We start from the raw sequence: 72,089 nt of genomic DNA, 5'->3' as shown, positions 1-72,089 counted from the left end.
AAATCTTTCCCACGGTGTTAGTGTTGTGGTTTCAGGTTTTGAAGTAGCGTTAATAGTCTCTTTCTCTATCCATGGCATTCCCACAATCACTCCCACAATTATTATTGCACACACAATACCTATTATAAGACCTAGCCAACCACACACCTTAATTTCCCTTGTTACTACCTCTATCGTAAGCCATGTCTGTATAGAATCAGATAGTAGACTAACAATCAACTTGAGAATGATTTCGAATTTCTCTTGCTCTCTCTGCGTGTAGTTACAGCATCTTCACTCACTCCAAGATCCCCTTTTGTCAAGTCAGGTTAGCAGATTGTCATTATCGGGTTTCTCGAAGTCAATCCGGTTTAATGTCACATTCGGTAATTTATAAAGTCTCTTTTCTCAATTTTCAATTTTTTATTTTAACCAGGTCTCTCCTTTTGATTTTTTCATGTACCGTAGTATTGGCCTGGTACTCCTTGGTCAAAACAGAATTCTAGGAATTCTTGTTGCCACTCAGATGTTGTAGCAAATGCCCATTTAGGACCTGTATATCTTCTGTTTGCGACTCTTTCTTTTCAGCCTTCGTTCACCTTGCTGTTCTCCTTCACTTAGGTCTTCCACTCTGGATGTATCGTTCTTCTCTGTTATTGTTTCATTTGGTGTGTCTCTTATCCTTAGGAGTGGTTTCTCTGGCCAGTTATCACCCTTATGCGCCTTCTTTCGATGTGTCTTTTCAGAACGCTGGACAGCACCCTCCTCTTGTGATATGATGTTTTCTCTTGATGGACCTGCAACTGGTTCAGGAGACTCTGGTACACTCCGATCTTTTTCTATTATTTCTCCTTCTTCTTCTTCTGGGTCTGTACCGGGTTCAAGTTCTAACCCGTATCCGTCTACTTCTGGGAGAACCTCTCCTTGATTTAGTTCTCCTGCTGCCTCTACTGAGATAGGCGCTCTGTCACCTCTCTCGAACTCATTCACTGTTTGAGGGATGAGGCTGTTCTCAGTGGGCCCTCCGGCAGTCTCAGTTCCTTCTTGACTGTTTTCTAACTCTGAGACTTCTCTTCCTGTAGCTGTTGTGCCGGAAACTTCAAGTTCCTCTTCAACAGGACACGTTACCTTTTTTGTATGACTGGCATGTATCCAGTTTGGAACTCCTGCACACTTCACTGCAGTGGTAGTTGTCAAGATTACTTGATATGGCCGTTTCCAACGTGGCTCCAGACACGATTTTCTCACGTGCTTCTTGACAACCACCCATTCACCAGCTTGTAGGGTGTGGCCTGGATCTCCAATCGGTGGCAATGTGTTAGCTTCTACCTGGTGAGAGAAAGAGCAGATCACATCAGCCAAACCTTTGCAGTAGTCCAACACCATGGGGGTTATTCTAACTTTGGAGGAGTGTTAATCCGTCCCAAAAGTGACGGTAAAGTGACGGATATACCACCAGCCGTATTACGAGTTCCATAGGATATAATGGACTCGTAATACGGCTGGTGGTAAATCCGTCACTTTTCCGTCACTTTTGGGACGGATTAACACCTCCTCCAAAGTTAGAATAACCCCCCATATCATCTGTGATATTCACTAGAGCATTTGCAGGTACTGCTGGCAACCTCATAGCTCTACCCATGAGGATCTCATGGGGGGATAGTCCTGTTTTCTTATCAGGGGTGTTTCTCATTGATATCAGCACTAAGGGTAATGCATCTGGCCATTTCATATTGGCAGCTGCGCACATTTTTGCCATTCTCGATTTCAGAGTACCATTCATTTGCTCCTCTAGTCCTGATGCTACGGGGCGATAGCTACAATGCAGTTTTTGTTCGATGTTGAGTGCGACACACAGGAGCTTAATCACCTCGTTGTCGAAGTGTCTGCCCCTGTCTGACTCTATAGAGACCGGAAACCCGAACTTCCATATTAACTCCCTAAGTAGCAGCTTTGCAACTGTAAGACTGTCATTTCTACGTGTGGGGTAGGCCTCAATCCAGTGGCTGAAAACACACACAATCACCAACACGTATTTCAATCCTCCACAAACAGGCATTTCAATGAAGTCCATTTGCATTTTGCTGAATGGACCGCCAGCTCTCCCAAAGTGGCTCAATGTTACCGCTGTTCCTTTTCCAGCATTCATCTGTTGACAGATGATGCACCTGTGACAAATAACCTCGGCAGCATGCCTGAATTTTGGGTTGAACCAGTCGATTTTAAATGACCTGATCATTCCATCCCTCCCGAGGTGAGCCTGTCCATGATACAGCCTGGCAAACTGAGACAGAAGACTGTTTGGCAGGACTAGTTTTCCTTCCTCTGAGACCCACAAATCATCAGCCCTCTGTACACATTGCATTCTTTGCCAGGAAAGTTTTTCCTCTTTGCTAGCACGACCTTGTAATGTTTTTAACTCATCTAGAGTATCGACCACCCTTAATGCAAGGTTTAAACATGTGTCATTGTCGGTTTGCGGTAACAATTCCCACTGTTCCTTGAACGATATACAGTTCAATGCACAAAACCTTGCGACTTGATCTGCATAACCGTTTCCCATGGATACAAAATCTTGCGACTTAACATGAGCATTGCATTTCACGACGGCAATTTCAAGAGGTAACTGAATTGCATATAACAAATCCTTTATTTGTTCACCATTTTTCACAGGAGAACCAGAAGAGGTCATGAAACCCCTCTGTAACCATAGTTGGCCAAAATCATGTACAATTCTGAATCCGTATCTGCTGTCAGTATAGATAGTCAGATTCTCAGCTGCGTGGCATGCCTTGGTAAGGGCAATTAATTCTGCCCCTGTGCGGAAAACACTTTCTCGAGCCAGGAAGCTTCAATGATACCAGCTATGGTACACACAGCATATCCAGCTCTCAGTGTTCCAACAGAATCTCTTAAACAGGACCCATCGACAAACATGATACAGTAATTTTCCTTTAACTGTGTGTCCTGAATATCTGGACGTGGTTTGGTACATAGTTTGGTTTCCTCTAGACAGTCGTGTTCAAACACTTCCTCATTGTTGATTTCAGTGTTTTCAACAGGAAGTAAAGTTGCTGGGTTCAATACAGTACATCGTTTTAGTGAGACATTTGGTGACCCCAGTATGATTGTCTCATACTTAGTGAGACGAGCATTTGTCATGTGCTGAGTTTTAGTTTGAGTCAACAAGATTTCAACTGAATGCGGAACCATTACTGTTAGGGGGTATCCCATGACTATGCCTTTACACTGCGTAAGGCTCTGACCAACTGCTGTAACTGCGTGCAAACAACCCGGTAAGGCTGCTGCGACGGGGTCCAAGGTAGCTGAAAAATATGCTACAGGGCGATTTGCACCTCCATGGACCTGTGTCAAGACAGACAAAGAACAGAAAAGGCTTCGTATAATCAGGCATGCCTAACGCTGGTGCCCTGCACATGCATTCTCTCAATTCCATAAATGACTCAAGCTTCTCTTTGGACAAAGCTATGGTATATGGCTCATCCTTGATTTCTTTTCCTGTCAATCTTATTAAGGGTTTCGAGATGATCGAGAAATTGGGTATCCACTGACGACAGTAGCACACCATTCCCAAAAACATCCTGACATCTCTTTTTGTCGTTGGAGGGTTCATTTGCAAAATGGCTGTTATCCTTTCTTTTGATATTCTCCTGGACCCTTTTTCGATTAGATGCCCTAGATATTTTACCTCTTTCTGACAGTATTGCAGCTTCTTTGGTGACACCTTGTGTCCGTTTTTTCCCAAATGCTTCAACAAGGCAATGGTATTGTATTTACAGTTGTCCCTTGTTTTGGATGCAATCAGCAAATCATCAATGTACTGCATTAGAGTCGAGTTAAAAGGCAGTACTAAGGATTCCAAATCCTTTTTCAGTATCTGGTTAAAGATGGACGGTGATTCAGAAAACCCTTGTGGAATTCTGCACCAACTGTACACCTTATCCAGGAATTTGAAACTGAACAAAAATTGGCTGTCCTCATGAAGAGGTATCGAAAAGAAAGCTTGTGACAGATCTATAACGTGAACCACTCAGCATCACATGGAACCTGAAACATGATCACTGCTGGATTGGGCACTATGGGGCAACATTTAACCACAATTTTGTTTATTTTTCTCAAATCCTGCACAATTCGAACCTTTCCACAGGGGTTCTTTAAACCCATTATGGAAGAGTTACACGGACAGCTCAAGACCTCTCTCAGGACTCCCTGTCTCAGAAAATTTGCAATTATCTGCGACACTTCGATAAGGACATCTTGTGCCATATGATATTGTGGCACCTGAGGAAACACTGCATTCGGCTTTACCTGGACTCTAACTGGTTCTACGCCTTTTATTAGTCCCACTTCTTTTCCTATCAGATCCCACACTTTCTCTGTCACAGTTCCCTGTTGTTCAACAGGTAGATCGATCATGGTAAGCATTGGGAACAGGGTAATTAAAGGGTAATCCTCATTAGCTGTCCCTGTCTCTTCTTCTGAAAATTGACCTTCATCTCCTTCATCATCACTATTTGTCTGTACTTCAATTCCATCATTTGAACAGGTAATCAAGCATTTTGTCTTGCACAGTAAGTCCCTTCCCAGTAGGGATACTGGACTTGAATCACAGACTACAAATCTATGTAGCCCTTGGAAGTTGCCGATCTCAACTTGTACTGGATCCGTAATCGGGTTTGTCAGATACTGATTTGCTACTCCGACTACCCTTATTGTACGCCCTGAAAGTGGTAGTTTTGGAACCTCTGCACTCCTGACTGTAGAGCGTGTAGCTCCGGTATCTACCAGAAACGAGACTTTGTAGCCCATCACCTTTCCTTCCACATATGGACCCCTCTGATCCACCTCTAAGGATGCTGCAAGCCTGCACTCTTCGGTGTCTGAACTATCATCTGACCACTCTCCATTCATGCCATTTTCACCTCATAATGGAAACTGTTGTACTGTATTATTTTGACTCATTACCTGGCCTGTGACCTGTTGAGGAAGCATCACCTGTTGCTGTCCCATCTGAGCCATTGGTAATTGCATTTGCTGTCTAGGTACCATAGGAACCTGCTGTTGTAGTGGTTGCATTTGCGCTGGCTGTAAACACGGCATTTGCATCTGCTGCATGGGCTGTACCCCTTGCATTTGTACCAGATTGTTCTGAAAATTTGGGTTTTGATGTCTTATTTTTGGGCCTCTTACATTTTGCAATGTACCAACATTAGCGCTTTGCTGAACAACACCATCCTGTACCACATTCGGGCATTCCCGTTTCCAATGCCCCACACCCCCGCACACGTGACGTGGTGACATCCTTTTAACCCCTTGTACGTCATTTTGAACTACAACTGTATTCAAGTCTGGACCGCGATTCACAAACCCTCGGCCTCGGCCACTCGGCTGTGTCTGAAACGCACCATTCATTTTCAGTTGCTGCTGTATCATCTGTTGAACTCCACTTCCCTGTATTCCTGCCAGTGTAGCCCTTATCTGCATCACCATCACTTTCTCTTTCAGCTTTTTCTGCTTCAGCTCAATCTCATCACTACAGTATTTCGCATGCTGCAACACTTCATCAATCGGCTTCGCTTGCCAACAAATCAAATGATTCTTAATCATCTGGCTAACTTCTGGTCTCAACCCTTCGACAAATCTGAACACAAGGTGGTTCATGTCTTTCGGTTCAATAGTCTCAGTACCACTGTAGTGTTTGAATGCCTTTAGCAATCTCTCATAGTAAGCATGTATTGATTCCTTAACCTCTTGAGAGGTCCAGTAAATTTTCTGCCAATCAGTCACCTTCGGCGACACCTTTTGTTTCAAAAACTCAATCACCTTATGATAATACTTCATCACCTCCTCAGAAGGTGCTCCGGTCACCTTATCCCTTGCCGGCTCTTTCGTCGGCCAATCCACTCCTCTCTTGCACTCAAGCCACAAGTCAGGCGGAACAATGATTTCAAACAAGGTATTCAAGTCTTCCCAAAGACACTTTGCAAGTTTCATAAACCTGTCTGTCTGTTGGTACCACTCGATCAGCTTCTCCCTCAATCTAGGATAATCATTGGTAAAAGATAGGATGTCTCCTCTGGTCCATGGCACATGAACTAAGACACCACCAGCTGTTTCTCTCATGGGTAATATTTTTACTAATTCCAGATCGGGTGAGGCCTTTTCTTGATTAGACACTGGACTGTCTCCCTTTTCCTTATCTCTTTTCTTTGCCCACCTGCCTTCCCATTTTTCCAGTGCACCCCAAACTTGCGCACTTTGCAACAATTCTTTCAAATGTGCCTTCATTCCCGCAGACCTCGTGCTCAAAGTCTTTGGAGTCAAAATGCAATCTGTAACTTCTTTTCAGGTGTTTAGTGTTTCCGATATCAATGTTGTATTTATCTGCCAGGTTGGCTAATCTCTGATGCACCTTGCCTACTTCTTTGGTAATCTTGGGACACAAGTATCTTAATTCTGCTTCCGTGTATGACTCTAATCTATTTACTCCCATTGTACCATCCACTAATTCAGCAGCTTCTGCGCCTAACCTTACAAAGTTTAGGTATTCCTCTTGCCTTTCCTTTTCTGGTTCGACTGTAGTCACTGTGGCTTTTTGTGAAGAATATGTATTTTCTAGCCATTCGTTTAACTGTTGGACTGTGAAACCCTGCAGTGAGATGTTCCCTGCATGTATCATCGGTGACTGTGAGGTGTTTGTACTCATTGTCTGCGGGGTTAAAACCCCTAGCCCTGCTTGACGCATTGCTTCTATGGGTGCTCCCACTGGGCTAAGGTCTATTAAAGACCTCGGCTTTTCAATTGCTTGTTCTCCTGGGGCCATTATCTGGGGGGTTCCCATAGACCCTCCTCTTATCACATCTTGAGTCATTACTCCCTGGTCACATACGCCAGTTTTGCCTTGCGCATACAATGGAACTGGTGGACCGACAGTGATTGGTAATGATATAGCGGCAGGTGTTTGACCTGGTCCCAGACTCCGTGGAGCAGTAACTCCATAAGTCTGTTCTAAAGTACCTGGGACAGGCACTAATGGCGGACCAGCTACTGGGTTGTACCCTGGTATCAGTTGTGGCTGTGGTTGAGACAGCAATTTCGGAGTTGACTCAATTTGCACTAACTTTGATTTCGTATATATCGGGTCTGGCGGCACTATCAGATTTGTAGTAGTCTCAAGTACTGGAACGTCTGGGTAGATTCTCTGTATCTGCAGTGGAGGCTGCAACTGTATCGGTATGTCTGGTGCAGTGGGTACACTGACACCATTCTGTATCAAAGCCATATCACTAGTCTGTACTGTATCAGCAACTCCCTTTTCCTGCGTCTGGTTCCCAGGATCCATGCTAGTGCTTGGAGCACTGTCGCTCACCGCATAAGGTGGCGGGCGATCACGTAATAATCTGTCCATGAATTCCTCATCGTCCGAATCATCTTCCTCTTCCCAAGGTCTTTTATTTTTTTTAGAATTGTTCGAGTCTTTGTCTGTCTTACAGGAGGCTTTCTTTCCCTGTGTTTCTTCTCCCTGTGCTATTGCTGGGAACAATTTTAATCTGTCAACAATTCCCCTTCTCCACATTTTACTCTCATTATCCCATCTAGCCTCAGCATAGGACTTTTCTGCCCTTCTCAGTCTTCTCTGAAATGTTTCTTGCCTTTGTTTAAGAGCCATTAGATCCCAAACCGCTAAAGCTTCGTACTGAGCTGGCCTCGGAGGTGGTTTCTGTACGCTTAACATCCACCTCAAATTCTCTAGCACCCTTGTATTGAACGTCCCATGTTCTGGGAATGCTAAACATCCCTCTTTCTCTGTTAATTTGCACCACTGTTTCATCCATAAACAAGGCAAGACACCTTTTTCTTCCATGACTATATAAGCTGGAGTACCCTCGGGTGGTGTAGGCTCCCCATCAGTTGCTACAATATATGCGTCTCCTTTCAGAGCACTCTTAAATGCCTTGACAAAATTCATTTTGCAATTTTCTCTTATTTGTATTTTAATCAGAAGTGACTTAGTTCCCATGACACTCTTCACCCACCTTTCTCAACCTATTGCCTCCCACGGACTGCAGCCAATCCGTGCGCGACCCCTCTCGACAACTGACCTATCTCAGCGCGGCACCACTCAAGTCACACTCACACACACTGCAGCTACAAAGTCTTGCGGCTCGTCCGCTCCTCACTGAATCCGCACAAACTAATGCAAATTATTGCGAGCACCTTAAATGACAACACAAATCTGCCGGTTTACTACAGGAAGGGTAACACATTCGCTTCAGAACCTTACAGAGATTTCACTTGAAGCCTCGGCCGCTACTCTCTCCTCATCAGCTCCCGCATACGCAAGCAGAATTCGACCCGCAAATTCTACTCTCGACTTGTCAATGGCTCATCCTAGTGCACTTTAGAATTTGCCAAATCTCAATCGAAGGTTTCACACATACATTCCAACTCAAACTCGACTTGTCAACCACGCCCGATTGACCTATTAAACCGCACAGATTACAACATGAATCCAAGTGTCTCCTACACTTGTCAACATACTCCGGAGTCTTAGACCACGACGGGTCCGTACATAAACAACCAACCAAGTGGATAATTTTGAGCACCGAGCGCCACACTCATATGAAGTACGCCGACTTCCCTACTCTCATACTGCGGAGTACGACCACTCCTACTAAAACAACATTTACTTGGCCTAGATACACACAAATTTCACAATCACCTGCAAAAAGGCACAAGCTAAGCAAAGCGCAAGAACCCTAATCCACACACATTATGGTGCCGAGAACATCCCCAACTCACCTAGGCAGGCTCCGAGATCCCGGGAAAGTCATGGTGAACTTAGAAACCCATCATACCTCCAATTTTCATTATCACAGAAACACAAATTAAACAATGATTCTCCGTCCTAGGGCACCCAAGGGCCAAAACCGTCGCTCTGCTACCAGAACTGTTAACTCGTCCTTCTATGTTATTTTATACACATTAGGACTCCTTTTAGGCCAATGAATCTTGTGACCCAGTGGTGAGACACCGTAGGACGAGGTAACTGATCAATATGTCAAGCAATATATCGATAATGTCATCAATATTTACCACCACAATACACTTTACTTTGGATAAAGACATTAATCAAATTGTCGACGCAACCATGACCTTTCATTCATGAATAACCACACCTTTAATAGAATTTTGTGAATTTTATTCCCTATTGATTACAATCTATGAGCAAAAGGGTTAATCTTAATACCAGGAAGCATAAGAGCATAGTCCCAATATGGCAACTGTGATAAGATTTCATTAATGCAAGAATCACAAACATAAGAACATAGCACGGGGTAAACATAGATCAGAATACAGCAGATGTCATGAATAGTTCAACATAGCGTAACGTCAGTCATTTGTCTATTTGCGTCAGTTGAAGTGAACTCCTGTCCTAGCCACTAATTAGCATCAGCATGTTGGGCTTCATGCAAAAACAATTTAGAACACAAATTTAGAAAACCTCTAACTACGGTCTCTATCAAAATGAGCAGTTGGTACCTAGAAAGGAAAAGCAAACAGACAAATTACAAATTGCATTGTCATAATTACCCTCCAAGGATTAGGTCAGCACTCAGGATCAGTCTTCGTCTTCAGGACATCAGTTAAAACGCCATCAGTCTAAACTTAGTCTAAAGGACAGGGGATACTTCCCTCATAAGGAGGAGAAGTGTATAGGGGCAGTCTATGGGTGAGGATGGTTTAATAAGTCTCGAAGTCACCAAACAGAGTGACAGAGTTTCTGGATAAAATCAATAGCATTCCCTACCTAGATATAATGACCCCTCTGTGACATGGGTTTTTATCCCTTTTTCGTAATACCTTCCCCCAAAATTCTATTGGACATTTACTATACCCCACTATCTTTAACCTATCAAATTATACATTAGGTAATTCTAATTGTCACCCCACATTTATTCATAACACTTTGATTGGTATTCATAATTGACGTCTTCGGAGGTGGCACATCCGGAGGTTACTTCACATCTTGGCACGTTTTCTCGGGTCATGAGTTCCTTTGTCCATGGTTTAAACGTCCTTGTACATTACATTGATCTACAATTGTTTCAATTTAGTGTATAAACTCATACTAAAGCAACAAGCATGCAGATGAGAACAGGATTGTACTGATACATTCATCTTCCAAGTTGAAGAAAAGAACCTTTGCAGGGTCATGGCCCTTTGTGAGTCAGCACACTGGAAAACAGAAAAATGCTTTTAATATGAGAGCTAGGCAGCTAAAACCCACAGCTCACGCTAACTTAAGGCCTATTAGATTTTCAATTTAAATGCAATATCATAATTCGTTAGTATAACTTAATTAACCATAGCATTAATGATTCTATTTATGAGTTATTAGTTCACGTATACATTGGTGGCCATACATATTATAGTCATAATTCAAATGCACGTTTAAGCAAAATCACTATTATTGTCGTTTTCTATGCAGCATCGTTAAGCATTGATATGAGCATTTCATTTTAATATATGTTATTTAAACTGCGCTCTCTCATTTGCATCGGAAATCCAGACACACGATGATCCGAAAACCATGCAGCACGGGTTGCGATCTCACCAGCCTCCGTCAGCGATGCTGTACGTCGTTTCTCCAGCCCCGGGTGTCGATCTTCCGGTCGCGTTGCAGGCGAGCATTGATTTTCAGCCGCGAAACCGGCGGTGCAGCGATTTTTCAACTGCAGATTGGAGTCGATCTTTTCCCCGCCTGGCGGTCTGTGCATGGATTTATCCCTCTTGGGCAGCCAGCTTCTCCTTTCAGGGTCCTATTAACTGGATGGGCACCACTTGGCAGAGTAGGTGTCTCTCCAGAGACTCCAGGTGCTGTCAGAGAGAAGTCTTTATTGTCCCTGAGACTTCAAACAACAGGAGGCAAGCTCTAAATCATGCCCTTGGAGAGTTCTTCACAAGAAGGAAGGCAACACAAAGTCCAGTCTTCTTCCTCTAGCACAGACAGAAGCAGCAGCTGCAGGATAGATCCACAAAGTACAGTCACAGGCAGGGCAGCTCTTCTTCCTCAGCTCTTCAGCTCTTCTCCAGGCAGAGGTTCCTCCTGGTTTCCACAAGTGTTCTAAAGTCTGTGTTTTTGGGTGCCCTTCTTATACCCATTTTCTCCGTTGAAGTAGGGTACTTCAAAGCAAAGTCTATCTTGATTGTGAAATTCTGCCTTGCCCAGGCAAGGCCCTAGACACTCACCAGGGGGTAGGAGACTGCATTGTGTGAGGGCACAGCCCTTTCAGGTGTGAGTGACCACTCCTCCCCTCCCTCCTAGCACAGATGGCTCATCAGGAAATGTAGACCACACCCCAGCTCCCTTTGTGTCACTGTCTAGTGTGAAGTGCAACCAGCCCAACTGTCAAACTGACCCAGACAGGGAATCCACAAACAGGCAGAGTAACAGAAATAGTTTAAGCAAGAAAATGCTCACTTTCTAAAAGTGGCATTTTCAAACACACAAGCTTAAAATCAACTTTACTAAAAGATGTATTTTTAAATTGTGAGCTCAGATACCCCAAACTCCCCATGTCTATCCACTCCCACAGGGAATCTACACTTTAATCAGATTTAAAGGTATCCCCTATGTTAACCTATGAGAGGGGCAGGCCTTGCAACAGTGTAAAACAAATTTAGCAATATTTCACTGTCGGGAGACATAAAACACATTACTATGGCCTTCATTACAACCCTGGCGGTCGGTGTTAAAGCAGCGGTAATACCGCAAACAGGCTGGCGGAAAAAAAATGGGATTACGACCGTGGTGGAAACCGCCAACATAGTCAGCCACTTTAAGACTCCGACTGTCACGGCGGTACAAACAAACAGCGCGGCGGACACCGCCAACAGACAGGCGGAACACAGTGTACCGCCCACCCTATCACAAGATGCCTATCCGCCAACTTTTCCTGGGCGGAACCAACACGAACAAAAACACGGTGGAAACAGTACACAGAAGGGAAAACACTCACCTCTCCACACCCCACGAGGAACCAGGACGCCATGGAGCCCGAATTGCAGATACTGCTGATGATGGACTTCCTTCTCTTCTATCAGCAGCTCCAACGACGGCGGCGACGACCACAGTGAGTACTGCACCTACAAAACAGGGGAGGGGGGAGGGAAAAGAGAGTGACACACACACACGCAACACACAACACCCCCACCCTCACCCACAACAACATACAAACAAATACATGCAGCAACATTACATATACACCCCGCCACCCCCTGGAAAAATTCAAGGACAAAAGGAATTGATTTGAACAAATGTAATCATGTGAAATCTCATTATCAAGGTTCAAAATCCAGTAAACGCAATTATGTACACCAACTACACAAGTCCGGATAGTGCACCAATCATTGTCCGTGGACCACTGGGCCCAAAATGCATGGACGAAGCCCACACTAGATACCTGACTCCAAAAACAGAGAACACTGCAGGGGCATCAGATTGAAATTAAACAGGCACCTCAGGGGGAGGGGGAGGCACCTCAGCCAGATGAACGCACGACGCCACTGCTGCACGAGGGGGCTCCATGCCCATTGATGTATCCTGGGGAGTGCAAAGCCACAGTCTGTCAAGTCTTTTCAGTGGGTGGTTTGCCCACTGCTTTATCCTAGGGAGTGCAAAGCCACAGTCTCTCAAGACTTTCCAGTGGGTGGTTTCCCACTGCTTTGCCCTGGGGAGTGCAAAGCCACAGTCTCTCAAGTGGACAACAGTCTCCACTGGTTCTGGAGGGGGCTTTGTGCCCAGAGTGCTTCATCCTGCCAAGGACTGAGGTAGTGAATGACTTTCTCCACTGGTTCTGGAGGGGGCTTTGTGCCCAGAGTGCTTCATGCTGCCAAGGACTGAGGTAGTGGATGCCTTTCTCCACTGGTTCTGGAGGGGGCTTTGTGCCCAGAGTGCTTCATCCTGCTAAGGACTGAGGTAGTGGATATGATTCTCCACTAGTTCTGGAGGGGGCTTTGTGCCCAGAGTGCTTCATCCTGCCAAGGACTGAGGTAGTGGATGTGATTCTCCACTGGTTCTGGAGGGGGCTTTGTGCCCAGAGTGCTCCAAGCAGTGTGGCCGGTACAATACACTCGCCTGGCTGTGTGTACCACAAGATTGCCGAGGTACAGGTAGCATGATATGCCATGGAGGCAGAGACATACCCCACACTGCAGCGGCCCCGCATTCCATTTGCAGGTGACAACTGTGATGATAGTAATGCTTCATGGAAGCTGCTCAGGGTCCTGGAACTCACCACCAGCCTCGGACGACTGACCACTGGGGATGGTAGGCATGTCTGCAGTGGTGCCACTGTCTGAGGATGTCACGGGGCCGCTACCGGTGCTTGCGGCGGTGTCAGTCGTGGCGGTGCCTGCGACGGTGTCAGTTGTGGTGGTGCTAGTGGCGGTGACAGTAGTGGCGGTGCTGGCTGCGGGGTCCGTCGTGGTGGTGCTGGCTGCGGGGTCTGTCGTGGCGGTGCTGGTTATGGGGTCCGTGGCGGCGGTATGGGTTGCGGGGTCTGTGGCGGCAGTGCTGGTGGCGGGGTCTGTGCCGGCGGTGCTGGCGGCAGGGTCTTTGGCGGTGGAGCATGTGTCAGCACCTGCTGACGGAGAAAGCAGGATGTCTCTTGCAGCCTCGGACGGCTGCCCACCGGGGAAGAGGCTGGGAACTGTTGCAGTGGCTGTAGACGTGCCGGAGGCGGTGCAGGTGGCGGTGCAGGTGGCAGTGTTCACCGCCGTGCAGGTTGGCGTGGACGTGGACAGAAGGTGTGACACTGGTCCCTCAGTAGGTGCCACCATGCCTTCTCCTGACCTGCCCTTCAGTTTTTTGCCCTTCCCTACCTTTGATGGTGGTGCAGTTGTCTTGCCACTATCCCCTTTCGTTTTCGCTGACCCCTTGGTGGCAGGTGGTTTCGGCTTCTCCCTCTGGAATGTGGGCACCTTTTCAACCTTGGCAGGTGGCGGAAAGAACGTGCCCTCGCTCCGTGGCACACTGGCAGCCCTGATGGTTGGCGCACTCCATGACCCTGCAGTTACTGGCACCACTGTGCCTGGGGATGTGATGGCTAAGGTGCTGGGCTGGGACCTTGAAAGCCTGGCCCTAGGGAAAGGACGGAGGGGAGGTGAAGGGAAGAGGTCAAAGTTTGACAGGAAAAGTTTTTGAGACACACTGGGACGGGTAGATGGAGGGGGTTTGGGAGTGGAGGAAGAGGTAGTGGTTGTAGGAGGTGTACGTCTGCTGAATTTGGGTGAAGGTGCATGGGCTGGAGGCTGTTGTGAGGTGGATGGCTGTTGGGTGGGTGTGTGCCTGCGTTTGTATACTTTGGGAGGAGGGCTCACTGACACACCCGGAGAGGACACAGTGGATGTGTAAATGGTAGAGGAGGTGGTGATTGTATGTGAGCGGTGTGTGGTGATGGGCGTGCTGGTGATGGAGATAGTGGATGAGGATATAGTGCATGCATGTGTGAGTGGAGATGAGACTGGGAGGGAGGAGGGAGACGTGGAGGTGGGGGACACAGTGGAGGAAGTGGATGTTAGTATGTGTGCATGGGTATGATGCTTGTGTGAGTGCCTGTGGGATGTGTGGTGCTTATGTTTGCCTGAGCCACTCTTGTGTGTTGATGTGTGTGCATGCTGGTCTTGATGGTGTGCTTGGGATAGGCTGAGGTACAGGGGATTGGGTCAGGGTGGAGGAGTTTGGAGGGTGGAGGCTGGACACAGGAACAATGGATGCCATCAGTGCTGAGGCCAGAGCCTGAAATGCTCTCTGTTGGGCTGCCTGGCCAGAATGAATGCCCTCCAGGTCTGCATTTGTTTGTTGCAAATGCCTCTCAACACCCTGGATGGCATTCAGAATGGTAGACTGCCCAACAGTGAGGGATCTCAGGAGGTCAATAGCCTCCTCACTGAGAGCAGAAGGTCTGACTGGGGCAGGGCCTGAGGTGCCTGAGGTGCCTGGGGCGAAGGAGATGCCCACCCTCCTGGGTGAGCGGGCACGGGACACACGCTGAGGGGCTGCTGGGAGGGCAGTGCTGGTGAGGAGGGTGGCGGCTGTACCTGTTGATGCGGTGGGCACAGAGGGGCCCGCCACCACAAGGGAGCTCCCATCAGAGGAGGAGCCGCTGTCGCTGGTCTCTGCTCCTGTCCCCGCCTTCGAGCTCCCCTCGCCCTCCGCCCCACTGATGGCTACAGACTCCGTTGCTTCACCCTACAGGGCCAAGTGGGATGCAGCCCCCCACCTGCTTCGGTGCCAATGCTCCTCCACCTGATGATGCTATTGCACACAAGAACAGGGAGACCACAAAAAGGGGGGGGGAAGACAGAAGAAAGACATGTTCAGTGCATGCAACACCACTACCATTGGCGGACACAACAGACACAGCAGCCCTCTGCACTACGCCATGCACTTATAGTTCCTAGATTAATCACATGCCCATGGGGTGCAAGGCCTAATCTTGATTGCTACACAACTGGAAGTCAAAGGAGCCTGACTAGGTGTAGATGTCTTTAACTACTAGTGGGGTTGGGGTGCCACATAGCCTGCCTCACAAGGGACCTTGCCTACCAAGATCGCCCTGGCCTAGGGAAACTCACTGCCCACCTCCCCCACCCAGACACCCGTAATGCGCACAGAGTCAGCTGAATGAGAATGTACTCATCTCCTTGTGGCTGCTGTGAGGCCCTCAAGCACCCATCCAGCTCCGGATACGCCACCGTCAGGATCAGGAACATCAGGAGGGTCATGGTGCGACGGGCACCCCTCCCACATTGGGAGGCCATCCCCTGCTGGGCCTCCACCATCTTCTTGCTCCAGCGGCGCAGGTCCTCCCATCTTTTACGGCAGTGGGTGCTCTGTCTGTGGTGAACCCCAGGGTCCGGACGTCCTTGGCGATGGCACGCCAAATAGCCTTCTTCTGGTGGGCGCTGACCTACAGGAATAGTACAGGGGGAAAGGAAAATCTTTACCTGTCCGAACCGTCATACTCATTGCCCCCTATTCCCACCCTTGCCCTGACGCACATACACTCACCGTCCGCACATGCAGGCCTCAGCCCCCCCCATGTATCTTCCATCCACACCACTCAAAACAGACATTACCCATGCAGCATGCTCACAGTGTACTCACCTGTTTGTCTGGAGGACCGTACAGTTGTGTGTACTCAGGGAGGACCCCATCCACCAATTTCTCCAACTCCTCTGAAGTGAAGGCAGGGGCCCTTTCCCCAGACACTGTAGCCATCGTCGCTTCCAGACACAGGTCACAGCAGCACTTGCAGTGTAGGTCCTCTCCTGTTGAAGGTCAGGTATCAAGTGAGTGAACAGACAGAAAATGGCGGTCACGTTTGCGGCGGTGCGTACCGTCACCGGCGGCGTACATCGTCATTGGCTCCTCGGACCCATAGGGCCCAATGTTAACCAATGCAGAATTATGCCACGGTCTTCGACCGCCTACTGCAATGGTGTACAACACCAGCACAATTACCTCATATCCCCCTGTCCCACCTTACAGGTCAGGCAGCCGCCATTTCAGGGGGCCACATGGCATTAATAATAACTGCGTCACTCCAATGTAGGCCTGGAATACACACAGTTACAGGCACACTGCGGATTAAGAAATGTGTGCAAATGACATTTTGTATACCTCAGTGTCGGCTGACTCTCTGCTCGCTGTTCTCCTCCATAGGGCATGTCTGCTGGGGCAGGTGATGAGATGGCGCCATCCTCCGGTGTACAGACTGCTGGTGGACCTGTCGACAATGGAAGAGAGACACATATTAGTCACATACAGGCTTGATCGTGCAACAATCCAGGAACTGTGTGCCCAGTTGGAGCCAGACCTGATGTCAGCTATCCGCCATCCCACAGGGATACCCCTTCTAGTGCAGGTCCTGTCAGTACTCCATTTCCTGGCAAGTGGTTCTTTTCAAACAACAGTGGCCATTGCATCAGGGATGTCCCAGCCAATGTTCTCTAACGTGCAGTCCAGAGTGTTGTCTGCCCTGCTGAAACACATGCACAGCTACATCGTGTTCCCTCAGGTGGAGGATTTGCCCACAGTGAAAGGTGACTTCTATGCCCTGGGACATTTCCCAACATCATTGGTGCCATTGATGGGACACATGTGGCATTGGTACCCCCCCTGCAGGAGTGAACAGGTGTACAGAAACCGGAAGAGCTACCATTCAATGAATGTGCAGATGGTGTGTTTGGCAGACCAGTACATCTCCCATGTGAATGCCAAGTTTCCTGGATCAGTGCATGACGCTTACATTTTGAGGATTAGCAGCATCCCTTATGTGAGGGGGCAGGTCCAGAGGCACCATGGCCCATATTTAGACTTTTTGGCGCAAAACTGCGCTAACGCAGTTTTGCGCCAAAAAAATTAGCGCAGGCTAACGCCATTCTGAAGCACCATTCGGGCGCCGTATTTATTGAATGGCGTTTGCCAGCGTTAGCCGACCGGTGCTGCCTGGTGTGCGTGAAAAAAAAACACGTACACCAGGCAGCGCCGGCGTAGGGAAAAATGGCGTTTGGGCGTCCAAAAATAGGGCAAGTCAGGCTGAGGCAAAAAAATCGTCTTAACCCGATTTGCGCAATTTTTTTACGACGCCCATCCCCCATTGAAATGACTCCTGTCTTAGCAAAGACAGGAGTCATGCCCCCTTGCCCAATGGCCATGCCCAGGGGACTTCTGTCCCCTGGGCATGGTCATTGGGCATAGTGGCATGTAGGGGGGGCACAAATCAGGCCCCCCTATGCCACAAAAAAAAATTAAAAAAAATACTTACCTGGACTTACCTTAATGTCCCTGGGGTGGGTCCCTCCATCCTTGGGTGTCCTCCTGGGGTGGGCAAGGGTGGCAGGGGGTGTCCCTGGGGGCAGGGGAGGGCACCTCTGGGCTCATTCTGAGCCCACAGGTCCCTTAACGCCTGCCCTGACCCAGGCGCTAAAATCCGGCACAAATGCGGATTTTTTAGACCCGCCCACTCCCGGGCGTCATTTTTGCCCGGGAGTATAAATCCGACGCAATAGCATCGGAGTCATTTTTTAAGACGGGAACGCCTACCTTGCATATCATTAACGCAAGGAAGGTGTTCACGCAAAAAAATGATGCTAATTCCAGGAACTTTGGCGCTAGACGCGTCTAACGCCAAAGTATAAATATGGAGTTCGTTTTGCGTTGAATTTCCGTCGGAAAAAATGACGCAAATTCGGCGCAAACTGAGTATAAATATGCCCCAATGTGTGGCTAATAGGTGAGGCCAAGGACCCTATACAGTGTGAATAGGTGTCTGGGTATGGGGTTGTCCCTAAGGTTTAGTGTGTGTCTAACAGTTGTCCCTCGATATTTGCAGGTGACTCTGGTTACCCCAACCTGTCATGGCTACTGACCACTGTGAAGAATCCCAGGACAACGGCAGAGGAACGCTACAATGAGGCACAACTAGGAGGGTGATCGAATGAAACTTCGGCCTCCTGAAAGCCAGATTCCGGTGCCTCCATATGACAGGTGGTTCCCTCTACTACTCACCAAAGAAGGTGTGCCAGATAATCGTGGCCTGCTGTAGGCTGCACAACCTGGCTTTGCGATATCAGGTGCCTTTTCTGCAGGAGGATGGTCCAGCTGGTGGTCTTGTGGCACCTGTAGAGCCTGTGGACAGTGAAGAAGAGGAGGCAGAAGAAAAGGATATCGACAACCGAAACAACATAATCATGCAATACTTCCCGTGAGACACAGGTAAGAAGATGTCACTGCCTCCCACATCTCATACTATTGTTGGAGCTAGCATAAGTCTGTCATTTTCACTCCGTGTATGGACCTTGACTTGTCACTTTGCCTATCCACTTCACAGATGTGGGTCCCTCTTTGTGCCCTCTGCTATATTTCCTCCAGGCCTACAGCTGTGTTACATCGGTATGTGCACAAGTGAATTGACATTGCTATATTCCATGGTCATTGTAATTACACGTTTGTGAAAGCACAGACTGACTCCAGATTGTTTTGTGATTGAAGTGTGTTTATTTCTGTGCAAATAAGTGGAGGGGGTTGTAAAATGGGCTGGGGGGATGGTGGAGAAATGTCCATGGCAGAGTCCAGTCTATTTGTTTCACATGTTCATTGTCCAAAGGGGCATAGGAAGTGGAGCAATGGCAGTTGAAGGATGAACAAGGTGACAAAGTGGGACAAAAGGGTGACATTCAGGGGGGTCTCATTTCCTGGTGGGGGTCTTGGCAATGTTCTCTGTCTTGTTCCTTGATCTCAGGGACCCATTTGCAGGGTGGTTCTCCATCTGCAGGGGGTGGGGTCCTGGTGTCCCGTTGGTCCAGTGGCGGTGCCTCCTGTCCACTAGCGCCGGCGGAGGTGGAGGGCTGTTGATCGTCCAGGCTAGTGTCAGGGACCCCTTGTTGGGCCACTGTGTCCCTCCTGGTGTTGACAAGGTCTTGCAGCACCCCTGCAATGGTGAACAGGGTGTTGTTAATGGACTTCAGGTCCTCCCTGTCCCCAGATAGTGTTCCTCCTGCAGCCGCTGGGTCTCCTGAAACTTGGCCAGTACCATTGCCATTATCTCCTGGGAATTATGGTAAACTCCCATGATGTTGGAGAGTGCCTCGTGGAGAGTGGGTTTCCTGGGCCTGTCCTCCCCCTGTTGCACAGCAGTCCTCCCAGCTTCCCTGTTTTCCTGTGCCTCTGTCCCCTGAACCGTGTGCCCACTGCCACTGCCCCCAGGTCCCTGATCGTCCTCTGTTAGTGGGGTTTCCTGGGTTCCCTGAAGTGGTGGACACACTGCTGATTGACGTGTCCTGGGGACAGAGGGATGGGCCCGCTGGTTGGGTGCTGTGGAGGTGTTTCCTGAGAGGGGACGCTCTGTTGTGGCCTGTGCCAGTGTCAGGGGAACTGGCTGTCCTGTGGTCCCTGATGGGCCGGGCTGGTCATCTTGTTCCAGTTGTGCAGAGCTGCTGTCATCACTGTGGGTCTCTTCTGTGGGGGGACTGGATATGTCTGAAACCTCCTGTCCAGTGACGTTGGGTAGGGGTCCTGCAGGGGTGTAAAGGCATGAATATTGCATCTATGTGTGCCATTGTGTGCAATGGGTGAGTGACCCTGTACTCCAGTGCTTGCATTCTTGGCTTGGTCCTTGTGTGATAGTTGGTTTGGGGTCTGTGTGGGTATCTGTACTGGACATGCTTTGGTGATGTGTGTCCATGCTTTGGTGTTGCATGCAGGGCTTGGTATTGGGATCGCTGGGTTGTGATAGTGGGGCATATGTGGGGTGTTGGAGTGATGGGGGTGAGGGTGTGGGTACGTGATGGCATGCAGGTGGGGTGGGGGATATGGTAATTAAGATATTACTTACCAGAGTCCAGTCCTCCTGCTACTCCTGTGAGGCCCTCAGGATGTAGTATTGCCAAGGCTTGCTCCTCCCATGTTGTTAGTTGTGGGGGAGGAGGTGGGGGTCCACCGCCAGTCCTCTGTACAGCAATATGGTGTCTGGAGAGCACGGAACGCACTTTCCCCCGTAGGTCGTTCCACCTCTTCCTGATGTCATCCCATGTTCTTGGATGCTGTCCCACTGCATTTACCCTGTCAACAATTCTGAGCCATAGCTCCACCTCCCTTGCAATGGAGGTGTGCTGCACCTGTGATCCGAATAGCTGTGCCTCTACCCGGACGATTTCCCCCACCAGGACCCTGAGCTCCTCCTCAGAGAACCTGGGGTGTTGTTGAGGTGCCTTGATGTGGTGTGGGTGATGTGTGAGGTGGTGTGTGTTGTGATGTGTGAGGAGATGTGTTGGTGTGTGTTGTTTGAGGTGCGTGGATGTTGTGTAAGTGATGGTGTTGTGTGTCTGTGGATGCTGGTGTTGTTTAAGGTAGTGTCTATCTCTGGCGTGGTTTCAAAATTCTGGTAGTAAGGGTTGGTGGGTGATGTGGGTGTGTGCTTTATATTGGATTGGGTGTGTGGGAATGGTGTGTGTATGTGTATCAGGTGTGTGTATTTCGATTTGTCCAATGTGGTTGTGTTTTGTAACTGTGTGTGTATTTTGAGCGTGGCGGTATGTACCGCCAATGGATTACAGTGGTTGAAAGACCACCGAGTTGACTCATGGGTTGTGATAGTGTGGGCGTATTCCTGTTGGCGTGATGGTGTCGGTTTTGTTATTGCCACTTTATCACTGACCTTTGCTGTGGCGGACTTGTGTGGGTGTCTGTATTATGGTGAATTCTGAGCTGTGGGTGGTAGTACATGTAGCGAAATTCCGTTGCCGCATCGGTATGTTGGCGGTCTTCTGCACGGCGTTACGGCCAGGGTTGTAATGAAGGCCTATATGTCCTACCTTAATCCTTAACTGCACCATGCCCTTCGGGCTACCTAGTGCCTACCTTAGGGGTGTCTTACATGTAAGAAAAGGGAAGGTTTAGGCATTGCAAGTGGGTACACTTGCCAAGTCGAATTTACAGTTAAAACTGCACACACAGACACTGCAGTGGCAGGTCAGACACATGATTACAGAGCTACTAATGTGGGTGGCACAACCAGTGCTGCAGGCCCACTAGTAGCATTAGATTTACAGGCCCTTGGCACCTCTAGTGCACTTTACTAGGGACTTACTAATAAATCAAATATGGCAATCATGGATGAACCAATCAACAATACAATTTACACAGAGAGTATATGTACTTTAGCACTGGTTAGCAGTGGTAAAGTGCCCAGAGTTCAAAATCCAACAGAAACAGGTCAGAAAAAATAGGAGGCAGGAGGCAAAAAAATTGGGAATGACCCTGTATAAGGAAAAAAGTCCAACACCCATACTCTAGGCTATTCCCAGGATGGGATTTTCACAAATCATCCTGGGCTATCGGTCAAAGACCCAATCCTCAATCCTTGTCAGACCACAGCCTATTTTTTTTTATATGGCTGACACTAGCCACACATTTCTCAAGCCTCTAAATAACATGAATTTCAAGAATCGTAAGTGGGGAGCAATGAAGTCTCAACCTGATCTTATTCCTGGGCTGATCAGTACCACTCCCACTCTTACTGGCAATCTCAGTGAGGACTTTGACCACTGGGTCCTCAAATCCGCCTCAGAACTAGCCCCACTTGTCCACTCCAAGAAACGTTGTTTAAAAGTCCTAGCTCTCTGGTTTTCTCCCGCATTAACTCAGTTAAAACTTCACTAGAGAAAACCAGAAAGAAGATGGCATTTTGCCTATAAACAACACTGTCTTGATCAATACTCCTTAATTTCTTCATAAGGGATTGCCACTCCATCATATGCTGACAATACCCAATTGATCTTGTCTTTAGACAAAACTCATTCAAGTCAGAAAGCAACTTTCAGAACTGCTTGACGGACACTTTTTGGAGGATGCAAGCTAACCACCTCAAATGCAATTCCAATAAGACAGAAACACTCCTCTTCATAAAATCCAACTGTTTTTTTTTCCATTGAAACAGTGGCCAGATTCTGCATCTCCCACCCCCGTCACAGTGATGGTCGCAAAGAATCTTGGGGTAAAATTTGACACCAAGTTATCTTTCCGACTGCAGGCATCCACCATTGCCGGCGTGCGTTTTAATCTTAGAAGATCATTGAATTGTTGGCTTTGCACCAATCCTGGCAAGACTGGATTACTGCAACAGTCTTTATGCTCGCTGTGCCAAACTTCAGATGATACAGATCTCAGCCTCTAGGCTGGTTCTACAATTCATTAGGAGAAGTTCTACATCAGCCACACTAAATAAACTGCACTGGCTTCCAATCCATCAAAGAGTCTTTTTTAAGTTACTTCTGCCTGTTTATAGAGCTTTCAATTGTTCGGTCTAAAATATCTTAATGACGAACTTTGTCCTTATCTGCCCCAACGGACTTCAAGATCATCCTCTGAGAAATTTCTGAAATCTCACTCATTTCAAATAAAATAAGGTGGAAATTCTTTATCAGTTTTCAGCTCTAAAGACTGGAACCTACTTCCCAGCAGTAAGTTCACCACTGGATCTTGAAGCAGTGTTTAAAAAAGAACTTACAACTTGGCTATTTTGGGCCACTGACTCCCTCTGCATGTCATTAATTTAATCTCTCTCTGGTCACCCTCAGGAATCCAGAGTACTCCTAGTACAGCACCATGATGCTCTCCCTTGAATTACAGTTGTGCTTTACAAATAAACTCATTAATTCATTCAAAGGTAGCTGAGGTGTGCTGTTTACAACCTGATGGACCTATCACCAGGCTGATGGGAGGTGGGAGCCAACACTTGTATCTGAATAGAGCTGTGCCTATCCCCACACAAAGAGCTGCATAACCCCTTGTAGTATGACTGGAGCCAGGGAAGGGAGCACCTGTGTACACTTCAAATCCCCTTTGAGTCAGCCACACTTCAAAGGCACCACTGGGTATAAGAATTGTACTTTTGACCCTACCATATCAGTAGACTTCTGGACCTGAAGGACTGCCACTCTGCTGAAGCTCTGCAGGACTTTGCTGGACTCATGCTTTGCTGTGCCTACCCTGCTGCCCTCCTTTCCTGTTAGTGAGAAGGACTATATCTGCATCTCTTCATCCCCCAAACCAAGTGACTCCTAGGGCTTGCTGGCTTGCCTACTTTTGTGCAGTCTCGGGGGCATCGAAGACTGCTTGCATTTCTCCTACAGCACATGGACTCTGCAACCTGAAAGTCCTACCCTGCCAGGTGGTGCCAATGCAGTCATGGGCACTTGGAAGTGGGTTTTCTCTACTGCAATACTCAACGTTGATGCATTGCCATTGTTGCAAAGATCGGAACAGCCACATGCCTCATCAACGCTGATGCATCTCTGCTACTGCTGAGGATGAGTACTTCGTATCTCTGACTATGCGGCTCAAGATCGACCATCACCATCAGCCCGGTGGATTACCAGCTGCTCAGCTCAATGATGATGCATAGCCTTCATCAGAAAGGGTTCTACACCGTACCTCAAGGACATCACCTGGAAGACTGCACAGCTCGATGACAGCACATCCCCTGACTGCGCGAATCAGAACCAACGCATCACTTTTGCAACGCATCCTCAACGTCTATGCAACCCTCCAGCCAAGGGTCTGTTTTAGCAGGACAAGGTTAGTTCCTGGAGTCAGGCTGCCCTCTATTGTGGTTGGCTTGAACTTTGGATTCACCTCGATCTAGCATGTCCAGATAGCCCCATTGGGCGCTTTAAGTTTCTAAGCACTGCAATAGCATATATATTTTTTTAATTATTATCTCATCTTCTACTTATTGGATATTTGTCGTTTGGTCTTGTTTTGTTCATTAAATTAAAATCTATTTTTCTAACTCGGTTTGGATTATTTTTGTGTGGTATTTTCCCTGTTTGACTGGTTTAAAGTGTTGCACAAATACTTTACACATTGCCTCTTGTTAAGCCTGGTTGCTTTGTGCCAAGCTACTAGAGGGTGAGCACAGATTAATTTAGGGAGTGTGACTGACTTACTCTGCCTGGGATTGTGGTTGCTACTTAGACAGGGTGCATACTTCTGTCAAGTAGAGACCAAATTTCTAACATTGGTCATCAGCGGAGAGGACTTGTGTTTGTGCAGTGCTTTACAGTAATTTGGTGTACACTACTACCCACATCTGAGACCAACTTAAATCAATTGTCTCTGATCCCCATTGGCATCTGTTTTTTCTTATTCACTTTAATTGGAATTTTTGATTTTCTAATTCTCCTTGATTGCCATTTTTGATTTTTTTTATAATAATGTCTTTAACTGTAGGTCCTACATCTGCACCTGCAACAATGGAGTGTGAGGTGGCCCAGCTGGAGAAGTACACTGTGGCCCAGCTCAAAACCGACTGCAAGGGATTTGGGATTTCTATGAGGGGCTTCACCAAGAAGGTGGGGCTGCAAAAGGTGCTGAGGGCATAGTTCGAAGCCCAGGATGCAGCTATGACCCCAAGGGAAGAGGATGTGCTAATAGATGAGGATGCTGAACTGGATTCAGTGGCGATTCTGGAACTGCCTGTGTCTGCAGGGGAGCCAATAGAGTGGAGCTTCCCACCAGGGCAGGGTGCAGCATTTCATCTAAAGGTCAGTCCACAGAGGAGCTGGAAGATAGGAGGGAGAAGAGGAGTTTAAAATTGGAGTTGGCTAAGTTCCAGCTGGAGAAAGAGAGGAGTCTAGAGGAGGAAAGACTGGCCATGGAGTAAAAGGAGAAGATGAGAGTAAACTCATGTTGGCTCATAAATGGAGTCTAAAGGAACTGGACATTAAGGCCAGGCAGGCTGCGTCCAGCAGAGGTGGTGGTAGCATACCTACAGTTTCTTCTGGTAAGGAGAGGATCTGCATCCCAAAGGATTTTGCATCCAATTATGTGGTGGGGGATAACATAGACAAGTGTTTTGCAGCCCATCAGATGGCTCTCAAAGTGCACAAAGTTCCTGAAGGGTATTGGGGGATAGCTTATTGAGGTATATGCCCACGTTGGGGAGGGACACACTCCTGACACTAGAAGCAGAGGACCAGACACAGTACACTTTATTGAAAGCTACATTCATCAGCAAGTTTGTGTTAACTCCAGAGAAGTACTGCTAGAGATTTAGGAAGAGCCACAACTCCTCGCACAAACCTGGGTAGATTTGCCTGATTATTCTAGCAAGACACTGAATGGCTGGGTGAAAGGCAAAAAGGTAGGAAACTTTGATGGTTTGTACAACCTGATTATGTGGGAGCACATGCTTGACGTTTGTTTTCCAGAGCTGTGCCAGCACCTAGTGTATAGCAAGCTGACTTACACCAGGAAGCTGGGTCAGAACTAGAGCATCCACAAAGGTATCTAGGGGATACTCCCACAAGAGTGCTCAGAGTTCCCACCAGAAGAAATGGGGGAGGGGGGCAAAAAAAAAGAGAGCTCTCAAGGCCTAAAAAAGGGTTCCCAGGGGAAAAGGTCCCATCTGCAATCTGGCCACAAGAAAAAGAGCTTCCCTGACAAGAGTCATTCCAAGCACCCCAAGTGCAATGAGTGCTTTGAGTATGGGCATGTCAAAGGGGAACCCATGCACCCATAAACAGCACCACCTCCCACTGGAGGAAAGACCCCAGTGGTGACAAGTGTAGTGCTTGGGGAGGGGTTTGTCCTATTTAGTGCGGGGGAGCTTAGCTGGGTTATCCTAGTGTCCCCGGTTGATGTGGAGATAGTCCCAAAGACTCATGTGTCCTCTAATACTACCAAGTACAGGCAATTGGTTACCATCAATGGGTAAGGTGCTGAGGCTCTGAGGGACACAGGTGCCAGTATCAGTATGGCAAGGAGTCATCTGGTGCCCCTAGAGCTGATTTTACCCAATGTCTTCCACCAGGCTGTGGCAGCAGACTACTGTGAGAGTCACCACACACTGGCCATTGTTCACTTTGAGTGGAGGGGGGACTGACTGTGGACTGTTTGCTAGTGAATGACCTTGTAAATTACAAAGATCAACAGCTCCTGATTAATGGGAATCAAAGCAATAATATAGGAAAATCACAGAACCATCAAATAACAAAGGGTTAAGGTGTCAAAGTCTACAATGTTTCGATCCTCAGGGCAATAAAGGAATCATCATCAGGACAAGAAAATGAGTAGGCCAAAGAGTACTGAAAAATAATAATGTAATTCGGAACAGTAACCACTTTTATCACGGCTACAGGAGGCAAGTCAAAAACCAAAGGGAAATGAAGAAGTGACCAGGGGCCAGATGTAAGAAGCATTTTTCAAGTCGCAAAGAGCAAATCGGGCCATTTCGACTTGAAAAATGCTATTTGGGGTTTGCGATTCAGTATTACGAAGGGGCGTGACAAGGGAGTCTCTTCCTAATGCTGAATCCAGATGGTATGAATGATTGTTTTGTGACTGCAAATGTGGTCGAAAAACAATCACAGGTAGCACCAGTTTCAAACTGGTGCTAACCCATTTGCAAACGGGAAGGGGTCCCCATGGGACCCCTTCCCCTTTGTGAATGGCAGCAAAAATATTTTTTCAGAGCCGGCAGTGGTCCCACGAACCACTGCCTGTTCTGAAAAAACAAAAAGAATACTTTTCATTTTTGATTTTGAAATGCATCTAATTTTCCTTTAAGGAAAACGGGCTCCATTTAAAAAAAATAAAACTGCTTTATTTAAAAGCAGTCACAGACATGGTGGTCTCCTGTCTCCAGCAGCCCACTATCCCTGTGAGGCGGCCATTCCCAATGGGGTCGCAAATTGAATATTCATGAGGTAGGTCATTCGCGACCCCATTGGGAATCGCAAACAGTGTCATTGACACTGTTGTACATCAGGTTTTGCGACTCGCAAATGACGAGTCGCTATGACTCGCAATTTTCAAGTCGCAAAACCTGAACTTCGTATATGTGGCCCTTTAACCCTTAACAAAGAAAACAAAGGTCCCCAAATAGTACACATTTCCAAGGTATCAATTCGACAGAAAAGCTAAGAAAGCTACAGGAGAAGGGTTGAAGGTACCCAAGAATCTTACTAGTGCCTGGTAAGATGGACAATATAGAGGCGAAACTTGCTGTACGTTCAGAAGCCAGAGGAATGACCTAGAGCACACTGCCTGAAAAAAGTGGAGCTTAGGTCAGACCTGGGAGTGTTGGGGATACCTGAGTGGGCTTCTGCTACCACCAGGTGCATGGCTTCCCGGAGAGGGAGTTAAAAGGTCTGAAGCCTAGAACAATGGCCCAGACAGCTGCCACGTTAAGGATGGGTGGGGGCACTGGTGAGTCAGCTCCTGAGTGTCTCCCAACTGAGGTAGATAGAGCAGCTGAGGGGATACCCTGGTGCCCAGTGGAGATGTCACTTTTGCTCTTGGTGACCTACAGGATCTTGCTGGATGGCAGGTAGAGGGAGGACCCACCAGGGAAGGCTTCTGCAAGGCTCAGAGGGAGTGCCCAGCCTTGGAGGGCATGAGGCAATAAGCTGAAGCCCAGGCAGCAGGTGATGCCTCTGGTAATCACCACATTTACTGGGAGGACAACCTCCTGTACAGTGTGCCTAAAGAACAGATGCATGAGACAACAAGGGCCCTGGTGGTCCCCAAGTTCTATTGGCTATTCTCACAGTGGCTGTCCCACAAAATTGCCCTGGCAGGACTTCTGGATCAAGACAAGACATTTGCAAGGCTTGTCCCCACTTCTTTTTACATTTTGTAGAACTTGTGTGACCTTCCAGGGCAGTGGGAAGACAGGACAGAAGCTAAAAGCTCCCCTGTGTCCCTTGCCTGTTGTTGGCACCCATTTTGAGGAGGTGGGCATCAATATTTTAGGGCCCATGGATACCGACACCTCTTATGGTTACAGGTACATCCTGGTTCTGCTGGACCATGTCACTAGGTATCCAGAGGCCAAAGTGATGAGGACTACTATTGCATGTGTACTGGCTAGGTCCTTGATGGTGAATTTTGCTCGAGTGAGTTTCCCCAAGGAAGTGGTGTTTTACAGGGGTACAAACTATATGTCTGCTTTTGAGCAGTCTGTGTGGAGTTACTTATGAGTTCTCCACCCCGCATAATCCACCAACAAATGGGCTTATTGAGAGATTCAACAAGACCCTGAAAGGCATGATCAGGAGCCTACCTGAGGCATAAGCAGGACATCCTATTGCTATACCTACTCATTGCATATAGAGAGGTGACTCAGAAGGCTGTTGTGTTTAGCCCCTTTGAGCTTCTGTACAGGATCCCTGTAAGAGGACCTCTCATCCTAATAAAGGAAGAGTAGGAGCACGCTCCCAGGAAAACTTAACAAGATGTAGTGAACTACATTCTGGCTTTACAAAGCCAGATGGCCAAATTGTGAGTTCAAGCTTTAGACAACTTAAAGGCCAGCCAGGAAGTAATGAATCAGGGGTATAACCAAACAGTGGCCCTTGTGGGCTTGCAACCTAGATAGAGGGTGTGAGTGAATGAGCCTGTGGATCCCGGGGCCTTCTAAGACTATTAGACTAGGCCCCATGAGATTGTTGAGAAGAAAGGGGAGGTTACCTTCTTGGTGGACCTCAAGACGCCCAGACACCCCTTAATGGTTATCCACCTCACTATCTCAAGCCCCATTGTGAGAGCTCTGAGGTCACTATGCTATTGGTGACAAATGGAAGGGGAGGAAGAGGAGAGTGAACTTCTCCCTAATCTCTTGGCCCCTTAAAAAGAAGAATGGGTCAGTGGAACGTGTAAACCTTTCCTCTACCTTGATTCCTGAACAGCAGAGGGACTGTCATCAGTTGCTTGGACAGTCTCCTCTCTTTGTTCCCCTCACTGCTGGGTTTACACACATGTACACATGACGCAGACACTGGCCTTGTTAAGAACAAAATTTACCGTCTGTCAGACAAATTGAAGGCCAGCATTAAGCAATAGGTTTCCAAAATGCTGGAATTGAGGGTGATTGAACCCTCCAGTAGCCCCTAGTCCAGCCTTGTGGTTCTGGTACCAATAACTGCCCTAAGGGCACTGCACCAGAATGCAGGTAGACTACAAGGGGCTCTATTTAGTCACTAGAACTGATGCTCATCCAATCCCCCAGGTGGATGAGGAGATTGACAGATTAGGGGCTGCTAAATTCCTGAGTACTTTGGACCTCACTTCATGATGCTGGCAGATCACCCTCATTGAAGGAGCCAAAGACAGGTCAACCTTCTCCTTCCTCGAAGGCCACTACCAGTTAAGGGTAATATCCTTTGGGCTCAAGAATGCTCCTGCCACCTTCCAGAGGTTGGTGAACAAAGTCCCAGCTGAGATGGAGGCCTTCAGCTCTACATATTTGAATGACATATCTGTTTTCAGCAGCAGCTGGAAGGACCATCTCTTCCACTTCGAGGAAGTGCTTCAGGCCTTGCACAATGCAGGCCTGACTATCAAGGCCAGTAAGTGCCAGATAGGCAGGGGACAGTGTTGTACTTGGGGCACCTGGTTGGTGGGGTGATATGTAACCCCTCCAGGCCAAGATAAAAACCATCATGGCCTGGGGACCCAAATAAATCAGACAGACGTGAGAGCCTTCATAGGTGCCACTGGGTACTACTGGAGGTTTATCAAAGGTTATGACACCATTGTGGTCCCCTTGACTGAACTGATATAAAAATAACACATTAATATGATATGTACAGAGGCAATGCAGAAAGCAGAAACAAGCCATGTGCACAACTCCGGTGCTCAAAGCCCCTGACTTTTCCAAGGATTTCATAGTTCACACTAATTCCACAGAGCATGGTGTAAGGACAGCATTGTCATAGCTTAATGATGAGGGCCTGGGCAAACCTGTGGCATTTATCTCGAGGAGGTTACTACCCTAGGAATGGAGGTGGAGTGCAATCAAGCAGGAACCCTTTGCTGTGGTCTGGGCACTGAAGAAGTTGAGACCATAACTCTTTTGGACTCACTTCCAGATTCAGACAGCCACACGCCCCTCAGGGATAATGAAAATGAGGGGTCGGAATCCAAAATTCTTGAGGTGGGCCATCTCCCTACAGGGATTGGACTTTATCACTGCTAACCAGTTTTAAAGTGCATGTGTTCACTCCCCTAAAACATGGTGGCATTAGGATATCCACAATGGGCACATATGGTAAAGTGCAATATATGTTCCCAGGGCCTGTACATTAAATGCTAGTAGTGGGCCTGCAACACTGATTGTGCCACCCACTTAAGTAGCCCGTTAAACATATCTGAGGCCAGCCACTATACAACCTGTATGTGCAGTTTCACTGCCATGTCTGCTTGGCATTCAAAACCCCTTGCCAGGCTTTTATTACACATGAGGTAGACCCTAGGTGGCCCAAACATCAGGAAACAGTGTTAGTAAAAGGCAGGACATATATTTCTTAGTTTTACATGTCCTGGTAGTGAAAAACTCCCAAATTTGTTTTTCACTACTGTGAGGCCTACCGGTCTCATAGGATAGAATTGGATATTCCTTAAAACATTTATTAAGTGTAATTTCTGAGTGAAAAGGAGTGCGGCAGTCATTTTTGGTACCTATGGACTTGTAATTGTAAATCCTCTTTTTCACTTTACCGTTTTGTTGACATTTTCATACAATGAAAAACAAAGAAGACCAACGAGAAGTACTGAATTGTTTCAAAAGTTCTATGAGAGGTCAATAGATGAATAAGTACATTGTGAATTTCAAATTTGGTATTGATCAAATCAGAAATAAAATCATTGGAGCAGTGAGAATGTAAATGGAGAAGAAAGTGTACGAAAAAGGGGGTTAATGTCCCAAGATCTGGGTGAAGGATTGCTGTGTGAACTTCAGCTCAGGTTCACTACCTGGGGGTTTGATGGTCTGTCTGTAGGCATCTAGATGTAACCAGAGTAATCTAGATTTATTTTGGTTGACACTTTGATTCAGGATGGTGTTGTCTATACTATTGATGAAGCAAACCCAGGCCCATCAAGTGTGATAGGAGATAGCTCTATAGTCTTTCCAGTCACAAAGGATTGTTTTGATCCCTAATGTGACTAGTAGGTTGTATAACAAGAGTTGTCTCTTGTTTGGGTGGGCTAAACAGATAAAGATTAGGTCTAGAAATAATTTACAGTGACATATGTTGTTTTTGGTATTAATAATGTTTTCTCAGTAAGATTTAAGTAGTGGACAAGAGAATAGCATATGTTCAAGGTCACCAGTCTCAGTGGACCAGTTCCAACATTTGTCAAAGTTTAGGAGGCTCAGTCTGAAAAGTTTCCTCTAGGTCCAAAAAGATCAATGTATTAACCAGCATATGCACTGTATTATGATGGGGGAGATTTTGAGCTTAGTGACATATTTCCATATATGAGACCAGTTTTATTTGGAAAGGTAAAACTAGCCTTCTTTGAGACAGGAAACTGACCATTTTTTTTTTTTTTTTTGTGTGACTTTGGCAGTATGTTTGTGGAGGATTCTATAGCGTTTAGAGGCTTGATGGCCCTGTGATGCAATCAAAGCTTGTTCCTTAAAGATGTTTGAAGGTTGTGGATTTAGGAAGGGTTTTTTGTGGTTAATGTTGACTTTGAGTTTGAGGAAGTTGTACAATTCCATGTCAGGGATGCAGTAGGAGTTCTGTAGGAGAGAGAAGAGAATCGTGCTGGCTCTGTCAATCATACCTTTAATGTATAGAATGCTGTGTGCTGACCATGTGTGCCAGTGGAGGGTTTTACTGTCAATTTGTATTAGTAGGTTGTGCCAAAGAGAGGCATAGGAGGAGTGTTTGAGCATGACAGTGTATTTACTGACAAGGTGTTTGACAGCCATTATTGTGTCCCCGAATATGCTTGAGGTGTGTTGGGGTTTGATCTGTTTCATTGAGATGGCAGCTAGGGGTGTGAATAGGGAGAACAGATCTAACTCGATGTCTGCCCAGAGAGGAGGGAGGAGCTGGAGGCTTGGAGGAATCCATTGTAGGAGTTGCTTGGCTAGGAATGCAGTTTGAAATCTTCTAAATTTGAGGAGACTGATTCCTCCTTTCTCTTTGTCTAGTGAAAGGACTTTGGCTGAGATTCCGGGACTTTTGCTGCACAAAAGGAATTAACTGATGAATTTGTTGAGAAGTTTGAAAAAAGGTATCTGAGAATCGAAGGGTGAACATGCTTATTATGAAGTTGGCCCGCGGTGGGGGGGCGTGGCCAAGCAGCCAAGATGGCGCACGCTTGAGAACGTGGCTCCGGAGGGACCTATAATCCTTGAAAATAGCCCACTCTCAGGACCATCAACTTGTAGAGTCGGTACCTTGGGGCGCCAGGGGTCCAGAGGAACAAGGGGGAGTCTGATCCCGGAGTGTGGGGGGCCCCACTGGAGCCCGGGGCCGCGGGATTGCTGCCGTGGTTGAGACCGGGGACTCACGTAGTGACGCGGCCCTGCCGGCGGCTCCGGGGCTTGTCAGAGGAGCACATTGAAGGGCGGCCTCGTCCCCACTTGGCAGAGAACACGCTGCAGTGCATTGGATAAAGTGCCCGTGTGCGCTGGGAGCACGGTCCGCTGTCTGTAACGGTGCGGGCCCGGCACCCATAACGAGGAAGTAACATCAGGGAAGGAGGAATGAGGCGCGTAGCAGGCCTCCAGAGGACTTGTAGAGGATGCTGAAGGGTGGTCTCCCCCCGGCCTGGCAGAAAATATGCTACAGTACTTCGGACAAAGCGCCCGCGTGCACTGAAGGCGCGACAGAGTGCGCAATCTAGCGGTGGTGTCGGTGCCAGCCTGGCGCCCACAATGAGGAAGTAACGCTGAGGAACAAGGATCGAGGTACGGAGTACAGCCCCGGGGGACTTGTAGAGGACATCGAGGAGCAGCCTCGCCTTAGCCTAACAGAGAACACGCTACAGTACACCGGAAAAAGCGCCCATGTGTGCTGAGGGCGCGATGGAGTGAGCGGACCGCCGGCAATGCCGGCACAGGCCTGGCACCCACAACGAGGAAGTAACGCTGGGGAATGAGGAATGAGGCACGGAGGAGGGCCCCAGGGGACTTGTAGAGGACGTGGAAGGGCGGCCTCCCCCCGGCTTGGTGGAGAACACGCTGCAGTGCATCGGATAAAGCATCCACGTGCGCTGAGGACGCGAAAGAGAGCACGGTCCGCTGGCGATGTCGATGCGGGCCCAACACCCACAATGAGGAAGTAACACTGGGGAACAAGGAACGAGGCACGAAGTGCGCCCCCAGGGGACTTGCAGAGGACGTTGAAGGGAGGTCTCACCCCGGCCTGGCGGAAAATACGCTGCAGTGCACCGGATAAAATGCTCGAGGGCGCGACAGAGTGTGCGCGCCGTCGGCAGTGTTGGTACAGGCCCGGTACCCATAACGAGGAAGTAATGCTGGATAACAAGGACCGAGGTGCAGAGCACAACTCCACAGGACTTATAGTGGATGTTGAAGGGTGGTCCCACCTCGGCCTAGCAGAGAACATGCTGCAGTGCATCGGATAAAGCGCCCGTAAACGCTGAGGGTGTGGTGGAGTACGTGGTCAGCCGGCAGTGTCGGTGCGGACCTGGCGCCCACAACAGGGAAGGGACTCTGGGGAATATGGACCGAAAGTAAGTGAAACACCTTGGTGGGCAGAGCGATCTCACACTACGCACAAACTTTAGACACCAGGAGTGAGCCCAGCTCCCCATAAGGACGTAAAGCAGAAGTGAGGGGGTGAGTCCTACCGAACTTAGCTGGAAGGATGGAGCGCACTTGGACTAAGGTGAAGGTGGAAATGAGAAGGCCTGTAATAGCCACTGCTGCCCTGGGGGGTGTACTGCACCCGATAGAGAAAATGCTGGAAGTAGAGAACATTAAAGACCTGGGCCCGGTGCTTAGGGCAACAATAAGAAGGGTCAGCTAGGCCCCTAGGAATGAGAGAACCAGGTGAAATGGCGGGAACACTCTAAGAGAACCATGATACTACTGAGTGGAAGAGCTGAGTTGGACTGCTGGATGTAACTGACTGGCCCAAGATAAGCTTTTGAGCTTACGTGAATGAGTGAAATATAACAGTCCGCTCACCTTCCCATTAACACCGAAGTGAAGCACTACAAGGCCGATGTCATCCAAAAGCCGCCACAAAGACCAAAGCTATGGACCATCCAACACACACTGACCCTAAAGAGGGGGCACCTCTGAACTTCTCACAGGCTAGAGTGCAGAATACCCTAGACAAGATCCTAAGGGAAATCGAAGACACCAAAGCTACACTACAGCACAATATCAATCAAGTGGCTGTAGAGGTGGGGCTTCTGAGGGCAGACCATCAAAAACTAACTGACAGAGTTAAAGAGGCGGAGACCGCATTGGCGGATATCACTCCCAAACAAAGAAACACAACAATTATGGTAGAGAATCACAATGACAGAGTGAAGCGGCTGGAACAGAGAGCTAAGGACGCAGGAGGGAGGAACCGAAGGAACAATATCCGAGTGGTAGGCCTGCCGGAGGGAGCGGAAGGGACGAATATGGTGGCATTTCGGGAAAATTGGTTGTGCACGTTTGTAGCAGCAGACAACTGACTCCGTTTTTTACGCTTGAACGAGCACACCGAGTGCCTTCGAGACCCCTTGCCCCGGGCAGACCACCCAGAGCGGTGATAGCCAGAGTTCTGCATTACAGAGACAGGGATGCCCTAATCCAGAGGGCCAGGGAGACAGGCCCCTTCAGAGTTGCGAATGGAGAGGTGACGTTATTTCCAGATTTCACCTTTGAGGTCCAGATCAGGCGAAACTCGTACATGGCAGTCAAAAAGGCCCTCAGAGAGGAATCCAGTATTCGCTCCTCTTACTGGCTCGCTTGAGAGTGACACACAAGGGTAAATCTTTGTTTTTTCAGAACCCCAAGGAGGCCTGGGAATGGTTTGAAGCTCATGGAGGCCAGTCGGCCCAGAGCGCAAAAGTTAACGTAAGAGAGACTGGAAAGCGCAGAGTCCTAGGGAGGCAGAGGAACAGGGACCGCTCATTTGGGATACCAACGCAGACACAGAAAGAACTTGGAAAGCGAGCGGCCCTTGAGGCGGTGGCATCCATGGGCAGAGAAGCATCCCACCCGGGAGGCTCCGGGGTAGACTCAGATGGCACGGCCGGGTCCTCCATAGGATGCTCGGAGTCCTCGCCGCAGGCTCCGAAGGTGACCCCCCAGATTTCAGACAAACTTGTGCAACAGATGTGATACTATTACCCTGGTGCCGGCTGAGCTAGAGGCCAAAATATACAGCTAGGCACTTTTCAAAAAACATGTCAGATATCAATGTAAAAATGTTATGTGTCCATGTTGCATTTCCTGTCGCCAGCATTAGGCCTACCCATGCAAATGAGGTACCATTTTTATCGGGAGACTTGGGGGAACACAGACTAGCAAACAAGTGTTATTGCCCCTTGTCTTTCTCTACATTTTTCCTTCCAAATGTAAGACGTTGTGTTAAAAAGGCGTATATTTGAGAAATGCCCTGTAATTCACATGCTAGTATGGGCACCCCTGAATTCAGAGATGTGCAAATAACAACTGCTTATCAACACCTTATCTTGTGCCCATTTTGGAAATACAAAGGTTTTCTTGATACCTATTTTTCACTCTTTATATTTCAGCAAATGAACTGCTGTATGCCAGGTCTAGAATGAAAAAACATTGCATTCTTGATGAACATAGAAATCCCAATATATCACCGCAACCAAAGGAGTTCAGCAGACATAACGGTATATTGCTTTCAATAATCTGACATCGCAGGTAAAAGTTACAGAGTAAAATGTGGAGATAAATGGCTGTTTTGTTCACCTCATTTTCAATATATTTCATTTTTCAGCTGTTATTTTCTGTAGGAAACCCTTTTAGGATCTGCACAAATTACCCCTTGCTGAATTCAGAATTTAGTCTACTTTTCCTAAATGTTTAGCTCCCTGGGATCCAGCATTGGTTTCACACCCATTTCAGTCACTAACTGGAAGAAGGCTGCAAGAACAAAAAATAGTAGAAATGGAGTATGTCCCAGTAAAATGGCAAAATTGTGTTAAAAGATTGCGTTATCTTATTCAAGTCTGCCTGTTCCTGAAAGCTGGGAAGATGGTGATTTTAGCACCGTGAACCCTTTGTTGATGTCATTATCAGGGTAAAATTCACTACCCTTCTTCTGCAGCCGTTTTTTCCCATTTTTTGAGAGAAATGAAATTTTTGCTGTATTTTGGCTAATTTCTTGGCCTATTCGAAGGGAACCCACAAACTCTGGTTACCCCTAGAATCCCTAGGATGTTGGAAAAAAGGACACAAATTTGGTGTGGATAGCTTATGTGGACAAAAGGATATGAGGGCCTAAGCGGGAACTGCCCCAAATAGCCAAAAAAAGGCTCAGCACAGAAGAGGAAAAGGCCTGGTAGCGTAGGGGTTAAGACCAAACCCATATTAGAGGTGATCCAGTAGAGAAAGTATAACAGTGCACATAATTGAAATTGCTTCCGGGCCCCCTGGCAGCCCTAACGCCCACCTAGTAAATAGGGAACATAAAAGCAACAGTTGTCAGGGCCCTTAAAGTGCTTTTGTGCATTGGTTATCCGGCCGTAAAGTAACAGCCAACAGATATTAAAAACCAGAGTGCAAAGGTGAAGCTCAATGGCTATACAAAATTAATTCGAAACCCAACAGAGCAAGAGCAAAAATTATTTCCACACATTGCTGGTCAGTGCTGGCAGAGCCCCAGAGGAATTTAGCCTGAGCAGCCCTAATGTATTTAATCAACAGTACATTCAACACTGTGTTCCCAGGGTCCAAAGACATAATAACAGCCTGCCGACAGGCACAGGCCCCCAGTTCCTGCCACTTATTCCGCAGCAGGGATCTGTCCTCCTGAAGCAAGGATGGACACAGGAAAACCACATGTTCAAGGGATTCTACCACTCTGCCACAGCCCCTGCACATGACGCCCTCACCTGAGACTAACCGCCATGAGGGAAGATGCTTCAAAAAAGCTCAGTCACCCATCCTTAAAGCCATACATTTCTCTTTCAAATGGATGCCATAAGAGCAGAAAAGATAACCGGCTGGGGTACCTGGCTGAAATCAATTTGTAACTGCCAAGGCGTGCTTACGGTTAGCAAGGAAAGGTCGATCAGAGGGTAAGACCAAAGCTGAGTACTCTTTTTAATACCCAATTTAAAAGGGAGTTGAGAAGGGTTATTAGCCCAAAGATCATCAGCACTTAGTAGCTGTCTGCAATCAGTCTAAAAGCAGTAGTGGGACCTTTTTGCCTCAGTCACACCAATTTCAAACAACAATAATGACTCCAAACTACCCGCCTTGGCCCAGCTCAACTTATGACAAAGATTCAGGAAGGCACCTGCACCTACTGCTCGCTAGTCTAAAAGACCAAGGCCGTGACTTATACTTTGTATGCGCCGCATTACCATCAGTTTTTTACTCCAAAGCTGTGCAAACTTACAAAATACAATTGTATTTTGTAATTTTGCGCTGCTTTTTGCATTAAATAAATTACAGTAATGCAGCCCAAAATAAAGTATAAATCAGGCCCCAAATTCCAATCGCACCTGCACAGGAGATGCGGATTGAGGAAAGTGAAAAACCCTCTTATAAATTTTAATGACCAACCTATTTAACAGACATGAACCTATACCCAGCATAACTTCTTGACAATAAGACAATGAGGGAGTGATCAGCTCTCATAACTTTCATTAGTGGGAGCAGGTTGGGCCCCATCAGAGTTCTGAATCTCCTTCCTGTGCCTGACAAAGCTACCCCTAGTTTCAAAATACACCCCCAAATATTTATAAGACAAATCTGAAGTAAGTTTGTTGCTCTTATAATACCAGCCGGTTCCCAACTGACTTTTCCTGCCAAAGGAAACCACTTTAATTTTGAGCATATTTACTTCCGAATAATTTGCGGCTGTTGAGCAGCCGTTGAAGGCCAACCCTAGTATAGCTAAACATTGCCAAATTGTCAGAATAAAGGAAATGACTAAACCAAAGTCCACCGATCTTAGGGGGATGAGAGTTAAAAACATTAAGAGCAGATGACAGGTCTGGAATAAACAGATTAAAAAGCAAGGGAGCAAGCATGCAACCCTGCTTCATACCATGAAAGGTGAGAATTTTCCTGGAGACAGAGCAGCCATCTCCTAGTTTAATGTGGACCCAGGTATCTGTGTGTAGTTCTATGATGGCTCCCAGGATCACAGGTGAAATTCCCCAGTTTCGTAGTTCAACCCACAGGGAGCTCCTGGGAACCCCATCAAAAGCCGCCTTAAAGTCAACAAAACAGCAGTGCAACATGGACCCTGATAAATTTGCCTTATCCACCAGATTAGACAGGGCTAATAAGTTTTTGGATGTATCTGAAGCAGCAGAAAACCCCATTTGGGAAATAGGAATTAGGCCCTTTGACTCAGCCCAAGATCAAAGATCTTCTAGCAGCTGACTGGTGTAAAACTTAACCTCATTATTGAGGAGGGTTCTGATAAAAATTCACGATAGCCAGGGATCTTATGGGGAGTAATTGTGATACCCCAGGAGTGGAATATGGCCCTCATTACAACCCTGGCGGACGGTGGTAAAGCAGCGGTAATACCGCCAACAAGCGGGCGGAAAAAAAAATGGAATCACGACCATGGCGGAAACTGCCAAGATAGACAGCCACTTTAACACTTTGCCCGCCTCGGCGATAGAAACAAACACCGTGGCGGTATCCAACAGACAGGCGGAGGACAAAGTACCGCCCACACTATTACAAAAGGCCTATCCTCCACCTTTTCCGGGGCGGAACCGACGCTATCAAAAGCACGGCGGGAACAGTACACAGAAGGGAAACCACTCACCTCTCGAAATCAGCCAATGAGAAACCAGGATGCCATGGAGCCCGAACTGCAGGTCCTGCCCATGCTGGTCTTCCTCCTGCTCTATCAGGAGCAAGACAGACTCCGTTGACGACCACAGTGAGTACTGCACCTACAAGACAGGGGAGGGGGAGGGAAAAGAGAGTGACACACACACACACACAACACACATTACCTCCACCCCCACCCTCACCCACAACACCATACACACAAATACATGCAGCAACATTACATATACACCCCCTAACCCCCTTGAAGAACGCAAGGGCAAAATTAAATGATTGTAACAATTGTAATCATGAAAAATGTGTTGAAAGTTCAAAATTCAGTATATACAATATATACAGTATATACAAATATGTACACCAACTACACAAGTCTGGATAGTTTACCAATCATTGTCCGTGGACCAGTGGTCCCAAAATGCATGGGCGAAGCCCACAGAAGATACCTGACTCGAAACGGAGAGAACACTGCAGGGGCATCAGATTGAAAATAAACAGGCACCTCAGGGGGAAAGGAAAGGGGGCACCTCAGCCAGATGAACGCACTACGCCACTGCTGCACGAGGGGGCTCCATGCCCATTGCTGTATCCTGGGGAGTGCAAAGCCACAGTCTCTCAAGTCTTTCCACTGGGTGGTTTGCCCACTGCTTTATCCTGGGGAGTGCAAAGCCACAGTCTCTTAAGTCTTTCCAGTGGGTGGTTTGCCCACTGCTTTATCCTGGGAAGTGCAAAGCCACAGTCTCCAAAGTGGATAACATTCTCCACTGGTTCTGGAGGGGGCATTGTGCCCAGAGGGCTTCATCCTGCCAAGGACTGAGGTAGTGGATGTGATTCTCCACTGGTTCTGGAGGGGGTCTTGTGCCCAGAGTGCTTAATCCTGCCAAGAACTGAGGTAGTGGATGTGATTCTCCACTGGTTCTGGAGGGGGCATTGTGCCCAGAGTGCTTTATCCTGCCAAGGACTGAGGTAGTGGATGTGAATCTCCACTGGTTCTGGAGGGGGCCTTGTGCCCAGAGTGCTTCATCCTGCCAAGGACTGAGGTAGTGGATGTGAATCTCCTCTGGTTCTGGAGGGGCCATTGTGCCCAGAGTGCTCCACATGCAGTGTGGCCGGTCCCATTCCCTCACCTGGGTGTGTGTGCCACGAGATTGCCTAGGAACAGGTAGCATAATACGCCATGGAGGCAGAGACATACCCCACACTGCTGCGGCTTTGCTTTCCACCTGCAGGTGCAAACAGTAATGGAAGTCATGCCTCATGGAAGCTGGGCAGGGTCCAGGAAGTCTCCTCCAGCCTCAGATGACTTACCACTGGGGATGGTAGCCATGTCAGCCGTGGTTCCACTGTCCGAGCAGGCCGCGGGGCTGGTGGCGGTGCTTGCAGCGGTGTCTGTGGAGGCAGTGCTGGCGGTGGTACAAGTGTCAGCACCTGTTGAGGGACACAGCAGGACATCTCCTGCAGGCTCGGATGGCTGCCCACTGGGGAAGATGCCGGGGACTGTTGCTGAGGCTGCAGACGTGCCAGTGGTGGTGCAGGTGGCTGTGCAGGTGAAGGTGCTGGTGGCGGTGCAGGTGGCAGGGCAGGTTGCGGTGTTCACCGCCATACAGGTTGGTGTAGTCGTGGACAGAAGGGTGACACTAGTCCCTCAGTAGGTGGCACTGTGCCACTGTCCCCTTTTGTTTTGGCAGAGCCCTTGGTGGCTGGTAGGTGCGGCTTCTCCCTCTGGGATGTGGGCACCTTCTTCACCTTGGCAGGTGGTGGAATGTCCTTCCTCTCGCTACGTGGCACAGTGGCAGTCCTGATGGGTGGCGCACTCGAATACCCCGCAGTTGCTGGCACCACTGTGCCTGGGTATTTGGTGGCTGAGGTGCTGGGTTGGGACCTGGAAAGCCTAGGCCTGGGGAAGGACGGGGGGAGGTGAACGGAAGAGGTCAACGTTTGCCAGGAAAAGATTTTTAGACACACTGGGATGGGAAGATGGAGGGGGTCTGGGAGTAGAGGAAGAGGTAGTGGTTGTAGGAGGTTTACGTTTGCTGAATTTGGGTGAAGATGCATGGGCGTGAGGCTGTTGTGAGGCGGATGGCTGTTGGGTGGGTGTGTGCCTGCATTTGTGTACTTTGGGAGGAGGGCTCACAGACACACTGGGAGAGGACACTGGGGATGTGTGCATGGTAGTGGGGGTGGTGATTGCACGTGAGTGGTGTGTGGTGATTGGCGTGCTGGTGATGGAGGTAGTGGCTGAGGATGTAGTGCATGCAGGTGTGAGTGGAGATGAGACAGGCAGGGATGGAGGAGGAGGACATGGAGGAGGGGGACACAGTGGAGGCAGAGGATGTTGATGTGTCTGCATGGGTATGGTGCTAGTGCTTGTGGGATGTGTGGTGCTTATGTTTGCCATGTCCACTCTTGTGTGTTGATGAGTGTGCATGCTGGTCTGATGGTCTGCTGGGGATAGGCTGAGGTACAGGGGATTGGGTCTGGGTGGAGGAAGTTGAACGGGGGAGGCTGGACACAGGGACAATGGCTGCCATCAGGGCTGAGGGCAGAGCCTGAAATGCTCTCTGTTGGGCCGCCTGTCCAGAATGAATGCCCCCCAGGTATGCATTTGTTTGTTGCAAATGCCTCTCAACACCCTGGATGGCATTCAAAATGGTAGATTGCCCAACAGTGAGGGATCTCAGGAGGTCAATAGCCTTCTCACTGATGGCAGCAGGGCTGACTGGGGAAGTGCCTGGGGCGAAAGAGATGCCCACCCTCCTGGGTGAGCGGGCACTGGACACACGCTGAGGGGCTGCTGTGAGGGCGGTGCTGATAGGGGTGTGGCGTCTGTACCTGTTGATGTGGTGGGCACAGAGGTGCCCGCCACCGCAAGGGAGCTCTCATCAGAGGAGGAGTCGCTGTCACTGGTGTATGCTCCTGTCACGTCGTGGATCTCCCCTCACCCTCCGTCCCACTGGCAGCTTCAGACTCTGTTGCTTCACCCTCCAGGGCCAAGTGGGTTGCAGCTCCCTCCTGCTCCGGTGCCACTGCTCCTCCGCCAGATGATGCTATTGCACACAAGAACAGGGAGACAAAACAAAAAGGGGAGAAAAAACAGAAGAAAAACATGTTCAGTGCATGCAACACCACTACCGTTGGCGAACACAACACACAGGGAGCAGCCCTCTGCACTAAGCTGTGCACTAACAGTTGCTAGCAAATTCACATGCCCCTGGGATACAAGGCCTAAGCCCAATTGCTGCACACCTGGAAGTCACAGGAGCCTGACTAGGTGTAGATGGCTATTACCACTAGTGGTACTGGGTGCCACAGAGCCTGCCTAACAAGGCACCTTGCCTACCAAGTTCACCCTGGCCTAGAGGAACCCACAGCCCACCTCCCCCATCCAAGCACCTCGTAATGCGCGCAGAGTCAGCTGAATGAGAGTGTACTTATCCCCTTGTGGCTGCTGTGATGCCCTCAACCGCCCATCCAACTCCATATAGGCCACCGCCAGGATCCGGTACATCAGGGGGTCATGGTGCGACGGGCACCCCTTCCACGTTGGGAGGCCATCCCCAGCTGAGCCTCTGAAGTCTTCCTGCTCCAGCAGCGCAGGTCCTCCCATCTTTTACGGCAGTGGGTGCTCCCTCTATGGTAGACCCCCAGGGTCCAGACGTCCTTGGCGATGGCACGCAAAATACCATTCTTCTGGTGGGCGCTGACCTAGAGGAAAGGTACAGGAGGAAAGGAAATTACTCACCCGTCCGGACCATCATACTATTTGCCCACCAGTTCCCACCCATGCCCTAATGCACTCACCATCCTCACATGCAGGCCTCAGCCCCCCCACATGTATTTTCCATCCACACCACTCAAAACAGGCATTGCCCACGCAGCATGCTCACAGTGTACTCACCTGTTTGTCTGGAGGACCGTACAGTTGCGTGTGCTGGGGGAGGACCCCATCCACCAGTTTCTCCAACTCCTCTGAAGTGAAGGCAGGGGCCCTTTCCCCAGACACTGTAGCCATCGTCGCTTCCAGACACAGGTCACAGCAGCACTTGCAGTGTAGGTCCTCTCCTGTTGAAGGTCAGGTATCAAGTGAGTGAACAGTAAGAAAATGCCAGTCACGTTCGCGGCGGTGCATACCGTCACCACCGGCGTACATCGTCATTGGCTCATGGGACCCATAGGGCCCAATGTTAACCAATGCTGAATTGCGCTGCGGTCTTCGACCGCCCATCGCGACGGTGTACAACGCCAGCGCAGTTACCTCATTTCCCCTTGTTCCACCTTACAGGTCAGGCAGTCGCCATTTCAGGGGGACACATGGGATGGATAAAAAATGACACATATCTGGGCCGGGAAAACAGACAGATACCGGCACATTGAGATTTACCAACGTTTCAGCAAATAACACATTGTGATACCTCAGTCTTGGATGACCCTCTGCCCGCTGTTCTCCTCGATAGGGCACGTCTGCTGGGGCAGGTGATGAGATGGCGGCATCCTCCGGTGTACAGACCCCTGGTTGACCTGTCGACAATGAAAGAGAGACACATCATAATCACATACAGACTTGATCGTGCAACAATCATGGAACTGTGTGCCCAGTTGGAGCCAGACCGGATTTCAGCTATCCGCCATCCCACAGGAATCCCCCCCAATAGTGCAGGTTCTGTCTGTACTAGATTTTCTGGCCAGTGGGTCTTTTCAAACAACAGTGGCCATGGCATCAGGGATGTCCCAGCCAATGTTCTCTAACGTGTTGTCCAGAGTGTTATCTTCCTTGCTGAAACACATGCGCAGCTACATTGTTTTCCCTCAAGTGGAGGACTTGCCCACAGTAAAAGGTGACTTCTATGCCCTAGGACATATCCCCAACATCATTGGTGCCATTGATGGTACACATGTGGCACTTGTACCCCTCTGCAGGAATAAACAGGTGTACAGAAACCGGAAAAGCTACCATTCGATGAATGTGCAGATGGTGTGTTTGGCAGACCAGTACATCTCCCATGTGAATGCCAAGTATCTTGGCTCAGTGGATCAAGCTTACATTTTGAGGAATAGCAGCATCCCTAATGCGATGGGGCAACTCCTGAGGCACTGTGTGTGGCTAATAGGTGAGGCCAAGGTCCCAACACAATTGACATAGGTGTCTGGGTATGGGGTTGTCCCTAAGGGTTAGTGTGTGTCTAACAGTTGTCCCTCGACATTTGCAGGTGACTCTGGTTACCCCAATCTGCCATGGCTACTGACCCCAGTGAGGAATCCCAGGACAAGGGCAGAGGAACGCTACAATGAGGCACATGGGAGTACTAGGAGGATAATAGAACGCACCTTCGGCCTCCTGAAGGCCAGATTCCGGTGCCTCCATCTGACAGGTGGCTCCCTATACTACTCACCGAAGAAGGTGTGCCAGATAATCGTGGCCTGCTGTATGCTGCACAACCTGGCTTTACGACGCCAGGTGCCTTTTCTGCAGGAGGATGGGCCAGATGGTGGTCTTGTGGCAGTTGTGGAGCCTATGGACAGTGAACAAGAGGAGGCAGAAGAAGAAGATGTCGACAACCGAAACAACATCATCATGCAATACTTCCAGTGAGACACAGGTAAGAAGATATAACTGCTTCCCACATCTCACACTATTGTTGGAGCTAACATAAGTCTGTCATTTTCACTCAGTGTATGGACCCTGACTTGTTACTTTGCCTTTCCATTTCACAGATCTGGGTCCCACTTTGTGCCCTCTGCTATGTTTACTGCTGGCCTACAGATGTGTTATATTGGTATGTGAACAAGTACATTGACATTGCTATATTCCAGAGGTTTGGCAATTACAAATGTGTGAAAGCACAGACAGACTCCAGATTGTTTTGTTATTGAAGTGTGTTTATTTCTGTGCACATAAGTGGAGGGGGTTGTGAAATGGGCTGGGGTGATAGTGGAGGAATGTCCATGGCAGAGTCCAGTCTATTTGTTTCATAGGTGCATTGTCTAATGGGGCATAGGAAGTGAAGCAATGGCAATTTAAGGTGGACAGGGTGACAAAGTGTGACAGAATGGTGACATTCAGGGGGGTCTTATTTCCTGGTGGGGGTCTTGGCAATGTTCTCTGTCTTATTCCTGGATCTCAGGGACTGTTTGCGGGGTGGTTCTCCATCTGCAGGGGGTGGGGTGCTGGTGGCCTGTTGTTCCTGTGGCAGTGCCTCCTGTCCACTAGCGCCGGCAGAGGTGGAGGGCTGTTCATCGTCCAGGCTAGTGTCAGGGGCCCGTTAGTGTGCCACTGTGTCCCTCCTGGTGTTGAGAAGGTCTGCCAGCACCCCTGCAATGGTGACCAGGGTGGTGTTGATGGACTTCAAGTCCTCCCTGATCCGCAGGTAGTTTTCCTCCTGCAGCCGCTGGGTCTCCAGAAACTTGGCCAGTACCGTGCCCATGGTTTCCTGGGAATGGTGGTAAGCTCCCATGATGTTGGAGAGTGCCTCGTGGAGATTAGGTCCCTTGGGCCTGTCCTCCCCCTGTCACACAGCAGTCCTCCCAGCTTCCCTGTTATCCTGTGCCTCTGTCCCCTGAACCGTGTGCCCACTGCCACTGCCCCCAGGTCCCTGATTGTCCTGTGTTAGTGGGGGTGCCTGGGTTCCCTGTAGTGGTGGACACACTGCTGATTGACGTGACCTGGGGACAGAGGGATGGGCCCGCTGGGTGGGTGCTGTGGCGGTGTTTCCTGAGGGGGGAGGTTCAGTGGTGGTTTGTGACTGTGTCAGGGGAACCGAATGTCCTGAGGTCCCTGATGGGCCAGGCTGGTCATCTTGATCCAGGCATGCAGAGCTGCTGTCATCACTGTGGGCCTTTTCTGTGGGGGGACTGGATATGTCTGGCACCTCCTGTCCGGTGACGTCGGGTAGGGGTCCTGTTGGGGTGTAAATGCATAGTTATTGTATCTGTGTGTGCCATCTTGTGCAATGGGTTAGTGACCCTCTACCTCTGTGCTTGCATTATTGCAGTGGCCCTTGTGCGATTGGTGATTTTGGGGCATCAGTGAGTCTCTCTACTGGACATGCTTTGGTGATGGGTGTCCATGCATTGGTGTTACATGCAGGGCTTGATTTCGGGATGTGTGGGTTGTGTTAGTGGGGTAGCTGTGGGTTGTTGGGGTGATGGATGTGAGGGTGAGGGTGGGAGTGTGTGATGGCATGCAGGTGGGGTGGGGGGATAAAGTAGTAAAGATTTGCCTTACCAGAGTCCAGTCCTCCTGCTACTCCTGCGCGGCCCTCAGGATGCATGATCGCCAAGGCTTGCTCCTCCCATGTTGTTAGTTGTGGGGGAGGAGATGGGGGTCCACCGCCAGTCCTCTGTACAGCAATCTGGTGTCTGGTTACCACGGAACGTACCTTCCCCCGTAGGTCGTTCCACCTGTTCCTGATGTCATCCCGTGTTCTTGGATGCTGTCCCACTGCGTTGACCATGTCAACAATTCTGCGCCATAGCTCCATCTTCCTTGCAATGGATGTCTACTGCACCTGTGATCCGAATAGCTGTGGCTCTACCCAGACGATTTCCTCCACCATGGCCCTGAGCTCCTCCTCAGATAACCTGGGGTGTCTTTGAGGTGCCATGATGTGGTGTGGGTGATGTGTGAGGTGGTGTTTGTTGTGATGTGTGAGGGGATGTGTTGGTGTGTGTTGTTTGAGGTACATGGATGTTGTTTGAGTGATGGTGTTGTGTGTCTGTGGATGCTGGTGTTGTGTTAGGTAGTCTCTCTCTCTTGCCTTCTTTCTGAATTTTGGTTGTAAGGGTTTGTGGGTGCTGTGGGTGTGTGTTTTATATTGGATTGGGTGTGTGGGTGTGGTGTGTGTATGTGTATCAGGTGTGTGTATTTTGAATTGTCCAATGTGGTTGTGTTTTGTAAATGTGTGTGTATGTTGAGCATGGGGTAGTGTACCGCCAATGGAATACCACGGTTGAAAGACCGCTGCGTTGATTCATGGGTTGTGATAGTGTGGGCATATTCTTGTTGGCGTGACAGTGTTGGTTTTGGTATCGCCAGTTTAACACTGACCTTTGGTGTGGCGGACTTGTGTTGGTGTCTATTGTGATGGATTCCGAGCTGTGAGTCGTAATACCTGTAGCAGAATTCCGCGGTCTTCTGCATGGCGGAAAGCGGGATTTGCCATCAGGGTTGTAATGAGGGCCTATGTCTTTTCTAGTAAGGATTGACTGTGCTAAGGTAACAGAAGCCAGTGATACCAGGGTAATATCCCTTGTCTGTGAGCCCATTGTCCCTATATAGTCGATCTGTGAGTAGGAGTAGTGTGGATGTGAGAAAAAGTTGGTGCGTAAACAGTTGTGATAAAAAACTCTTGATTCTGTGTGGATATTTGTGAAATGACCAATCTGCCTTCTGTATCACATATGTTCTTAATGACTTTAATGCTTACTGATCTGGCAAAAATAGTGACACCACCATTTGTCTTATCATAGTTGGGAGAGCATGCAAGGTCTCAATACCAGCTATTAAGGACCTTGTTGGCGATCTCACTATCTTTTCTGGTTTCTTGGCATAAGAGACAATCGCCTTTTAGTTTGTGGCAGTATTCAATTACCTTTCTCCTTTTGACAGAGTGGGTGAGTCCTTTCGTGTTAAACAAGAGGATCTTAAGAGTATTGTCAGGTGCAGTGTATTTTCTGTGAATGCCAGTGGAGGATTTGATGTTCTGAGATGTGGGGTCAACGTCTAGTTTGAGAATATGCTGCATGTGATGTAGGGAAGGATGAGGTTGCTAAATTAGGCTTGGGATATCCTCAGGAGGGAGGGAGGAGCAGGAGGAGGTGGGTGGGAGGAAGTGTGGAGTACAAAAGCAAGTGAGGTGGAAGGAGAAGATAACAAATAGAACACCCTGGTCGCCATCCCAAGATGGAAAGTGGGGCTCTAGTGGCCATGCATCTGGAACCACCTTGTGAAAGCTGCAAGAAGGAGGAGGGTACTGAGGGGGTGCAGCAGCCAAGGGGAGGGATTGATATTTGGCTGAGAGGTAGTCAGAGAATAATGGGCAGTCAGTCATTGTGAGGTTAGTTCACCATGCAATTTAATTTAGAGTGCTTACTGAGCATTGGGTTAGCTTTGATTGTCCTTGAGCTGTTGGTTTGGGAGGGAGCATCTAAGTCATGAGACTGAACATCTAAGGTTACACCATTTCATTAACATTCTATGCACTGCTTGTGTACAACTGGGGTGCAACTAGAGAGATAGTGTTGATGCTTCATAAAAGATCATGCTAAACCAGAATATTTCAGTTCCATGAGTCCATCAGGGGTCTGATTTATTAAAATGACATCAATGAACAAGTAACATTAAATCAAACTGGTGAGATCATTACTCAACATTCGGTGCATGTTGTTCCAGAGATTCCATATGCCCTTATAGGAAGTTTACAATCATCACGGTTAAAAAACCTTCTGCTGAAAGCAGATAAAGGGTCTAATTTAGAGACTAATGGATGGGTTACTCCGTCACAATGGTGACGGATATCCCATCCGCTAAACTCAAAATCATATAGAATATAATGGGATTTAGATTTTGGCAGATGGGATATAAGTCACCATTGTGACGGAGTAACCCGTCTGCCAACATCTAATTCAGGCCCAAAGTTACTACAATCAGTACAGCGTTATACAAATAAAATGGATTGCTTTATTTCTTATGAGATTGAGAGTCTGTCAGAGGTTGTGTTGGGTTGGTGTGTGACCCAGATATTCTCTTAGATCAGAAGCAGTGTGTGGTTTGGCCCATCGGTGAGGGGGGATGTTTGTGCACAGTCATATATGTGACTGAGTGCAGAAGTGGGACTGTGAGTATAAACATAGTAAGAGGTAGTAGTATGCTAAGTGCATGTGTGAGGTTGCGAGTGGGATGGTAGAGTGAGGGAGTGAGTGTGGTAAGGTGTTGGTGCAGATATGAGAGGATAAGTGAAGTTTATGCAATAGATTGCAAAGTATGTTGAGACTTAAAGAGGTGTTAATCTTCTCTAATTATGTTTCTGATGGGAGAGGGTGTGCATATAGATTTGATAGGACATGTTTGAATGTGCATACATTTGAAAATGTTATATTCTTCTGAAACCTTAGTGTCTCAAACAATATACAAACATCTTTCACGATTTTATATACTTATCTAATGTAATCACCTAGTTGGTCATAATGATTATTATAATTTGATTTAAAAGAAGAGAGTCTTTGTGTGCTCCACTATGTTTTGTTTTTGCTATTAATTGGTTCTTTGATTCCAGCTTACACATGGTGGCAACATATGTGTTATAGTGTTTTGAGCACATAAATAGATACATCTTGACTTGAAGGAATTGGAGGGATGTGCAGCTAAATGAAGTCACTGTTGCCTTTTGAAATATACAAACATCTTCCTGTATATGTAGGCGGAACTAAAGAGAATTGAGTGTCATCTGGTGGAGTGGAAAGTCATCAGGAGCGACCACCAGTGATGTGTGGAGTAATCGGGGCAGGAGGCCATTTCCTGTTGTTGCTGGGTCTCGATATAGGATTGAAATTCTGAGGGTTCCTCGAAGATCAGGGTTTTCCGCAAATGGTTAATTTTAAATTTGTCAGAATTGGTAAAGAGGAAGGTGAAGTGCAGCATTGTCAAAGATTTACTTAGAGCTGGGAAACCTTTCCTTTGAAATACCATCTCTTTTGCATAGTCCTGGTATATTCCAATTGCTGCTGTTCCAGGAAAGAGATTTTGATTTCCATATGTGAGACAACAGTGTCTCTGAGTGTTGGAATCTGAGAGATCTGAAGATGAGAAGAAGAGGATATTTGGAGCCTTGGATTGGTCTGGTTGGAACTTCTTCAATTTTAAATGGTCTCCTCAAATTTAAAATGTACTGAGTAATTCCTACCGGGAGTCATGTTGAACTGTGCCACATCTAGAGTTGTCATTGGCAGATGCCCTTGAATTGTTTTGGGTATGGATGATTTCAGCTGATAAATGACAGAGTGTACTCCTTGATGGTACTGAGCCAGACGACTTGGTCCTGAGGAGACCCTTTGACTAATATAGGGTTGAAACATTGACGATTGCCCCCATTGTTTCTCAGATCATTGTTGACCCTCATTGTGCAATGTTGTATGCACATGTCAATACAGAGTTATTGTTTGTAGAACCAGAGAGTTTATATAGTGTCTTGTTTTCTATATATTGCATGTTGTAACCATTCACATGAGCACTGCATTGTCTGCACTTTTCAAGATTAAATTGTACTGTCATTTACATATATTGTATATATATATATATTGTGGCGCTCACACCTCCCACCATCTGCTTGGCAGGGTCGGTCAGTTCTGCTGACCTGCTCACCGAAGGACCAATAGTGGCCATCTTCTGTTGCTGTGTGGCCGGCTGGTGCGACCTCTTGTCCCATGCGTTACGTCACGCTCTTGGGTGCTCTCTCCATCTTCTTGGGTGTCTGCCCATGTCGTCAAATTCTCTGGTGCAGCTCTCTGCTCATCTGTGACATAATCTCTTTTACTTCTGAGCATCCTTTGCTGATGCTTGTTGTGTCCATCTCGCATCTTCCTTCAGTGGTGGCAGTGGCGGTCAGCCGCCTGGGGCTGTGCAGGCTATGTGCTCTGTCTTAGTGCCTCGCGCGGCACTTAAGTCCATTTCTCATTGTTGCAGATTGGCTGGGACAGCTGCTGTCTTCTCCTTTGCTGTGCAGCACCGGACATGTCATTTTCATCTTCTGTGCCGTTTCCGTCCATGGGCGCGCTGTTGGTCTGGAGCAGTCACCCTCTGGACTGTTGCAGTAAACTTGCCTTCAACACAGCTTGTTTCTCTGATAAAAACAGAAACAAGGGTGCAGTACCTACTTTGGCCACTAGATGCTACCATGGCCCTTCTTTCCAGTTGAAAGACAGTCTTTCCTCCTAGGGGCCTCATTTGTTGAAGTCAGACGCCAGAGAGGAGCCATGTTGCAGGGAGGAGTTCATCAGGCTTGAGGGGGCTGCAGGAGCTGCAGGTAAGTGCTATTTTTTATTCCTTTTCTCTCCATATCTCTACTTTTTCTTCTTTTGTTTTCCTTTCTGTCCTCCTTTTTCTATATTTTTTTCAGCCAAAAGGCACAGCCTCGTGGAAAGGGGCAGGTGCTTTCAGTGGGCAAAAACTCTGGGCAGTGCACATTGTTGTTTCAAGCCTTGCGGTGTGGAGGCAGGAAAACTGGTGGGGTCAGCATTGTTGGTGCAGGCCGTCACGGGCCTGTTCTGCGAGCCCCCCTGACATCTGACGTGGGTTTAGGTGGGGGGGTGGTTCTGGGCACTTTTCTTCGTCTTTGGTGCACATCACTTAAGCAGAGAGAGGGCAGCGCTGGGCATTTCTCTTTCTTCTTGTGGTGCGTGGCAGCACCTCTCCGCACAGCAGTACCTTTTCTTGTGTGGCTGCAGCAGCATTTCTAATGCTGCGGGCCTCGCTACCTTCTTGGGGGTGTGGGTGGGGCCGGTCAGGGCCGGCCAGTGTTTGATGCTCTTTTTTTCAATACTTCACGGTGCGCAACAGCACCATTTGCCCTCCTCACGCATGGCCACAGCAGCCTTCCTTCACGCTTCGGCCGTGCTTCAGCTGACACGGGGGGTGGCTCCGGGCATTTTCACACAGTGCGGACAGCACCCTCGCGCCAGTGTCCTTGCGGCCTTGGCACTTCACTGGGTTGGTGCATGTTAGCACTGTCACTCTTCTCACTACGCGGCCGCAGCTGTTTTCACAGTGCTGCAGGCCGTTTTTGGTTTTCACTCACAAGGGGGGGGAGGGGCAGCCCTGGGCACTTCGCGCCTCATTCAGTGTAGGGCAGCACATATCGCTTTCTTCTTTGCAGCGACCACAGCGGTATTGGCAGTGCTGTGGGCCGCTATGTATTCTATGGTGAGTCGCCAGCATCCACCAACTCCCCATGCACTGGCGGGGCTGGGGTTGCGACTCACCTTCCTCTCCCTTATAGTGCTCTTCCTGCGCCGGTCGCTGCCGTGCCGACAGGAGAAATGGGGGTGCTTTATGCAGAGGCATTCCTCCCCCCCACGACCAATATCAAAGTTCCTGCCTGCAGCCACGTGGACTTGTTATACCCACTCGTCGCCATTGTAGTGTTGTGGGTCTAGGCCCTCATGCTACTGATATAACATGACGCAGACACTGTAGCATGGTTGTAGGAACTGGCCCCAGGTACGTACAGCCGGCCCTTTTTATTGACAGGATCATCTGACTGGTGATGCCTGTGTTGGGTGGGTGTGGGGTGTGAATGTAAGGCCAGCCCTCAGCCGAGTGGCTGGTTAAACACTAGAACGTGTCCAGTAGGACACAACAGTGCGTCGCAACGCTGGACGTTATGGGCACTGTAGTCTTGCAGTGAGGATTGCAGAATGCAAAAACAGGTTCACAACACAAGAACTGACAGCACACACAGTTTCAATTTTTTTATCTCAATCCTGCAGATTATTTTTCATTTCTGATTTCTCTATTTGTTACTGCTTTCCTACTTTTCCATTCCTCTTTCTTTCTTCCTTTTCTTCTTTCTCCTCAATTGTTTCTACTATTACAGTTTTTTAATTGAACATTGTCTTCCGGCAGATCAAATAATATGCATGACCAAATAGGAAGTAGGACATAATTATTAGAAACATATCCATTTACAACCCGATCACATATAACGTTCTAGAAGTGCACAATCAAAAATAGCAATTGAATAAGCTTGTTTGTTAAATGGATCAGATATCTTAATTACTTTGTTATAGTGCCAAAAGGCACTTAAAATTATTATTTTTAGTAACAATCCACCCTAATAAAAATCTATTCAGTGCATGTACTACAATACAGCAGCTAATTATCAAATTAAAAAATACTAGTTGGTTTTGCAATGAGTATTGTAGGTTGATGATGAATTTCAAAATAAATTCCAATGCAATTTGCATACAGTCAGACATGATTATTGTTTTGAAACCTTGTGTGCTACCGGTGCTGGAGAGACTACTAACTGCTGTTGTAGTTTCTAAGCAATCTGAATGTTTATATCTGATCCTATTTGCGAAGTGATTTGGGCTGAGGAGGTGGTACCTCATGCACTATTGGCAGGGCAATTGGAATTATGTGATTCCGTGCTGGGCCTTTCGCCTAATTATGGATTTCCCAAATGTGCCACATAATCCGTCACTTTCTGCACATTCTCCAGATTCTAACTCAAACCGATCAAAAGTTTCTAAAAATGTGGTGAGTGTTCTCACCCTTTGCAAAGGTTAACTGGTCATTTTTCAGTTGCATATTTCTGCAATTGGTTCTAAAACTGGGGGTGAAATATTTGCACCGACTGTATTACCATGTGTAAAAATGACAAGATAATGAACTAATACTACCAGAAATAGTGCTTCATTATGCCACATAATTCCCCTTTTCTTGCTGCATGATCTAGTCAACCCTGCCACACAATTTGGAGCGTCCCTGCTGCCTAATTTCAGGGCCCTGACTATTGACTGGTGTCAGTTTCCAGCTTTTGCTTCCATTGCATCAGCTGCATCATGTCACCTGTATGGAGTAATGCAGAAGTTGTGCAGTTTCGGCTGAGTAACAGGCGACAGCCAATTTATTTTATAGCTGTATGTAACCACCTGCCTGCCAGGAGCTTGGAAACATCACAGTGGACGCATCTCCTCAGGATACTAAGCCTGTGAGAAAAGACAGAGGGACAGCTGCAGGGTCAAAATAATGAAGACCATGAAAGCAAAATGACCCTATCACTACCAATTCTTTAAACCAGTGCAGGAGATCTTACCTTAAGTCACAATCTCCACCATCATCCTCAAGATGAAATTCCAGTGGGGATATATGGCTCATAATAATCTGCATTATTGTTTCTGTCTTGGGCTCTTCTCAACATCCTACCCTATTCAGTATCCCCGTTGTTCATGACACATTGCAGTTGCACAACATTGGTAAGACTAAACTTCAAGAGTAGTGCCATGCCACCATCTTTGCCATATTAAGGCACAGATTTACAAGAATTAGTACTGATGCACCAGATTTCTCGCGCCCCCACTACCGCCACATAACGACATCATGGGTGCACTGTATTTACAATATGGTGCACCATGGCACACGTTTGCCCAATAGCATCAAAATTGATGCTATTGTGGCGCTTTGCTGCAGTAGCGTAAACATTTTGACACTAGTGCAGCAAAGTGCATGGAAGCATATTGATTTCAATAAGTGCGTCCTTTAACACTTGCTTTAAGCAGGCGTTAAAAATGACGGCAAAAATGCTGCAATGAAATCTTGACCCACGAATCACTGCGGCGGACATTCAACTGCGGTAAACCATTGGCGGTACATACCGCCGCGCTCAAAATGCACACACACTAACAAAACACCACCACATTGGACAATTCAAATTACACACACCTGACACTCATACACACACCACACCCACACACCCACACCACTATAAAACACACACCCACATTACCCACAACCCTTTATGACTCCAAAAACTGAGAGAGATACACACCAAAAGCAGCCACAGAACCAGGGCCACAGAACACCATCACCCATATATCATCCACACACCTCACAGAACACACCCCAAAACAGCACCCCATACAGCTTCACACACACCACTCGCACTACACCCATGGCACCACAAAGACACCCCAGGTTCTCTGAGGAGGAGCTAAGGGTCATGGTGGAGGAAATCATCCGGGTAGAGCCACAACTATTCGGATCACAGGTGCAGCAGACGTCCATTGCAAGGAACATGGAGCTATTGCTGAGGATCGTGGACAGGGTCAATGCCGTGGGACAGCACCCCAGAACAATGGATGACATCAGGAAGAGGTGGAATGACCTAGAGGGGAAGGTGAGTTCTGTGGTTGCAAGACACCAGATAGCTGTACAGAGGACTGGCGGTGGACCCCCACCTCCTCCCCCACAACTAACAACATGGGAGGAGCAAGTCTTGACAATACTGCATCCTGAGGGCCTGTCAGGGGTAGCTGGAGGACTAGGCTCTGGTAAGTGAAATCATTACTACTTTCACCTCCTCCTACCAGCATGCCATCACAAACCCCCACCCTTATTCCCATCACACCACCACCTCACATACACCCCACCATCACAACCCACTCATCCCAATGCCAAGCCCTGCATGATATACCAATGCACGGATGCCACTCACAGACCTGAATGGACAATCATCACCACTGCATGCACACTTGAGACAATCACGTGGCCCACCAAATAACAACTCTCACTAAGGCCAATCTGCCATGGCAATATTAACCATAGAGGGCAACATACCCATGCACAAGATGACACACGCAGAAACTATAACACTGCATTTATATCCCCACAGGTCCCCCACACAACGTCACCGGAGAGGAGGTGCCAGCAACATCCACTCCCTCCACAGAAGAGGCCCACAGTAATGACAGCAGCTCTGCATGCCTGGATCAGGATGACCTACCTGGCCCATCAGGGACCTCCAGACAGTTGGTTACCCAGCCACAGTCCCATACCACCACAGAGCCTCCCCATCAGGAAACACCACCACAGCAACCACCCAGCGGGCCCATACAGCTGTCCAAAGTACACGTCAATCAGCAGTGTGTCCATCACTACAGGGACCACAGGACACCCCACAAACACAGGATGATCAGGGACCTGGGGTCAGTTGCAGAGGGCAGACGGTTCAGGGGACAAAGGCACATGACAACAGGGAAGCTGGGAAGACTGCTTTGCGACAGGGGGAGTACAGGCCTAGGGAACCGACTCTCCAGGAGGCACTCACCAACATCCTGGGAGCATACCACCATTCCCAAGAGACGATGGGCCAGATACTGTACAAGTTGTAGGAGACCCAGTGGCTGCAGGAGGGACAGTACCTGGGGATCAGGGAGAACCTGAGGGACAGCCACACCACCATGGTCACCATTGCAGGGTTGCTGGCAGACATGGCCAACACCATGAGGGAGGCAGTGGCACACCAACGGGCTCCTGACATTAGCCACAACGATGACCAGCCCTCCACCTCCGCCAACGTTAGTGGACAGGAGGCCCCACTACAGGAACAACAGGCCACCAGCACCCCCCCCCCTGCAGAAGGAGAACCACCATGCAAACGGTCCCTGTGATCCAGGCAGAAGCCAGAGAACATTGCTAAGACCCCGACAGGAAATAAAACTCTCCCGATTGTCACCCCTGTGTCCCACTCTGTTACCCTGTCCACCTTGAGCTGCCATTGCTCCACTTCCTATGCCCCCTTGGACAAGGCACCTGTGATACAAATAGACTGAATTCTATCCTGGACTTTCCTCCATCTTCACCCCAGACCATTGCACATCCCCATTTACTTCTGAACACTGAAATAAATACCCTCTTAAAAAATACAAGTATGGAGTCTGTCAAATTATTTAAGGATATATTTGTTTAACAATCTGTAGACATTACAATTAGACTGTACAGTTCTGTATACATAGGTATGACTTGTAATGTGCTGCATTCAATACACCAGGAGCTAGAGTAGGGCAAAAAGATCTGTGAATAGCCATGTCAAAGGGTACAGTAAGTGGCCAGAGCAGTGGGAACAGCAGCCTGCCGAGAGAAAATGACCTACACAAAACTGCAATGGAAGGTGAAGGTGAGCCATCACATATGGGATGCTGCTATTCCTCAGGATAAAGGCATCATGCACAGACCCGGGATACTTTGCATTCACATGGGAGATGTACTGGTCCGCCAGGCACACTATGTGCACATTCATAGAATGAAAGTTCTTTCGATTTCTCAACATCTGTTCATTTCTCCAGGGGGAGACAAAGGCAATATGTGTACCATCAATTGCCCCAATGATGTTAGGGAAGTGTCCCATTGCATAGAAGTCAGCCTTCACTGTGGCCAAATCCTCCACCTAGGGAAAAACGATGTAGCTACGCATGTGTATCATCATGGCAGACAACACTCTGGTCAGCAAGTTTGAGAACATTGGCTGAGACATCCCTGCTGCCATGGCCACTGCCGCAAGGAAGGAGCCACTTGCCAAAAAATGTAGCACTGATAGGACTTGCACAAGAGGGGGAAACCCAGTGGGATGACGGATAGCTGAGATCAGGTCTGTCTCCAATTGAGCACACAGCTCTTGGACTATGGCCCTATCAAGTCTGTAGGTGAGGATAATGTGCCTGTCCTCCATTGTTGCCAAGTCCACCAGGGGCCTGTACATGAGGGTATTCCCCATCTCCTATTCATACTCAGCGGTTGTACTCTAGGGGTAAAAACTATGATCATCTGGTCACTTTTCAACATTTCATCATTGTACAATGCATTGCATGTTGTGACAGAAACATTATGGCCCATATTTATACTTTTTGACGCAAAACTGCGCTAACGCAGTTTTGCGTAAAAAAAATTAGCGCCGGCTAACGCCATTCTGAAGCACCATGCGGGCGCCGTATTTATTGAATGACGTTAGCCGCCGGCGCCGTCTGGTGTGCGTTAAAAAAAACGACGTACACCAGGCAGCGCCGGCGTAGGGGGATATGGGGCTTGGGCGTCAAGAAATGGGGCAAATCAGGTTGAGGCAATTTTTTCTTATGTCCCCTGGGCATGGTCATTGGGCATAGTGGCATGTAGGGGGGCACAAATCAGGCCCCCCTATGCCACAAAAAAAAAAAAAAAACACTTACCTGAACTTACCTTAATGTCCCTGGGATGGGTCCCTCCAGCCTTGGGTGTCCTCCTGGGGTGGGCAAGGGTGACAGGCGGTGTCCCTGGGGGCATGGGAGGGCACCTCTGGGCTCCTTCAGAGCCCACAGGTCCCTTAACGCCTGCCTTTTGCAGGCGCTAAAAAACGGCACAAAAGCGGGCGTACGTCATTTTTTTTGACCCGCCCACTCCCGGACGTGAATTTTGCCCGGGAGTATAAATCCGACGCACATGCCTCGGAGTCGATTTTTTTTTAAGGGAACGCCTACCTTGCATATAATTAACGCAAAGTAGGTGTCCACGCTAAAAAATTACGCTAACTCCATGGACTTTGGCGCTAGACGCGTCTAACGCCAAAGAATAAATATGGATTTAGTTTTGCGTCGAAATTGCGTCAAAAAAACTACGCAATTCCGGCGCAAACGGAGTATAAATATGCCCCTATGTTCATGTTTATTCCCAAAATGTGCTTATGCCGTCTGTGATGCAGTTAGGTGCCATGGCATGTCCCCCCCTGAAATGGCAGGCGCCCGTCCTGTGTGTTGGGACATGTGGAAATGAGGTAATTCCGCTGACGTTGTGCGCCGTTGCGTTACACATCTCCTCATTGGTTATCATTGGGCCCTAAGGGTTCCAGTAGCCAATGGTGTTGTACGCCGGCGGTGACGGTACCCGCCGCCACGGACGTGACCGCCATTTTCAACCTGTTCACTCACTTGCTACCTGACCTTCAACAGGAGAGGACCTACACCGCAAGTGCTGCTGTGACCTGTGTCTGGAAGCGTCAATGGCTCGCGTCTCTGGGGAAAGGGCCCCAGCCTTCACTTTGGAGGAGTTGTTGAGACTGGTGTATGGGGTCCTACCCCAGTACCGATTGCTATATGGGCCTCCAGACCAACAGGTCAGTACACTGTGTGCACAATGCATGGGGCATGAATACATTGAGTGCTGTGTGCGAAGGCATCGTATAAGGGGGGGCTGGTTGACAGGTCCTGGACAGAGTGCTGCATATATGGTGGGCAATGTATGTGTGTAAGGGGATGGGAGGGATATGGTGGGCCATGACTGTAACTGGCTAGACGGTATGACTGATAGCATTTTTCAATGTTTATTTCCCTGCAGGTCAGCACCCATCAGAAAAAGGGTATTGCCTTTGCCACGGATGTGCGGACCTTGGGGGCAACGACAGGCGGAGCTGGGCAAGGAAGATGGTGGAAGCCCAGCTGGGGATGGCCTTTCAATGAGGAAGGGGTGCCCATCGAACCCTGACCCCCTGATGTTCCGCATACTGGCAGTGGCATGTCCGGAGTTTGATGGGCACTTGAGGGTATCACAGCAGCCACAAGGGGGTGAGTACAGTTTCCAATTCTGCAAATTGCATGTGGTGGGGTGTTATCTGGGTGGGGGATGTGGACCTGTGGGTGCCCTTAGGCCAGGTCGAACATTGCAGGGTAGGTTCTATGTTGGGCAGGATTTGTTGCACTCCACCCCCATACATGCTAGTGGGCTTCTACTACTGGGCAGGGTTCTGTGGGTCTCAGGTATGCTGCTATTGGTGTTAGGCATTGTTCTCCATGGCCTGGTTGCTAGCATTGTGACTGGTAGAGCATTGCCTAGTGCACAGGGCTGTCCCCTGTGTGTTGTGTACGCCAACGGTGGTGTTGTTGCTTGCATTGGCCAAGTGTATCCTCTGTCTCTTCCCCCCACCTTTTTGTTTTGTCACCCTGTCTTTCTGTGCATTAGCATCATCTGGCAGAGGAGCAGAAGCACCGGTGACGGAGGGAGCTGCATCCCACATGTGCCTGGAGGCCAAATCTACAGACAGTGAGGGCACCAGTGGGACAGAGGGCGAGAGGACCACCACGGCAGAGTCTGGAGGGGACAGTTCTGAAAGTGATACCTTCTCTGAAGGAAGCTCCCTGGTGGTGGCGGACACCTCTGTGGCCACCCCAACTACAGGTGCAGCCGCCACCCACATACCAGCACTGCCCTCACAGCAGCCCCTCAGCGTGTTTCCTATGCCCGCTCACCCAGGTTGGTGGGCATCTCCTTCACCACAGGCACCTCAGGCCCTGCCCCAGTCAGCCCTACTGCCCTGAGTGAGTAGTCTATTGACCTCCTGCAATCCATCTCTGTTGGGCAGTCAACCATTGTGAATGCCATCAAGGGGCTGGCAGGGCATTTGCAACAAACAAATGCATACCTGGAGGGCATTCACTCTGGCTTGGCGGCACAATACAGATCATTCCAGGCTCTGGTCTCCTCACTGATGGCAGCCATTGTCCCTGTCTCTAGCGTCCCCCGTCCAACTTCCTCTAGCCAGTCCCATTCTCATCAACCCCAGCCTATCCCAAGCACACCATCAGACCAGCATGCACCCAAGACAACACACAGGAGTGGCTCAGGCAAACACAAGCACCACACATCATCCCACAGGCATTCACACAAACACCATCCAGAATCAGACATGGCAACATCCACTGCCTCCACTGTGGCCCCATCCTCCTCCTCGTCCACCTCCCTCCCAGTAGCATCTCCACTCATGCCTGCATGCACTACATCCTCATCCATTACACCCATCACCATCACGCCTATCACTACACACCCCTCACTGGAAGTCACCACCCTCACATCCATGGACACGTCTTTCTCTGTTCTCTCTCACTGTGTTCTCTCTCACTGTTTCTGTGCCCCCCTCCTCCCAAAATACACAAACGCAAGCACTCAGACACCCAACAGCCATCCACCTCACAACAGCATCCAGCCCATGCACCTGCACCCAAACACAGCAGACAGACACCTCCAATCACCACTCTCTCTTCCTCTACCCACAAACCTTCACCCTTTACCTGCCCCAGTGTCCCTAAAAAGATTTTCCTCTCCACCCTTGACCTCTTCCCTGCCCCCACGCCCGTCCTTCACCTCGGGCCAGGGTAGGATGAACCAGCCACCCTGTCCATGGCCACTGTACAATAGTTTTGGCAGCTACTGCAGGTGTAAGAGGCTCCAAGGAGTCACCAGTCAGCACTGGCAGTGTGCCTGCACCAGCTGCCAAGGGCAAGACAGGACCACCAGCAACCAAGGGCAAGGAGGCACCACCAGCTGGCAAGGGCAAGAAGGGACCACCAGCTACCAAGGGCAAGGAGGCACCACCAGCTGGCAAGAAGAGACCACCATCTGCAAAGGGCAAAGATAAAGGGCCGGCTACTGCAGGCAGGATGGATAGGGGGCCTGGTGCTGGAGCTGGATCTGAGCACACAACACCAACCATGGCACTTCAGCCATCTGAGGCTGCAGGGGAATGGCTGGAACCTCCCTGCACCACTGCCAGCACTGCCACCAGCACCGTCAGCTGCACCGCCACCTGTGCCACTGTCAGCACCACCACCAGCAGCAGCAGCCCCAGTGGGCAGCCATCTGAGGCTGCAGGGGAAGGGCTGGAGCCTCCCCCACCACTGCCAGCACCGCCACGAGCACCGTCACCACCACCACTGTGCGGCTGTAACCGCCGGTGGATGGACTGTTGTCCTGCCTCCATGGAGTGTGATGCATCCTGCCCACTGCAAATCTTGTGGATCTGACACCCAGGTGAGGGACTGTGACCTGTCACTCCCCAATGCTGCATCACTGGGCACAAAGCCCCCTCCAGAACCAGTGGAAGAAGGCATCCACTCACCCCCTCCTTGCCAGCATGAAGCACACTGGGCACAAAGCCCCCTCCAGAACCAGTGGAAGAAGGCATCCACTCACCCCCTCTTTGCCAGGATGAACCACACTGGGCACAAAGCCCCCTCCAGAACCAGTGGGTAAACCACCCATTAGAAAGACTGTGGCCTTGCACTCCCCAGAACCAAGCAGTGGACAAACCACCCACTAGAGAGACTGTGGCCTTGCACTCCCCAGAACCAAGCAGTGGGCAAACCACCCACTAGAGAATCCGTGGCCTTGCACCCCCAGGACATCGCACAGGGCATGTAGCCCCCTCCAGGAGCAGTGGCGTTGTACCATCTTCCGGCTGAGGTGCATCCCCTTCCCCGTCCCTCTGAGGTGCCTGTGTTTTTTTGACCTGATGCCCCAGCAGTGTTCTCTCCGTATTGAGAAGGAGTCAAGTGGGGCTTGAGTGTCCCTCCATTTGTATATATGTATATACTGTTTTGATTTTGAATCACAAATTTATACTATTTTATCTTATTACAGTCACTTTAATCAATTCCTTTTGTCTAAGCATTATTCCTGAGCGGTACGGGATGTATATGTAATGTTATTGCATCTGTTTGTGTGTATGGTGTTGGGGTGGGGGTGTTGCGTGTGTTTCACTCTCTTTTTCCTCCCCCCTCCCCTGTGTGCTATGTGTGGTACTCACTGTGGTCGCCTTCGCCGGCATTGATATTCCTGGTATAGGAGGAGGTAGACCAGCATAGGTAACACCTGCAGGAAACATGGCGTCGTGGTTGTTCCCTGATTGTCCAGAGGTGAGTTGTTTCCCTTCTGTGTACTGTTTCCGCCATGCATTTGATGGCGTTGGTACCGCACAGAAAAAGCTGGCAGATTGGCTTGTTGTAATAGGGTGGGCGGTACATTGTCTTCCGTCTGGCTGTTGGCGGTTACCGCTGTGGTGCTTGTCGCTACTGCTGTGGTGGTCGGACTGTTGAAATGGCTGTCTGTGTTGGCAAGAAGTCTACATTTAAAGCACACGCCTATAGGCAATTCCAAGACAGTATTCACTTATGTTGTGTGTTAGAAATGGGGTCTTTGGTTGACAGTCAGGTTACCCCCTGTTCAAGCAAGGACCCTCACTCTAGTCAGGGTAAAAGAGAATCACCCTCAGCTAACCCCTGCTTACCCCCTTGGTAGTTTGGCAGAGCAGTAGGCTTAACTTCAGAGTGCTAGGTGCAAAGTATTTGTACCAACACACACAGTAACTTAAGGAAAACACTACAAAATGACACAACACCGGTTTAGAAAAATAGGAAATATTTCCCTAAACAAAACAAGACCAAAACGACAAAAATCCAACATACACAAGTCAAGTTATGAATTTGTAAAGATTAAACTCAAAAATAGGGCTTAGAAACAAAAATGCTTCAATGAGATGTTAACACGGCGTCGTGACGGAGTCGTTCCCAACAAGCCGACACCAGCGGCACCGGACACGGAGTCGTGTAGACCCCCAAGTACAGTACCTTTGGTGAAGAGTGAAAACAAGCCGATGCACGAAGTCGGGGATCGCGGCGTCTGAGCGAAACGTTGAATCCGTGCACTTCGAGCGGCGTCGGTCACGACGTGGTGCGGCGACTTCCACGGAGTCGCGGACTTCAGCGGGGCTGCTGCGGCATCGGGCCTGCGAAGAGCGTAGCAGTCCAGCGAAGGTCACGGCGTCGGGTGCAGGCGGCGTTACCAGATTCAGCAGCGGCGTCGGTCCGGAGTCGTCCGAAGTCGATTTCCTTGGATTTCCACCAGCTTTCCTTTCAAGGGCCCAGGAACTGGATAGGGCACCACTTGTCAGAGCAGGAGTCTCTCTAGAGACTCCAGGTGCTGGCAGAGAGAAGTCTTTGCTGTACCTGAGACTTCAAACAACAGGAGGCAAGCTCTAACTCAAGCCCTTGGAGATTTCTTCACAAGATGGAAGGCACACAAAGTCCAGTCTTTGCCCTCTTACTCTGGCAGAAGCAGCACTGCAGTAAAGCTCCACAAAGCACAGTCACAGGCAGGGCAGCACTTCTTCCTCAGCTATCAGCTCTTCTCCAGGCAGAAGTTCCTCTTGGTTCCAGAAGTGTTTTCTAAAGTCTGTAGATTTGGGTGCCCTTCTTATACCCATTTTAGTCTTTGAAGTCACCTTTCTTCAAAGGGGACTCACACCTACTTGTGAAATCCTGCCTTGCCCAGGCAAGGCCCCAGACACACACCAGGGGGTTGGAGTCTGCATTGTCAGAGGCAGACACAGTCCTTTCAGAGGAGAGTGACCCCTCCACCCATCCCTCCTAGCAGAGATGGCTAATCAAGAAATGCAGGTTACACCCCAGCTCGCTTTGTGTCACTGTCTAGTGTGAGGTGAAAAACAACCCCACTGTCAAACTGACCCAGACAGGGAATCCACAAACAAGGCAGAGTCACAGAATGGTTTAAGCAAGAAAATGCTCACTTTCTAAAAGTGGCATTTTCAAACGCACAATCTCAAAATCAACTTTACTAAAAGATGTATTTTTAAATTGTGAGTTCAGGGACCCCAAACTCCACATGTCCATCTACTCTCTAGGGGAATCTATGCTTTAATCTTATTTAAAGGTAGCCCCCATATTATCCTATGAGAGAGACAGGCCTTGCAATAGTGAAAAATGAAGTTGGCAGTATTTCACTGTCAGGACATATAAACCACATTACTATGGCCCTCATTCTGACCCTGGCGGTTCTCTACCGCCAGGGCCAACGGGGGCGGGAGCACCGCCGACAGGCCAGCGGTGCTCCCTTGGTCATTCTGACCGCGGCGCTTTGGCCGCGGTCAGAACGGGAAAACCGGCGGTCTCCCGCCGGTTTTCCACTGACCCTTAGAATCCTCCAAGGCGGCGCAGCTTGCTGCGCCGCCGAGGGGATTCTGACCCCCCCTACCGCCATCCTGTTCATGGCGGGAAAGCCGCCATGAACAGGATGGCGGTAGGGGGGGTCGCGGGGCCCCTGGGGGCCCCTGCCGTGCCCATGCCCATGGCATGGGCACGGCAGGGGCCCCCTAACAGGGCCCAACTAGGCTTTTCAGTGTCTGCGATGCAGACACTGAAAAGCGCGACGGGTGCTGCTGCACCCGTCGCACGCCTTCCACTCCGCCGGCTCGATTCCGAGCCGGCTTCCTTGTGGAAGGCGCTTTCCCGCTGGGCCGGCGGGCGATCTGAAGCAGATCGCCCGCCGGCCCAGCGGGAAAGTCAGAATACCCCTCGCGGTCTATTGACCGCGGGGCGGTATTCAGGCGGCTTCCGACGGGCGGGCGGCAACTGCCGCCCGCCTAGGTCGGAATGACCACCTATATGTCCTACCTTATCCAAACACTGCACCCTGCCCTTGGGGCTACCCAGGGCCTACCTTAGGGGTGCCTTACATGTAAGAAAAGGGAAGGTTTAGGCCTGGCAAGTGGGTACACTTGCCAAGTCGAATTTACAGTGTAAAAATAAGCACACAGACAGGTCTGAGACATGATTACAGGGTTACTTGTGTGGGTGGCACAACCAGTGCTGCAGGCCCACTAGTAACATTTGATTTACGGGCCCTGGGCACCTCTAGTGCACTTTACTAGGGACTTAACAGTAAAACAAATATGCCAATCATGGAGAACCAATTACGTACACATTTTAAACAGGAGCACTTGCACTTTAGCACTGGTTAGCAGTGGTAAAATGCCCAGAGTAACAAAAACAGTAAAATCAGAGTCCAGCACACATCAACAACCTGGGGAACAGAGGCAAAAAGTTAAGGGAGACCACGCCAAGGATGAAAAGTCCAACATTGTGGATAGTCCATTTATAAAGCAATGTTCACTAATCAGAAAACACTTAAGTTCCAGATCCAAACTCCAATCGATTCAATTCGGCCTATCACAAATTGAAAGTCCAGTCCTTCAGGGCAGTTCAGTCGATTTTAATCAGTTTCAAATCAGCCTCAGATTAGTCAACACGTGTTTCGTCCCGGGAAATATCTCACCAACTTAGTCAGGGCTGAAAATATAATTAAAAAAACCTCCTCAGGAATATGATCAAACAGATTTATCACTCCATCACCAATTATTGTCAGCGTGAAAACCAAACACAGTTCAATTCTGCAAAAGTTCCATTATCTGGAACATATAAATGCGTGCATCCATGTGCACCATTTTAATCTGAAATTAACTGATGTATATAAAAAACTATTGTGACCACCATTGTGACTGGTGAGTGACATCATGCGCTGTGACATGGTTCCAGCTGAGAAAAAACTGTAATTCAATATCGGACAAATACTAGTAACTAATCACCCCAGTCCCAAGTTAACCTAGAGACAACTTGCACAAACATGCAAAATGTATGGAGCTCACAAGCCCACACTAAGGGCAATAAGTATGAGCATTAATTTAAGAAAAGCTTCCCCACCAAACCAATGGGCAATACCTGGTAAACAATGAAATCCCAATAGAGTATATGTGTCCAGTCTCTTCTGATTCCAAGTCCTTCAACTCTTCAAAAGTCTAAAGTAACTATCACAAAAGAAAAAAGTACACCCTCACTCCTTCGTGCACGGAATTACACTGGCACCCCAATACAAACTACAACACATTGGCCCTGAATATTCTGTATCAAACAGGTGAACTGTCACACGATTAAATGCCTACCTTAGTATCAGCACTCCCCGAGGGTAGTGAATCTCCATGTGCTGCGAGTACGCTACCATAATATCTATTCAAAGGATAGTCCCTTTTCCACTACTTCCTTAAATACAAGAAATAAACACAAACATAGGACTGCTATATCATTCCCTACTACATAGTAGACACAAACAAAAGACTTCCCCAACCCCTGATCTCTGGATTAGGGCAGATGACAACTTTGTGCAGCAATTCTTCACCTATTCCCCAGTGTTGTTATCACACTGATAGCTCCTATTTCACCCAAAAGACATAACTCATATGTCCAGGACTCCCCCAGTTAACCATCCCTTAACTGTGGAATGACTGCTGTTATGAAAAAGACAATGATAAGCGTATATTCAAACCCCTAGTAAACATAAACAAAGGACTCTCTGCTGAAATTACAATTGTAAACTCCATAGTCATTTCAACCATGTTTGTGCACCTTTAATCAGTCACTTAATATACGAACATAGTTCCAAAACACATTTGTTACTTATATATACATCCAAACTATCAACTTGCACCGATCTGGTTATCAGTGATCCTACTTTCCCTCAAAATCATTTCGATTTGGGATCCATATAACCATCCACCCTCACCCATTGTTAAATATTCTTAATTTCCCCAAAAATACTCAAATTCTGGACCTGTATTCAGCCCATCCTCAACTGCTCTCAGACGCATGATCCATAATGACTCCTTCCTCCTAAGAACCAGTTCCCAGATCCCACCCCGGGGATCTATTGGTACATGCACAATCCCCAAAAAACTAAAGAGCTTACTCCCATCTTGTGCCTCACATATTCTCATATGCAGTACCATTGGGTACCGTTCGTCATCATTTTTAAGTGCCTTCAGATGTTCACTAATCGTGACTCTAAGAGGGAGGATCTTACTACCGACATATATAGGGTCACACTTGCATAGTAAAGAATAAACTACAAAAGTTGTATTACAGTTGATGTTATATTCAATTTTGAAAACATGATCGCAAGCAATCCCAAACTCATTTTTGCCATGGCATGCCCAACTGCAGACTCTGCATTGACCACACTTAAAAAAAAACCTCTTATGTTCGGACAACCAATGATCCTGTGACCGATATATTGGATAGCTGGGGCTGAAGAGGCTCCTTAGGGATCTACTCCTCCGATATGCAATTTTGGTCTATTTGAAATGAGCCCTTTAAGGGTTACATCTTGAGACAAGATTCGCCAATGACTACTCATCCTCCTTCTTAGAGCAGCAGAGGCCCCCGTATAATCAGTCACCATCCGCACTTTATCTTTCTTGTTATCAGCCACCTTAGTGGGAAGGGGCTTCAATGTGTCTTGTCTAGACATCTTAGTTACTCTCCGTTGTGCTAATTCAATGTCCTGAGCTTGATACCCTTTCAGTTTAAAACGCTGAACCACGTTCCCGATACATTGTTTAAATTCATCTTCTTTACTGCAATTTCTTCCGGCCCTAACCATTTCCCCAAATTGTATAGCTCGAATCTGGTGTTTGGGATGTGCACTTGAAGCATATAAAATTGAATTACATGAGGTTGGTTTACAAAAAAGTCTACTCTGTATCTTGTCATCCTCAATGTACAATACAACATCAAGGAACTCAGTCCTCTTCTGACTGCATTGATAGGTGAATCTAACATTCTCATCATTCAAATTCAAATAATTACACAAATCTTCTGCTCCATGTTACCTGTTCAAATCATCAGACAGTCGTCAATATAACGACCCAGTGCAGAATATATGTTTGCCAATGTATAGATCCCCTTCCCCAGATCCACTTCTCCTCTAGCCAACTCATAAAGAGGTTAGCATAGGAAGGAGAAAACCTGGAGCCCATCAGCACTCCTTGTTTCTGTCTGAACTATTCCTTATTGAAAAGAAAAAAAATATTATCCAAAATCAAATTTGTCATTTCCTACAACAATTCTGTATGTTCCCACAGACTTGAAGATCTCCTGTTCACGATGTGACGTAGTGCTTGTAGTCCCGTCTCATGTCCAATACTAGTGTATAGTGAAACTACATCCAGTATCACCAACATCATATCTGCCTCCCACTGGACATCACTAAGCAAACCCAATATGTGCTTTGTCTCTTTGATATTAGGCGGAAGATTACTAACCAAAGGCTGTAAAATCACATCCATATATTCGGATAGCCTTTCCGTTGGTCCTGAAATTCCAGATTCAATTGGTCTCTCGAGGAAAGGGGAGCTCCTTTTGAATCTTAGAAAGAGTATATACGCAAGGAAACCTTGGGCGGTCAACCCTCAAATACAAATGTTCATCATCATTAAGTAAGCATTGTTGATGACAAATTATCAATCTATTGTTAAGCTTATTCGTTAATTCTGGGATGGGTTTATATATTTAATTTTCTCATAACAGTTCACATCACTCAATTGAGTATGGGTCTCGCCTTCATAATCAACTCGATTCCTGACCACACCGTTACCCCCCTTCTCTGCCTGCCTGATTACAATACTATCATCTTTTTACAGTGTTTGTAATGCTTGTTGCTCCCCATAAGTCAAATTGTTACTAGGTATCCGGATCCTGCTCTTAGCCATGAGTATATCCAAATCCCTACAAACCATTTTGTGAAATACCTCAATATTATTATTACTTGCTATTTTTGGTATCCAGCATGACTTTCTCTTTAAACCACTGGTTATATTCAAATCAGGTACTATCTCTAATTCATTCAGAACCTGCAATACCGTATTGGGATCATCCTCATACTCCGCAATTATTAACAAAGCCACAGTATCATGTACATCCTAAATAGATAAATTACTATGGTCTAGCCTTGGCATTTCGGACTTAGCATCGTTATTCCCCACAGGATTCAGTTGGAAGTATTTCTTCAATTTGAGGTGACTAATAAATTTGTAAAGATCTGTCTTGATTCTTTGTGTAACAACAGCATTCTCACTGTTTTCTAAGGGTAAGTGGGTAATTTTGACCCTGTCGGCCTTTTGACCAAGAGGCTGGCGGTGCAGACCGCCACATAATGAGTGTGATGGGTTGGCCTCTGACAACCCGCCACATCTCTACTCGTACCGCCAAGGCGGTCGGAACCGCCAGGCCGGAGATGATCATCTCCAACCCAATGGTCAACAGAAGACCACAGGTGGTATTAGGAGCCGGCTTTCCACCATGGTTTCCGCGGCAGTAGCACCGCCATGAAAACCATGGCGGAAAGGATACCTGTGACAGGGAATTTCTTCCTTGTCACTGGCAGACGGCTCCCTTACCCCCTCCCAGCATGCACTAGACGCCCACCACCTGCACCCCCCCCTTCAGCCACAGCACACTCCTGCCCGCATACACGCACACAGACACATCACGTATACACCTATTCACCTACACTTACGCATCCACTCACACACATCCACACACGCATTCACAACAACATTCATACACGCATTCAAGCATGCATTCATACACAACAACATTCATACACGCATTCAAGCACCCATACTCATACCCATCCAAACAGTCATACTCACACCCATCCAGACACACATACTCACATCCATCCAAACATGCATACTCACACGCATACACAGTTAGATGCAGACACGCACTCACTTTAACATTCAGACACGCATACACACATTCATGCACACACGCAGACACCACACACTCACACACGCACACACAACACCCCCACCTTTCCACCACCCTCCCCTGTTGGACGATCACCTTACCTGCTCCGGGGAGAAGGTCTTCCGGCAGGGAACAGGAAGGGGGGATTCCACCGCAGGCAGGGCCCTGGCAGCAGGACACCGCCAGGCCATAATATTGCCCATAATATGATGGGTGGTGTCCTACTGGCGAGGCAGGCCAGTGGTGGAACCGCCAGAGTACCTCTGCCTGCCAGCACAACTACTGCTGGATTTCCACCCAAAGTGGGGCGGAAATTCGGCAGTACCCGTAATATGGTGGGTGGGAGACCACCAGCACTGGCAGTCTCCTGGCACCCGTGGATTTGGCGATCTTCATGGAAGACCGCCAAAGTCATAATGAGGGCCTAAAACTCTTATTCTTTTTAAAATTCATATCTTCACTTGTGCATGTTAGATTTTTGTGGTTTTGGTCTTGTTTGATTTACATGACCTATTTTTCTAAACTGGTGCAGTGTCCATTTTGTAGTGTTTTTACTGTATTACTGTGTGTGTGTAAACTACTTTACACATTGCTTCTGAAGTTAAGCCTGTTTGTTCGTGCCAAGCTACCAAGGAGGTGAGCGGGGGTTAACTGAGTGTGATTCTTCTTTACCGTGACTAGAATGAGGGACCTTGCTTGGATAGGGGGTAACCTGACTTCCAACCCCATTTCTAACAGTCAGAGAAACTGAAAAAAAGTTCTTGGTTCAGAGAAATTATCTTTTCTGAAACTGACAGTTCTGGGGATTGTTAACATGTCCGTCTAAGTTAATCATCAGAATAAGAAGATTCTTTACATCGGCCAATATTCTAGCAAAACATGTCAAACTAACATTGACAAGAGTCCACAAGAGTTAATTGCATCTGGTAAGAGGGTTCTACAGTGGTGGCTGGCAAACTCTGAAAGTGGTGAGCATTAGAAACAAATTGTGAATTTAACTCTATAACAACACTCCAAATATGGTCCAATATGGTCGTATGTCAGACTGAATAGCTAGGAATACTGAGGATAATGGGCACATAAAAAGACAGGTCTGGGATTGGTGTGGGTGCTCTGACTGACAACACCTGCAAATACTGCCAGGTGTGGATACCCTTACCACTAACATACTTACTGATACCTGGTACACACACACATACAAAAGATGCAATGGCCTAGGTATTCTATTGCCTATATGTACTTGAATGTCTTATTCTAGAGCAGGGTTCTGCAAAGTCGGTCCTGGAGAGCTGGGTCCATGCCATATTTTTAGCATACCCACATTTAGAAAAAAGATGTTTCAGAAACCTACAGTTTTCTAAACGTGGATATGCTCAAAATCTGGCATGGACCCAGCTCTCCAGGACCGACTTTGCAGAACCCTGTCCTAGAGGAATATCAAAATATCAAGACAAAAGTCTCACTCACCAAATGGTGGCATGCTTCATCATTGTCATGTTTCCTCACCCTAGAACAACAGTACCGCTGGGTGGAGGGTTTTGCGGTGGGCTCAACCGCTTACAGGAGCTACTATATATTGAAAACGTCTGGACTGTTCCTGGAGGTCGGCTTTGTAGATTAAAAACTGGTTATAGATCTACCCAAATAATTTATTTTTGGGAACTCACACCACAGTTAAAACTGAAAATGTAGATGCTTTTAGAAACACAATAGTTCTGGCATCTCTAAACTGCCAACATGTTTCTGCTGATTTCAGATAAACCCATAAGGGTTGCTCTGCTTTCTTCAAGACCTCCCTTCCTACCCTTAACTATGTGTAGGGAATTGGGAAGGAAAAGGGGCATACAGATCTCCTACCTATATTTTTCATGAACCTGTATGGCATTCATTATAAAATATTATTACCCTTTTGCTGCTAGGCCTTTTCACCCCCAGTGATGAGCCCTTTTTTGGCTATTTCTGGTAGTTTCTGCTTAGGCCTCAATAACATTTTGTCCACATACGCTATCCATG

This window comes from Pleurodeles waltl, chromosome 2_1 (assembly GCF_031143425.1).
Source record: "Pleurodeles waltl isolate 20211129_DDA chromosome 2_1, aPleWal1.hap1.20221129, whole genome shotgun sequence".
Taxonomy (NCBI): domain Eukaryota; kingdom Metazoa; phylum Chordata; class Amphibia; order Caudata; family Salamandridae; genus Pleurodeles; species Pleurodeles waltl.
This window is presented reverse-complemented; position numbering follows the sequence as displayed.